Below are 72,089 nucleotides of genomic sequence, written 5' to 3' on the forward strand. Positions count from 1 at the left end.
ACCGGCTAATGCCATTCCTACGAGCCATGTGGGTGCCATATTTAAGGATTGGCGTAGGGGTAAATGGGGGTTGTGCGTCAAAAAATGGTGCAAGTCAGGTTTGAGTCAAAAATCATGGCTCAAACCGGACTTGCGCCTTTTTTTGATGCACAACCCCCATTGAAGTGACTCCTTTCTTAGCAAAGACAGGAGTCATGCCCCGTTGCCCAATGGCCAAGTACAGGGGACTTCTGTCCCCTGGGCATGGCCATTCGGCACAGTAGCATGTAGGGGGGCCCAAATTAGGCCCCCCTATGCCACATTGAAAAGAAAAAAAACTTACCTTAACTTACTTGGGATGGGTCCCCCATCCATGGGTGTCCTCCTAGGGTGGGTGAGGGTGGCAGGGGGTGTCCCTGGGGGCGGGGAAGGGCACCTCTGGACTTCTTCCATGGTCTGAGACTATGGAAGTGAGCCCACAGGTCCCTTAACGCCTGCCCTCACCCAGGCATAAAAAATTACACATATCAGGCTGTGTGCCATTTTTTAAGGCCTGCCCCCTCCTGTGCGTCAAAATGACGCAGGAATATAAATAAGGCGCACCGGCCTTAAAGTCATTTTTGGGACAGGAACGCCTACCTTGCATGTCATTAACGCAAGGTGGTTTCCCGCATCCAAAAACTGACTCACACAGAGGTTTTTTGACATCCGCGGGGTCGGGTGTCAAAGTTTAAATATGGTGCACAGTTTGCACCGAATGTGCCTCAAAATTGTTGATGCACATTCGGCGCAAACAGAGGATCAATATGCCCCTTAGTGTCATCTACACAACACCTACTTGGTCAGAAATACCAACTTACAAATGTTAACAACTCCACTCAGTCCCTCCCCTTAGCTGTAGTAAAACTTAGTTGGGGTGGAGTTTCTGGCACCAAGCAGGTGGTAGTCTCACCTAGCTTACCTATAGATTGAATCTTGAGAAATGACCTAGAGGCCTCGGGTTGGGCTGAAGTTGAGTTCATGGCCCATGCATCCATGCTGGGTATTCCCAAAGAATTGTTTACCTTAATCTCAAGAGAGATCAAAAAGCAAAAAAGGTAAGGAGCCCTGGAACCTGAAATAATGCCGCAGGATACTCCTAGAGACACAGGTATGTAGGATACCAAAGTATTCTCTATCCACCCTACCAAAAAGGATATCATTCCTCTGAGAGGGGATACCACCCCTAGGTTGGGGCCTGTATCAAGGGAGTCAAACCCTACCACATCTGGTCTCCCTCAGGTAAACGTACCTTTCTGTGGAAAACCTAAGACAAAACAACAACCCTGCCCTGTCTTAGAAAACCTGCAGGAACCCTTCAGCCCTCCCAGAGAAACTTTAGTGCAGTACCCCTGCACTACCTCTAACACTATAGGACAGCAAACCTGTCCTTATGTAGAGCTCTTAGGACAGCAACCCTGTCCTGCTCTGCCCCAAATAGGACAGCATCCCTGTCCTCCTTTAGAGATTTCAGGACACACCTTTTGTCCTGCTCTAGCCTTGCTAAGACAGCACCCCTGTCTAGCATTACAACCCTTAGGACAGCAACCCTATCCTAACATAGGGTCCCAGGGACAGTCATCCTGCCCCACTTTAAAATGTTTTCCATACCTTAAGCATAGGGAATCTCAGGGTCCAAAGTTGCACTGTACTTTAGGTAAAAGTAACCAAACAGGGTGGTTCACCTCCCCACAGGGAAGGGACCACATAGTGGATGATAAAGGTAGTATCCACTGTTTTGCGGAGCTACTCTCCACTTATCACCACTTAGACAATAAAGGCGGTCATTCTGACCCTGGCGGTCATAGACCGCCAGGGCCGGGGACCGCGGATGCACCGCCAACAGGCTGGCGGTGCATCCAGGCCAATTCTGACCGCGGCGGTAAAGCCGCGGTCAGAAAAGGGAAACCGGCGGTTTCCCGCTGTTTTTCCCCTGGCCTGAGGAATCTGCCATGGGGATTCCGACTCCCTTCCCGCCAGCCTGGTTCTGGCGGTTTTGACCGCCAGAACCTGGCTGGCGGGAACGGGTGTTGTGGGGCCCCTGGGGGCCCCTGCAGTGCCCATGCCAATGGCATGGGCAATGCAGGGGCCCCCTAACAGGGCCCCACAAAGATTTTCAGTGTCTGCATAGCAGACACTGAAAATCGCGACAGGTGCAACTGCACCCGTCGCACCCTTTCCACTCCGCCGGCTCCATTCGGAGCCAGCATCCTCGTGGAAGGGGGTTTCCCGCTGGGCTGGGGGGCGGCCTTCTGGCGGTCGGCCGCCAGCCCAGCGGGAAACTCAGAATGACCACCGCGGTCTTTTGACCACGGTACGGTCTTCTGGCGGTTCCCGCTTGGCGGGCGGCTCCTGCCGCCCGCCAAGATTGGAATGACCCCCAAAGTCTCAACTGGCCAAGGTTAACCTCGTTTTCCTTCATTTGGCGGGGTTGTGTAGGAAAGTATCCTCTTTCTAGCTTTGTTACCCCCATTTATGGCCTGTTTGTAAGTGTGTTTGACTGTGTCTACTGGGTTCCTGCTAATCAGGACCCCAATAGTTGTGCTCTCTCCGTTAAATTTGGCTGTTACTTACTGTTATCACAGTATTTCACCCACAATTGGCATAGTGGTGCCCCCTTATAAGTCCCTAGTATATGGTACCTAGGTATCCAGGGCATTGGGATATCAGGGCGTCCCTATGGGCTACAGCATATATTTTGCCACCCATAGGGAGCCCATGCAAAGGCTTCTGCAGGACTGCCATTGCAGCCTGCGTGAAAAGGTGCAAGCACCCTTTCATTGCCATTTACACTGCACCAGGTCACTTACAAGTAACTCCTATGGCAGGCCCTCCAGCCCTGAGGGCAGGGTGCAAAGTACTTGTTTGTGAGGGTCCTCCTGCACTAGCAGCGGTGCCCCCATGAACTCCAGGACTATTTTCCCAGGCTTCATGAGAGCGAGGATGCCATTTTATGTGTGCACTGGACACAGGTTACTTCCTATGTCTACCTACATAATGGTAACTCCGAACATAGGCATGTTTGGTATCAAACATGTTGGAATCATACCCCAAAGCTTTTGTAAGCATTGGTTGTATGATTCCATACGCTCTGGGGGCTCCTTAGAGGACCCCCAGTATTGTCATTACAGCCTTCTGAAGGTTTCCAGGCAGTCTAAGCAGCTGCCACCACCCAGACAGGTTTCTGCCCTCCTGTTGCTTGAGAAGCTCAAGCCCAGGAAGACAGAACAAAGGATTTCCTTTCCCTCTCGCGTTGGAAATAGGTGTTACAGGCTGAGGAGGGATAGCCTCCCCAAGCCACTGGCAAGGCTTTGAAGGGCACATTTGGTGTCCTCCTTGCATAAACGAGTCTACATTGGTTCAGGGACACCCAGTCCCTGCTCTGGCACAAAATTGGACAAAGCAAAGGGGAGTGGCCACTCCCCTGTCCATCACCAACTCAGGGGTGGTTCTCAGAACTCCTCCAGAAGGTCCCTGGGTTTTATCATCTTGGGTTCAAGTTGGCAGGGAACTCTGGGACCATCTGAGTGGCCAGTGACAGCAGGTGATGTCAAAGCCCTCCCCTGATAGGTGCTTATCTGGTAAGGTGACCAATCGATCTTTCAGGGCTATTTAGCGTCTCTCCCACGGGTGGTTCCTCAGATTTGGATTGCAAGACTCCAGCAGGAAAGACCAGGCATCCCCCATGGAAGTCCCAGAACACGGGGACAAAGGAGATGCAAAGTGCAGTTGTCGCAACACTACACTTGTGGATCCCACATCGCTGGAGAACAACTCAGAGAGCTGTGATTCGCAGAATGGAGTGCTGGGGACCAGGGCTACGCTGTGCATGAAGAACATTTGGAAGAAGTGCACAGAAGCCCAAGAAGATGCAGAAGACGCGGTACACAGGGGTACTGTCGCACAACGGGGAGGCAAGCTCTTACCTCCACCAAATTTGGACAGCTGGACCTTTGGACAGTCTGGGTCACTTTGGTTCACCACCTGTGTTCCAGGGATCAAGCTCGTCAACAGAAGAGGAGTCCCAGAGAACTGGTCCTCATCTTAGAAGGTGCCTGCTGGAGCAGGAAAGTGACTTTGTCATCGCACTGTAGATTCCTTCGGTTCTTCTGGTGCAGGGTGAAGACAGGCAGTCCTCAGAGCATGCACATCTTTGGAAACTGTTGCAATTGCTGGCTGGAGCTGAAGTTGCACGTCACAAGAAGCTTCCTGGATACTTTGTTGCAGTTACACTGGTTCCTGGAGCAGTCTGCAGTAGATCCGATGGTCAGAAGCTGAAGCAGAGGATGCAGAGGAGTCCTGGTGGAGTCTTGCAAAATGAATCTGAGGAAACACCCAGAGGAGAGACCCTAAATAGCCCTGAGAGGGGGATTAACTACCTACCCAGGTATGTCCTATCAGGAGGAGTCTCTGACATCACCTGCTGGCACTGGCCACTCAGAGGTCTCCAGAAGGTCCTGTCATGACCACACAAACTTGCCAAGTCAAATCAAAGAAGTGCATGAGAAAAGCAAAGAGATATCCTCAGTGGAGACAGCAAAGCCCAAACTGGAAGGTTTGCAGAGTAATCTTGCGCTTATTTCAAAGGAAGAATCAAGAAGAGAAAATCCAAGATGGCCTCTGTGAGTCCTGAAGGTTAGTTACAGTTCTAGTCTTGCAATCGGTTGGTTGCTAGGTTACGAGCTCTCCAGCTGGAAGCCTTGCACTTCAACTGAGGTCTGACAGGAATCAGCTGTGTGGAGAGAGAGCGCGCTTCAGAACAGAAACTCCTGTGAGGTAAAATTACATTTGAAGATTATATTACAGAAAACGGATAAATATTGTCAAGGTTTATTCGAAGAGTTTGATAGTAGACCGTTCCCGTGGAAGTCGGCAAGGCTACAGAGTTAATGTATGAATTAACCTTATGTTTACAAGGTTCTTGTTTAAGATATTAAAGTCAAAGAAAAAACGAACTTTAAAAGAGCAAGGATCTACAAATGTCAAGGTTATAAACAAAGGCCAAGTTTAAAGGAGAAACGAACTGTTAACAAATAAGCATTTACAAATTCAATGGTAATAAACCAAAATAGAGTTTAAAAGAGAAACGAACTTAAATAAACAAGCATTTACAACTACAAGTTATCGACAGATGTTGAAGTAAGGAAGGAGAAACTAACTGTAATAAACAAGCATTTACAAATACAAGTTATCAACAAATGTCGAAGTAAGAAAGGAGAAACGAACTTTAATAAACAAGCATTTACAAATACAAGTATTGGCAGAAGTCACAATAAGACAGGAGAAATTAAATAACATCAGTTGATTTGAAGAACACATTATCACCAACTATATATAAATATATAGCAACATAAAACCAATCTCTAACAAAGGTTGAGAAGTTCTTCCAGAATCAGTAATACGCATTTTTTAAGAAGAGCTATCATTTATAGAGAGAAGCAAGGCTACAGAGAACTCATGGTGAGTGAAGAAATATTAGAATTAAAGACAATTAAGTGTTGAGAGTAGAAAGTGAAAAAACTGATGTTGTATGTCCCTAGTAATTGCGACTGTGACTCTTGCAGGTGCTGTATCCAATCTTAGATGTGAAGAGGCAGACTGAGTACTGGCGTTCATCATCTCTGTGGCAGTCTCTCTACCATCCCATTCCCCTTTCCCCCTCCGGGGTACTCAGCACAAAGGATTAATATTCGTTGTGAGTAGCTCGGGTCAGGACTGAGGAGTTATCTTCTGCTTCTGATGAAATCGAATTGAAGTATCCTGACAGGTCCCAACACCTTGGAATCCAAGATGGCTAACACCAGGGACTCTCCGGAGGAGCTCTGAGTGCCACCCATGGGGTGGTGATGGACAGGGGAGTGGTCCCCTTTCCTTTGTCCAGTTTCGTGCCAGAGCAGGGACTGGGGGTCCCTGAACTGGTGTAGACTGGATTTTGCAAGGAGGGCATTGTTTGTGCCCTTCAAAGCATTTCCAGAGGCTCTGGGAGGATACCCCTCCCAAGCCTGTAACACCTATTTCCAATGAGAGAGGGTGTAACACCCCTCTCCTAAAGGAAATGCATTGTTCAGCCTTCCTGGGATTGAGCTGCTCAATCCCCAGGAGGGCAGAAACCTGTCTGTGAGAGGGTAGCAGCTGGGGCTGCAGTGGAAACCTCAGAGAGCTGGTTTGGCAGTACTGAGGGTCCATGGTAGAGCACCCAGGGTGCATGGAATTGGCCCCAATACCACATTTGGATGGGGGTTCAATTTCACAATCTTAGACAGCTCACATGGCCATCTGTTTTTGACTGATCTGCCTTTCGTGACGTGACGTGAACACGTGAGTATGTGATCACCCGAGCACGCGAGGAGGTGGGGCCTGTGCTCGAATGCCGAGTGAGGCTGGCGGTGGAGTTTGTGCACGCTCTCCCCTAGGACCCCCGGACCCCCCTGGACCCTCCGGGTTTCCGGGCTTCCTGGGCCTGGCCCCGGGCATCGGCATCGCCTGGTGACGGGCCGATTCATCTTGGACTTTAATCCGCCCGACGAGCCCCGACCAGCCCGAGTGAACCTTGAGCACCAGGTAGGGGGCCGGGCTGGGGTTGGGGCTGGGGTGGAGGCTCGAGGGAAGTAACTCACGCTAAACCTGCGCGGCAGCAAGGGCAGTGGACTGGGCCAGGTCTGAGGGTCTCTTGGAGGACCAGGAAGGAGAGGGGGGAAACGCCTGAGGTGCCCGTCCACACGCCGGAGATCTGAGCTTTAAGCTACTTGAATCACCTGAACCACCTGTAACACTGGCCCCAAACATGCCCCTGGGCCCAATAATCTGACTGAGGTAATACTAGAGGAGGACCTCACTTGCTCGTGCCCCTCAAACTCGAGGTGTGGCGGCGTGTACATTTGGCCAGGAAAAAGAAAAGAAAAGCCTCATAAAAAACCACAAGTTCCTGGACCCCTCATTTTGAAGACGCGGAAGCACCTTCAACTTTGATAAAGTAAGGAGGAATAACAAAAAGAAAGACAAACATCTACATAAACGGGAGGATGAGGTCCGGGAAAGAAAGGGCTCTCCAGCCTCAACTTAAGAAAAACAAGAAATCAAACAAACTTTCCTCCTCACCTACAACTCTAAAAGGGGAAGGGAAGTTAAAGATAAAATACCAATCCTTGATCTCCACCATAGCCCCTCTTTTTGTTAGGAAACAAAGACCAGGAAACGTTCTTAACAAAGCCGATTTTCTAAAAGATCCCTTGGATGTAATTTTCTCCCTACCCAATGGTGCCGTGACACTACCCCACCCAATTTCCCCCATAAAAAGTGAATGTAGTCTGCTACATGAGCAGGATGACAAAAGCAGACTCAAGGAAAAAGAGAGGATGGAGTAGACTACCCCGGGAGAAAAAACTAACCAAATGGGAGATAACATCAAAGAAAATGACTGGGTCTCATTAAACGACTTGGAGTTACTGACCCTTCGGTCATCCTCACCTTCCCCTGACACCTCTAATTTACCACTACTGGAAAATCAGACTGATTTCTCCCATCTAGGTACTAAACCCCCGCTGGAGGTAAACGTTATTATCAAAGGAGCAGCTGATTTTTTTCAAAGTGAATCTTTCCCAGAGCTACAAGGCCATAGCAAAACAAACACAAAGAATCATTACCTAGAATCCGAATATAATCTGGAAAAAACATCAATGTCAAGATCGGGATCTGAGCTCTACCATGCTCAATTGTAATAAGTCTTCCAATTACGATATGGGGGCGTTCCCGCAAGAACATAAAGCTGGAACCTCGGAAATCAAAAAGAACACTTCTCTTTCCAGGGACAGATCCTCAAATGCATATCTTATATAAAAAAGGAAAATAAGGGAACAAAAAGATGAGGAGGACGACAACGAAAATACCCCCCCCCACCACCCAGGATGGACTGGATCAAAACGCGGTATGGGACATCTTCTTCAAAACCTCACAGCTAACGCTGGACGCTTTAGCCTACCAGTCTTCAAAAATGAATGTCCAGGTGGACATACTGAATACTGTGACTAAATCCATAGCAGGCATTGATCAGAAACTGGCAAATCTACATAATCTGATTAAGAGAGCTCAACATTTTTCTGAAATCACAACAAATGACTGTACCTGTGAGCCCATAATCAATAAGTTGGCCTCCCTTCCAAAAGCCTTAAACTCATTGATTATGAACCTCAAAGACAATCTAAACATGAGAATTGATGAGCAAATCACAACTGAAGTGCCACCCCTGGAGCAGAGCGAGATACGGGAAAGCAAAAACTTGGGAGATGGAGCATATTGGTGCTTGAGGAAACAAACTGACAAAGAGGCACAAGCCCAGGAGGAATTTAAATGTGATCAGGTTGGAGACCATAAGGTAAATACAGATCCCTCTATTCTCCACGAATCAGTAGGGACTCTGTCTCAGCCAGTAAAGTCTCTTACAAAAAGACAAAAGAAAAAACGAAGAAAAGCAAGAAACAAAAAAGCAGTTATTCTACCGGGCCCAACGGCAAAAAATTTGTGTCCCACTCTGAGCCTGGACATAGGAGATGATATGTCCAGGTCAAATGACTCCTCGACAATCACAAGGGGAATATCAAAAACAAATAAACCTTTCCCAATATTTAATATCAGAGCGGGCCAAATCACACGTATGACCCAAAATCTAAGAGGAAAAAATGAAAGCGCACAAGCTTCTAATGAGGGGGATATGATAATTAATGATCAGCAAACTACACTTATATTAACTGAATTAGGCCAACCAGAACCGGCTTCTCAGGTCACAAACCTTTACGAGCAGGAGAACAAAGATAAAATAAGCCCAACTCCTAAAATAAGCAGGAGGTCATTTGAAGAAGAGGGCACAATAATTAGGGTCATCAACTCGAGATATGCTTACCCCCAAGGGGCTCAAATTGGAACCCAACCTGTTCAATACCAGGAAAAAAAAGAGAAATGCCAAAACCATCTCGGGAGGATGATTACTCAAACAGATCAATAACAAAGCAAACGACCATAAAGTTAAAACGACCTGACAGAGTAGAAGAAGACCTAAGGCTCGCCCAACTTGGTGAACAGGAGGATGAAATAGGTAGCCCCGATTCCGGTATGTCAAATAACTGTTTGCAACTAATACTGGAACCTCAATACCAGTCTAGGGGGTGATTTGACATCTTAAACAGGGGAAACATATTGAAGCTGCTACAAGTCACTCCTACACTAAAAGATATAAAATCCACTGATATTGTCTCTATAGAGTTCGTCTCAATGGAAAAAACAAATAAAGGAGCCCCTAACGAAGCAACTTTGGTAACCTGGAGGACACCATTTCTGGTAAAAAGAGTAGCTGATGAAAAATGTGCCTTCCTAAAATGGGGACTTAAGCTCAGCACCCCCAAGCAAAATGGTTATCCTGATCCGTTAGAGGAACACAAAAACTCACCAAAGCAAATAATATTAAAAGAGTCGGGCAAAACCTTTTCAGTCCTTAGGTCGGCAATTGGAAAAACCGAGGGTTACCCTCCAGGGGACACTCCTCTTAATACATATCCTTTAGCACATTCTGAACTAGGCCAGATATCAGAACTCATTTTTTTAGAAAAACGTCACTAACTAGTAAGTAGCAGGGCGCACAACAAGGTAACAAATCGACATAATACCCCCTTTCAGGTCTGCTCATGGAATATAAATGGGGCCAGACCGAACACAAATCAAAAAGATCTATCAACCCTACTGAAGAATTTCCACATCATCCTCCTTCAGGAGACTTGGGCTACAAACCCTTTTGAAATCGACGGATACACAGGGTTTTTGTCCCCAGCAGTAAAGGAGAAAATGCATGGCCATTCAAAGGTGGGCCTTGCTACCTTCATTTCAGCAGGTCTAAAATTATTGTGTACCGAATATATATGGAAAACAAAGTCTTCCTGGTACTGAAGCTAGACAGGTGGCAAAGGGATCATTCAAGCCCACTCCTGTAATCAACGTTTACATCCACCCAGATGCCGAATCCAAAAAACATATGTCATCGAAATTGGTAGATATAATCGTAACTGCCCATCAGGACCTAGGCTCCCTGGAGCTTTTAATAACTGGTGATTTGAATAAAAAATGATTAAATCCCTTTGAAAGGGATACACCAACTATTTTGCAAGATCACTTATGGGCTGTACCACAACAATCTCTGGGGGAAACCGAGAGAGGAAAAGCGGGCATGCCAGCACTCACTTTTAGTAAAAGACTTTGAGGCTCTTGGGCTTAGAATCCTAAATGGGAGATACCCTCAGGATACTCCGCCAGCATCTACTTGCTACGCTACCCAAACCCATACAATAATTGACTATACTGTGGCCTCACTATTCTTACTTACATTAATTACAAAGTTTTACATCATAAAATCAGATATGAGTGATCATGGCCAGCAATGCCTGGAGATAGGATGTGATCCTCCTAGTTTTAACTCTGCACTAACCATGCCAGGAGATGTCACCACAACAAATTATAAAAAACTCAGATGGCCTGAAAAACTGAAGGAACTTACAGGGGACCGATCAAGGGCAATGTTTGCACAATGCAAAATGGACATAACCAGGGACCCAATAGACATTTTTTCATTTTTCCTAAACAATTTTGTGGTTAGTCTTCTTGTAGCTCAACCATAAAAAAGAGATATCGAAACAAGGCGCGCGGTGCAAATACAAACATAAATATAAATTATTCAGAGCATATCATTAAATTAAGGAAAGAAAGAAATAAAGTATGAAAACTATACAAAAAGTACCCGACAAATGGCTGTATTCAGGCAGACTTAAAAAATCTAAATAATGCATATCGGAAGCAATTATGGGAACATAAACATCAGAAACATCAAGACCACTGGGCAAAAGCCCTATTTCTAAGCAAAAAACAAAATACTCAGGGGCATATTTATACTCTGTTTGCACCGAATTAGTGTACTTTTTTTACTCTAATTCGGTGCAAAACTAACTCCATATTTATACTTTGGTGCTAGACCCCCCTAGCACCAAATTTATGGAGTTAAAGTCATTTTTTGAAAGTGGAGACCTACCTTGCCTTAATGAGATGCAAGGTAGGCGTTCCCGTGCAAAAAATAACTCTGTGGCCTTAACGCCATATTTAGGGGCATATTTATGCTCTGCAGCATATTTATACTCTGCACCGAATTAGCGTCATTTTTTTTACTCTAATTCGGTGCAAATCTAACTCCATATTTATACTTTGGTGCTAGACCCATCTAGCACCAAGGCCCTGATTTATACTTTTTTGCACTGCGTTAACGTCATTTTTTGATGCAAAAGTGGCACAAACTTACAAAATATTGGCCCTTATTTATACTTTTTGCTGCAAAACTGCACTGACTCAGTTTTGCACCAAAAAGTTTAGCACCGGCTTGCACCATTTCTGTGCACCAGCCGGGCACCATATTTATGGAATAGTGCAAGCCGGTGCAAAGGGCAGGCTAGAGTTTTAAAAAATGTCTTTAGTCGGGTGGGGCTGGCAGTATAGAAGAAGAGGGTTTAGCACCAAAAAATGGCTTTAGGCAGGTTAGAGTAAAACAAAAAATACTCTAACCAGATTAGCGTAATTTTATGGTGCTAAATCTACCATGCCACATGACTCCTGCCTTAGAAAAGGCAGGAGTCATGGCCACCACCCCAATGGCCAGCACAGAGGACAGGGGTCCCCTGGGCATGGCCATTGCACCCCGTGCCATGTATGGGTGTCCATTTCAGGCCCCCCTATGGCACTTTCAAAAATAAAATGCACTTACCTGTACTTACCTAGGATGGGGTCCCCCATCCTCGCAGTCCCTCCAGTGTGGGTGGGGGTGCCCCTGGGGCCTAGGGAGGGCACCTCTGGGCTTATTCCATGGTGTTCCACCATGGAAATAGGCCCACAGGTCCCCTAACGCCTGCCCTGACCCAGGTCTTAAAAAATGGGGCAAAGCAAGCTTTGCCCCATTTTTTTTACCCCTCCTCCCTCCCTTGCACCATTTTTGCATGGCAGTATAAATATGGTGTTAAGGCCATAGAGTCATTTTTTGCACGGGAACGCCTACCTTGCATCTCATTAAGGCAAGGTAGTTTTCCACTTCCAAAAAATGACTTTAACTCCATAAATTTGGCGCTAGATGGGTCTAGCACCAAAGTATAAATATGGAGTTAGTTTTGCACTGAACTAGAGTTTAAAAAAATGACGCTAATTCAGTGCATACAGAGTATAAAGATGCCCCCTAGCGTCAAAAAATGATGCTAATCTGGTCCGAATCATTTATTTTGACTCAAACCTGCCTAACGTCATTTTTTTTTTAAGCTAGCCTACCCTTTGCACCGGCTTGCACCATTCCATAAATATGGTGCCCAGCTGGTGCTAAAAAATGGTGCAAGCCGGTGCAAAACTTTTTGGTGCGAAACTGCGTTAGTGCAGTTTTGCACCAAAAAGTATAAATAAGGCCCTCAGGGTTTTTGGAAAATGGTGAATGATTTGAATAAGGCCCCGTGCACTCTGTCTAGCTCAAATGTCTCGGAACCCGTCTGGGTTGACTATTTAAGACAACACTTTGATGAATCAAAGCTAGTTGATAAAATCTTAGAAGTGGCCACAGAAAAATCAAGTCCAGGGAAAATGAAACTAAAATCCCTTTTTTTCCAAAAGGAAATTAAATAAATAACTTTTTCAGCAAAAGAAGTTAGCAACTTAATAAAAAAAAGCAGAAGTGGGGGTGCTCCCGGCCCCAGTGGGATCCGGCATGATCTGTTTAAACTAGATTTGACTTATTGGGGTGAAAATCTTGCCCCTACTTTCAATCATTGCATATTGTCAAGAAGTATTCCCAAATCCTGGAAAGGAGTGATAATAATTCATCCAATATTTAAAGGAGGTAACAAAACAAAACCCGAGAGTTACTGATTAATAACTTTAATAGACGTAGAAGTCAAATACTACGCTGGTCTTTTGCTGGAACACCTCCGCAGCTGGGCAACGGAAAACAGTATTATCCCTCCTAATCAGACAGGTTTCGTAAAGGGCCTAGGCACCGCTGCAAACATATTAACCTTATCAATGGTCATTGACAAATGCAAACAAAAAAAACAGCCCTTGTATCTGTGTTTTGTGGACTTTAAATCAGCTTTTGATCTGGTCCTGGGACCTCTTTTATGGGAGAAATTAGCCTCCTGGGGAATACCAGAGATTTTATTAAAAGCCATTCAGCATCTATATACAGACAAGTGGGTAAGAGTCAAAGTAGGGGATGGCTCCTTACTCTCAAGGAAAATTATGACAAAGCAGGGATTGAAACAGGGCTGTGTGTTGGCACCATACCTTTTCAATCTCTTCTTCTCTGATTTATCTGTGGAATTAAACAGGGTTAACGGGCACTCTCCAAAGCTCGACGATATGGCTTTTTCAAATCTGCTTTACGCCGATGATGTGGTTCTCCTGAGCCAAACTAAAGTAGGACTACAGCAACTCATTGTTAAGATATTTGAATACGCAGAGCAGAGTGGAATGGAAGTTAACCAGGAAAAAACTAAAGTAATGAGAATCAGCAAAAAATCCTTAAAAATTAAATGGAACTCACAAAGGGGCCCTTTGGAACAAGTAAATCAGTACAGATACCTCGGTGTACTTTTTGATAAACGTGGTTCCTTCTTTTCCCAGAAACAGGAGCTACATAGAAAAGGTCATGTGCTATTATTCGTTTTCCAAACTCTAAAAAATTCCTCACCGCCCCCAGCTATCTGCCCCTGCTTAACGTCATTGCAGCCAAACTAATTCCAACTTTAGGATATGGAAGCGAAGCTCTGTGTGGGCAAGACGCTACTATGTTAAATAAAATCATTGGAAAAGTTTTTGGGTCCCTATTTCAGCTACCGGGACACACCTCATTAGCACAAATTAGGCTGGAGTTTGGCTTCGTAAACCAATGCATAGACAGAAAAGCCAGCTACATTAAAGCCTGGAAACAGTTACAGCTGGGAAAGAAAAATCTGCTCTGTCGTGCCCTTTGAAAAGAGATCAGCTCAAACACCGCAGCCACTGGGCACCGGTACCTAGACCAGGCATTAATCGACCTAGAGGCAGTGGAGCTATGGGATTCAAATATCTCTTACATTTCTTTAAAAAAAAAAAAAAAAATTGGATTGGATTGTAAAAAAAATCAATAATCACGCGCAAGGATTTACTAGCTACTAGACCACACTCCTGGATGATTATTAATGATTACAAACTTTTGAAGTTTCAGCCATACTTGGAGGTGGGGTGGACCAAGACAGATAAAGACCTTTCTATCAAATATAGATTTGGGATTAGTCCGGGCAATGCCCACCTAGTCCCATGGGAATGCTCCCCAAAAATCCCACAGTGCAGGCTATGCGGTAACGGTCATGAAGGTATAATCCATTTAGTTTGTATTTGCAACGTTTTAAGAACCGAACGCAAACTTTTATTGAAGTCATTATTTAATCAGAAGGGAATACGGACTTGCCGGCAAGCAGTGATTGCCTGCCTCAAACCCTTGGACGTTGTTTTAAATGCTAAATTTACAAAGTTTCTACGCTTGGTATCACTAAAACTTCTAATGTTAGAGCACAAATAATATATAAAATCTTTGCACAGGAGTGCGGAAACCCCTTTTAGATAATAATAAGTTCTGGCATGCTTTTTATCATATATACTGTAGAATGTAAAATTGATATCTTGTATTGTATATTTATTTTCATAGAATGATGTGATATATCGATGTATTAATTTTTATTAGTTTCGCATCAAGAATAGACTTGACTTGACTTGACCTGACACAAGGCCATATTCGGAGTTACCATTCTGAAGCCACTTATATGTATTGACATATATGTAGTGCATGCTTATATTGGTGTCCCCGCACTCATGCATTCTGGGGAATTGGCCCTGGACACCATGGGGCAGCTTTGCTGGTGCAAGGGTGCCTTCACACACAGTAACTTTGCATCTATTCTTCAGTAAATGAAGGTTAGACTCATAAAATGACTTATAAGTTACCTGGTGCAGTGAAAAATGGCTGTGAAATAATGTGTGCACTGTTTCACTCAGGCTGCAGTGGCAGTTCTGAAGAAAGGTTTGTATGAGCTCCTCGTGGGTGGCAAAAGAAATGCTGCAGCCGACAAGGATCTCCTGGAACCCCAATGCCCTGGGTACCTAGGTACCATATACTAGGGACTTATAAGGGGAGTTCAGTATGCCAATCAGAATTGGGATATGTAGTCACTAAACAAGTGACAAATTTGGTACACAGAGATAGCATAAGCACTTGAGTTCTGGTTAGCAGAACTCCAGTGACACAGTCAAGCACACTGACAACACACATAGGCCTTCATTATGACATTGGCAGTAAATCCTGCTTACCGCCACACTGACAGTCGCCAACATACCGCTGCAGTGGTGGATATCCGTTCACCATATTATGACACATACACACCAATCCGACAGAATACTGCCACATACACAAATCTGCCAGACTAAAGGTCAGTGATAAAGTGGCGATACCAACACCCATGACATTACGCCAACAGAACAACACCCATCACAATATGACCCACGAATCACCACAGCAGACATTCAACGGCGGTACACCATTGGTGGTACATACCGCGGCAATCAGAATGGACACCCACATACAAAACAACACCACACCCACACCCACACACCACTATAAAACACACACCCACATTACCCACAACTCCTTATGAACACCAATTGCTACCAGGAGACCGAGAAGAAGAGCACAGAGACAACTAGACACACACACCACTCACACCCATACACCTCTCACACACTCCACATCACACACCCCAACACATTACCCAACACACCCTCACCAACACACATCACACAGCACCCATGGCACCACAAAGGCACCCCCGTTTCACTGAGGAGGAGTTAAGGGTCATGGTGGAGGAAATTGTCAGGGTGGAGCCACAGCTCTTTGGAGCACAGGTACAGCAGATTTCCATTGAAAGGAAGATGGAGCTATAGCGGAGAATCATGTACAAGGTGAACACCGTGGGACAGCAACCAAGAACAAGGGGCAACATCAGGAAGAGGTGGAATGACCTACAGGGGAAGGTACGTTTCAGAGCAGCAAGGCACCAGTTTACCAAACAGAGGACTGACACTTGACCCCCACCTCCTACCCCACAGTTCACAGCATGGGAGGAATAAGTACTGGCATTGCTGCATCCTGAGGGACTCACTGGAGTAGCCAGAGGACTGGACACTGGTGAGTCAACATTTATTACCTATCACCCCCCCATACCCGCACGCCATCTCACACCCTCACTCCACTCCAACCCACACACTGCACCTACACATCTCACTAACCCCAATGCCACGCCCTGGATGCCAGATCAATGTATGGACACCCCTCCCAGCCCTGCATGGACACCCATCACTAAAACATGCACAGCATAGGGAAACTAACATTCTCACAATACATCACCATACACAAGCAAAAGCTGGCAGCACAACACCAACGATAAAGGGGGAAGCCATAGATGTACAAATGTCGTACACTTGAAGCATAATACATCACCCACAGGTACCCCAGCCAATGCCATTGGAGAGGAGGTGCCACCACTATCCAGCCACCCAACAGAAGAAGTCCCCAGTGATGACAGTAACTCTGGACTTCTGGATCTGGAGGACGTACATGGCCCATCAGGAACCACTGGACATCCGGTTAACCAAGCACAATCACAGACTACCACAGAGCCTCCCCCATCAGGATCCAACACCACACCTCTGTCCCCAGAACACGTCAATCAGCAGTATGCCCACCTGTACAGGGACCCCAGGCCACACCCAGCCCCCAAGACAATCAGGGACCTGGGGTCAGTGGCAGTGGGGCACAGGCCAACAGGGAAACTGGGAGGGCTGCTGTGCACCAGGGGGAGGACAGGACCAGGGAACTGACTCTCAAGGAGGCACTTTCCAAGATCCTGGGAGCCTACCAACATTCCCACGACATGATGGGACAGATCCTTGACAATGTGCAGGAGAACAGGTGGCTGCAGAAGGGACAGTATCAGGTGATCAGGGAGGACTTGCAGGCCATTAACAACACCCTGATCTCCATGGCAGGTGTGCTGGCAGACATGCCCAAAATCCTGAGGGAGGCAACAGCACACCAGCGGGCCCCTACCACTAGCCAATCAACTTAACAGCCCTCCACTTCCACTGCTGCTAGTGGCCAGGAGGCCCGCCACAGGACTCACGGGCCACCAGCACCCTTCCCCCTGCAGAAGGTGAACCACCCCGCAAACGTTCCCTGCAACCCAGACGGAAGCCAGAGACACTTGCCATGACCACTGCCAGAAAATGAGACTCTCCTGATTGTCCCCCTTGTGTCCCACTCAGTCACCTTGTCCACCTTGAACTGCCATTGCTCCCATTCCTATATCCTCTTGGACACTGCACCTGTGCTACAAAGAGACTGGAACAATACCCAGGACTTTCCTTCATCATCACCCCATTCCATTGCACTTTCCCCTCATTTTCTTAGCACTACAATAAACACCCTTGGACAAAACTTGTCTACTAGTATTTAATGTACTGAAAATTTGTATTGATGGAAACAGCTACATCCATTGCAAAAGGTGGAGCATGACATAGAAGATCATCTAGAAAACTTGCATTTTCCATGGCGTCATGGTTCTTCCCTGTATCTCCAATGGTGAGTCTTTTCACTTCTGAGCTCTGTTTCCACCAGGCTTTTGTTGGCGTTGGTACTGCCCCGGAAAAGGTTGCGGTTTTGTGTTTCATTATATGCTGGGCGGAACTTTGTCTCCCGTCTGGCTATTGTTGACTACCGCTGTGGTGACTGTTGTTTCTGCCGTGGCGGTTGGTGTGGTACATTGGCTGACTATAGGAGTTATCACCGCCATGGTCATAATTTGGCGGAACATACCACCAGGCTGTTGTTTCAAAGTATGAGCACTGGGGTCCTGGCTAGCAGGATCCCAGTGAGACAGTAAAAACAAACTGACAAACACTGACAAATAGGTCAAAAATGGGGGTAACCATGCTAGAAAGAGGCTACTTTCTCACAACAGGGGAGTGGTCACTCCCCTTTCCTTTGTCCAGTTTCGTGCCAGAGCAGGGACTGGGGATCTCATATCCAGTGTAGACAGGTTTATGCAAGGAGGGCACCGAATGTGCCCTTCAAAGCATTGCCAGTGGCTTGGGGAGGCTACCCCTCCCCAGCCTGTAACATATATTTCCAACAGGAGAGGTTGTAACACCCTTCTCCAAAAGGAAATCTTTTGTTCTGCCTTCCTGGGCTTGAGCTTCTCAAGCAATAGGAGGGCAGAAACCTGTCTGGAAGGTGGCAGTAGCTTGGGTTGCCTGGAAACCCTCAGAAGTCTTTAATGGCAATACTGGTGGTCCTTTAAGAAGCTCCCAGAGTGCATGGAATCATACAACCAATGCTTGCAAAAACCTTGGGTGTGATTCCAACTTGTTTGATACCAAGCATGCCTATGTTCGGAGTTACCATTATGTAGCTGGACATAGGTAGTAACCTGTGGCCAGTACACTCGTAAAATGCCATCCCCGCTCTCACGAAGCCGGGGAAAATGGTCCTGGGGTTCATGGGGGTACCTCTGTTAGTGCAGGGGTACCCTAACACACAGGTACTTTGCACCCTGCCCTCAGGGCTGGAGGGTCTGCCATAGGGGTGACTTATAAGTGACCTGGTCTAATGTATATGGCAGTGAAAGGGTACTTGAACCTTTTCACGCAGGTTGCAATGGCAGTCCTGCAGAAGCCTTTGCATGGGCTCACTACGGGTAGCAAAATATAAGCTGCAGCCCATAGGGATCTCCTGGACCCCAACGCCCTGTGTACCTAGGTACCATATACAAGGGACTTTTATAAGGGGGCACCAGTATGCCAATTGTGGGTGAAATACTGTGATAACAGTAAGTAACAACCACATTTAAGGGAGAGAGCATAACACTGACACATGCCAAAAGTGGGGGTAACCAAGCTAGAAAGAGTCTACTTTTCTACACTCATGCAGCACACAAACAGTAATAAGGTGAAAACACAAGACAAATCCCAAACCAAGTTAGTAAAATAGAGAAAATAAAAGTGTAATAAATGATTTGACACCAAAACTATCAAAATCCAGTTAGTAGGACTGGAGTTATGAATATTAAAAGTTGAAGGTTCAAAAGAGCAAATCCTCGGCTTTGGATAATGGCCACCTGAGTACATTTAGCACCACAACCAAGGGTCCAGGAGTGGAGGGACACCTTTGGGGGTTTTAAGACTCACTCAGGCTGGATCCAGGTGTGGGTTCAAGAAGTTAGGAGACTATTATGTCCCTGTGGCTTCTGAACTCCTGGGTGCAGGTGAAGATGCAGGGCTCTACAGCAGGGCTGGTATCTGACGGTCTGAGGCAGGCAGCAGGCAGCAAAGCAGTCCTTCCAAGTACAGAAGCAGTCTGGCAGAATGCACAGCAGGTCACAGCATCATGCAGTCCTCTGAGAGTCCTTCTGCAGGTCCAGCAGTGAACTGAAGAGTGGGTCTAAGAGCCCTTTTTATACCCTGGTGCCCTGCTCTTAGAAGTTGGGTGAAGTTTTCATTTCCACAATAGCTCTTTGAAATTCCAGGAGTTTCCTAACTACCCTGCCCTGGCTCCTATCTGGCTGTATTGACTATACAGGGTTGCTGTGCCTATTGTGTGGTGGCAAAGCCCATCCTATACAGGTGCAAGTGGGGCTGTGCTAAGCTCTTTCCCCATCAAGACAGTCAACGGGCCATTCAGGCTCTACTAATCACACTATTATATGACTGTATGGGTTGAATTCATAAAATCTCAACTATTAGTTACACGCAGTCATGTGACCTAAGGCAGGCTGCAAGCACAGAGGGCTAAGGGCAGGAAAATGCCAACTTTCTAAAAGTGGTATTTTCAAATGTGTAATGATAAATTCAACTTTACCATTAAAGAGGGTTTATCATTCCAAGTTTATGTATAGCAAACATGATATATCTCTCACCTCTGGTTTAGGAATTACAGCTTATTATATATAACAAGGATTCCCCAATGTTATTCTGTGGGAGGGGTAGTCCTCACAGTAGTGAAACATGGATTTGGGAGTTTTTCACTACTAGGGTGTGTAAAATAAAAAGCACATAGCACCCTGCCCTGTGGGGATGACTTACATGTATTAAAAGGTGAGTTTTAGGTTTGACAAGGAGTTTTAATTGCCAAGTCAACATGACAGTAGGACACTGCCTTCAGGCTGCACAATAAGTGCTGCAGCCCATTAAAATTATTGGGGCTGTGCATCTGGTATACCACTCTACAAGGGACTTACATGTAAATTAAATATGCCAATCAACTATGGGGGTCATTCTGACTCCCGCCGGCGGCGGTAACCGCACGCCTGGCGGGAGCCGCCGAATGACCGCACCGCAGTCAAATGACCGCAGCGGTCATTCTGAGTTTCCCGCTGGGCTGGCGGGCGACCGCCAGAAGGCCGCCCGCCCGCCCAGCGGGAAACCCCCTTCCACAAGGATGCCGGCTCCGACATTGCAGACACTGAAAATCTTTGTGGGGCCCTGTTAGGGGGCCCCTGCAGTGCCCATGCCTCCAGGGGCCCCACGACACCCGTTCCTGCCAGCAAGGTTCTGGCGGTCAAAACCGCCAGAACCAGGCTGGCGGGAAGGGGGTCGGAATCCCCATGGTGGCGCTGCCTGCAGCGCCGCCATGGAGGATTCCTCAGGCCAGGGGAAAACCGGCCCCCAGGGGCCCCACGACACCCGTTCCCGCCAGCAAGGTTCTGGCGGTCAAAACCGCCAGAACCAGGCTGGCGGGAAGGGGGTCGGAATCCCCATGGTGGCGCTGCCTGCAGCGCCGCCATGGAGGATTCCTCAGGCCAGGGGAAAACCGGAGGGAAACCGCCGGTTTCCCTTTTCTGACCGCGGCTTTACCGCTGCGGTCAGAATTGGCCTGGATGCACCGCCAGCCTGTTGGCGGTGCATCCGCGGTCCCCGGCCCTGGCGGTCTATGACCCCCAGGGTCGGAATGACCCCCTATATGCCAATCAAACTATATTTTAGGGAGAAAGCACAAACCCTTTAGCACTGGGTAGAAGTGGTAAAGTGCACAGAGTTTTAAGGCTAACCAAGCAAAAATCTGGCAACAAGTAGGAGGAGGAAGGCAAACAGCATTGGGGGTGACCCTGTACAGAGGGCCATTTCCAACACATTGTAACTTATGTAGGTGATATGTGTGTCTCCTGAGGGTCAATGTATGATCTGGGTGTCATTAGAGTTTTAGAGTAGATCCTGGCACTGAGCCAAAATGTTGATTGACAGACGAGTCACGTAAAGGTACAAGTCAGCAGGCTTAAGTGAGGAGATCAGAAAAGGCCCAACATGGATAATGGTGAATGGGGTAAAAATTTGTGGTTGCACATTTCCAAGTGAGATGGTGCTTGTCCCTTTCAGAGATGGTTCACGGTGCCTACTGGTCTGGACTTCGGAGATGACTGTGTGTGCTAGGAAATCATAGGAGTACACACAAATAAGTAAACCATGGTAAGTACATGCCCTTACCCATTCCTGCAGTGCATTGAGGCTGCTTGTATGTAGAGTTGTGTGGATATGTCCCAAGAATGAGCCCTTGTCCACATGGATGCACAAATTCCATGCAGTGCAGCACAGCAAGGCAGTTTAGTGTGGTGTACTCTGTAAAAGGCGAGTGATGGATCAAAACTAATAGATGGCCAAACTAACATCAATTTGTCAGAAGTTGTGGCTAAGTAATGCTAGAGGGAATGCAGGTACCCTAAAGACAAGGTGAAAATTTCTCAGTAGTAATGTTAATAAGTGAAACATTTATCAATATAGCCATGACATGCACTCACCCTTTCAGACAGACAGGCCATCAAGCTCGCAACTGCCTTTCAATGTGAACTATGACACAAAAATGGCCCCCTTGTCACACAGTGCTTGTGTGAACAAGGCACAGATATTGCAATTAGCAAAGAAAAAATTGTGTAACTTGCCCTTATTTACTGTTAGTAACACTTGTTCAACACATCTGTGTGTAACATAAAGTGAAAGATAATAAATTATGTTTGTCAGCAAAATTACTACTGGAAACTTATATCGTAGATCATCTTTTCTTTGAAATATTACAAGTTCATTGCAGATGGACCTGTCCAGCAGGCAGTCCTAGATGACCAACCTGTTGGTGACAACATCCAGCCCCCCCCAATGGACGATGATACCTTCCAGCAACTCCTGTACTTCGTAGAATCTCCTTCTTCAGACATGGCAAGTGATGTCAGCATTGCAGGGTCTTTGGAGGAACCATCACCCACAGAAAATGCCCCATTTGCCAGTCCAAGCCCATCTGTGAATTCCGCAAACCACCAATTTTTCTTCCAATGGTGAGTTGTAGGAATCCAGCATCAGATGATTGGTGAGGTGTGAGAGGGGATAGAGACCATAACGGTCACCCTAGAATGTGTCCCTAGGAGCCTCAGTCACAATAAAGATACATCTGAGTCAATTAAAGGCACCTACATTTGCCTCTGTAGTATGGGTGAGTACCTAGCTGATATTGCTGGTGTCATGAGGAAGAGGCAATAACAGGCCTCAACATCTGACACCACTGAGATTTCCACCAAGCTGGGGACCGTCATTAACATCATGGCATTTGTGGGGTGCAAGTCAGACTCCTACATAGCAACGTAGATGTTGCATTGATGAGAAGCCATCAGACTCTTGTGCTGTACTGACACAGACAAATGCTGATAGAGCCAGGGGAACCACATCTTCTATCCCTGATGTGTATGTACCTCAGATGTCTCCCACACAAACACCACCAACTTGTGGGAAGGGAAAAAACCCATTAGAGGAGAGCCCCTTATACATTTTCTCAGTGGTCCTGTGTCTATCATCCTGCCACCTTCTTTGTTGTTCAGTCCTGCCCCTTTTTGTTTTTGCATCTGTTAATCGTATCTACTTTTGGACTGTTGCAGTGGCCTACCTTCTCTAATGCCAATTTCTAACTCCTCACTGAAACTCTTATCATCTCTATATGTCGCATGACATGTCTCCCAAATGGACTCTGTCTGGACACGCTTTGCTCAATTTCAATTTTGGTGTCTGCCTCAAACAATACAAAAATGCTCGTGCTACCAACCCACACTTGTAAATTCACCCATATAAACCTGAGTGTTGTAGTTCTGTTGCAGAAAGGACTAACTCTTCCATGAAAGATGTGTATATACAAAAACCCACTTCTTAGCATCTCAAGGAGATTGAGATAAAGTCACTATCACCTGTTCTTGTTGTATATGCCTAAATATCATGTACATCCATTGTCATTGCATTATGTGGAATGTCTTATACCAATATGTCTTATGGTGTGACAATAAGCTTCACTTACTTGACTGCACACAGTGAAAAGGAGATACTAAACACACAAATGCCTACGTGCTCGAAATTATGCATGTGAGGCATGTAAGCCACTAACACTGTTTTGCTCATCTAGTTCAGTGAACATGACAAGATGATCAAACATATATGGTAGCCTCCATGCTTACACAGAAGAGATCTTAAAGTAATTAAATTATGCTTGCACTACTAATATGCAGATACTCATGCCCAGACTCCTTCCAAATTTGCATCATACCAATGCTACACAAGGATGTACTAAGTCAGTCCAACATCTTATACGTCAGTATGCATGAAATGCAACTAATTATTTTTGGGGTCAACTGATAAATGGCATTATAAGGTACACTGGGATATGTAGTGCAAATGTGTTCCTCTGCCCCTGAAAGGCCTCACATATATTGTATGTGAGTGTAACCGCACATGACATCAATTGTACAATATACACACAAATTACTGATCAGGACCCAGAGCACAGACCCAGGAACAAAACAACACCTCCCCAGGGTTAGAAGAAATGGGAGACTTATGGTTTTGAAGTCATTGCACAAAGTTGCATGCGTGTAGCGCCACACTTAGCAAGTACTCAATGTGAATGAAGGAGTCTGGCCCTCTATGTAGTGTGCAAAACTAGGCACACTGTGCAGGGGGTCCAGGCAACCACACATTGGTTTCCAGAGGTAAAAATTAGGCCACCTAATGCTCCAATTTTTAAGGTACCTAGTCGAGCAGTTAGGCTAATCCAGGAGATGTTCTAAGTATTTGCTGTGCTCACAGATCCAATCATGCACCACACATACTCAATGAATGACTCAAGACTAGAATTTATTAAAAATACTTCAGACTTTTATATAAATTTTAAGACAAAGATCTTTAGGATACATTAATTAGTTTTTGAGATATGACTTTTGAAAGATTTAATAAGGTTAGTCTTTCTGCGCGTAATTACGCACCATAAGAATAAAAAAGCAGCCACTTTTAAAAATGCACTAAAAATCGTACAGTCGAGTTACCAGTCTCTTATTTTGCAGAGTGGTCAAAGTAGCCGGTGGGCACATTGTGACAGCTGGAGAGCGTCAGGTGGTTCTGGCGGGAGCAGCGTTGGAAAGTCTCTTGGCACAGGCACGGGTCCACCTGGAGGGGCCACTTGGAGAAGGAGCTAGTTTGCAGATTTAAAGATGGTGTCTTGGGATACCCTTTGGCTGTTGAGGCCACAAGGGGTTGGGGAGCAGAGGCACACAGCAGATCCCACGATGCAGGTCTCAGGGCGGCCAGATGCAAGGCGACATGAAGGTCATGGATGCTGTGCGCAAATGGACCCCTTGGAGCTGGAGGTAAGTCTTATTCCATGGGTCTTGCAGGGTGTCGTGGGTGCTCTGATGGGAGGTCCGGGGTGTCACTGAAGTCCCTCAACTGGGGCTTCCTCCTGGTCCAGTTGCAGCTCTGGGTGAGCTGTATTTGGGGTTGTCCGATGTACACTAGCCAGTACCTGGGGTATTGGCACAACACTGCCACTGGAGAGCGATGCACCACAAAAATTGTCACACTTGCAGGTCTCATCTGGACTGCTATTTGTGTGTCATCAGGTCTGGCTGCAACTTCCTGTTGCGGTGATATCATTCAGTTGGTGAAGTGTCCCTCTCTGGTTTGCAAGTTCCTTTCAGGATCCTTTGATTTCTTGAGTGGTACCTCCACTCAGGAGGGAGATTTTGGGCTATTTGCAAAGCCTGGTGCTTCTCAGGGTATTTTGAGGTTGATCAAGTGGTCAGCTCCTCTGCAGTGGCAACTGTTGGGACTCTGGTGCAGCAAGCAGAGATCTTGTAGCCTCTTCTGGTGCAGCAGGTCCTGTGTTCTCATCCTGTCGAGTTCTTTGGTACTGTTTTCTTTTCTTCCAGGTGAATCTAATTTCTGGGTCTATGAGAGCCCACTAAATACTGAATTTAGTGGGCGTTTTAGGGGGAACCTGGTAGTGTCCAATGGGACACCTATCCTTGGGTGGCTACACCCACTACAGTGACCACTTCCTGTGGGCAGGGTCACTTCTCTTAACCATTGCACATTTGCCTGCCATCTAACATGGAAGAAAATGAAATGGGGGATCCAATTTGCCTGCAAGCCCCTAGGGGTGTTGCATTCTTAGTGAGACCCCCTTCTCCTACCCTTTGTGTGGTTTCCCACCTTTGCTCCTGCCAACCATGGTGGCTGACAAAGGGGAAAGCCATCTGCTGCAAGCAGCAGGCCTGGGGGCTCGAGTTTCAAGGGTGGTAGCCCTTTGAAGCTCACCGGCAGGAGAGAGCATATTCCTGTGGGAGAGGGTGTTAGCTCCTCCACCCAGGAAGGGCATTGTTTTACAAACCAGAGAGCCATGGCTCTCCCCCAGGTTTGTATATTGGCTGCCTGGAAGTGGCAGGCTGGATGGAACCAGTCAGCAACTATGCCATTTATTTTAGCTTTTGCAGGGGGCACCTCTAAGGTGATCCCTGGGTACTTTTGGAGTTAAATCCAATACGTGCACCAGTTTGGATTTATCATCCTGAGCTGTTTGATACCAAACAACCCAGGGTGCAGAGTGGCCATCATGTAGCTGGGGAACTCGTGTTTGACCAATGTCCAGTACATGCGCCTAAAATGGCTGCTCTGTTCACTCACTATGACCCAGGTTTGGCAAGGACACAGTGGGGGCATATTGCTCATGCAACTATGCCCTCACATATAGTATGGTGCACCTTGCCTTATGGCTGTAAAGCCTATGAGAAGGGTGAGTTACCCATATCATATGCAGTGTAGGGTGGACAGGGCACACAGAGAGTGTGCCATGTTGAGTTTGCCTTTTTAGGTTTTCCTCAGTACACTCAGCCTGCATTAGTAGTGCTGGGTGCATCTGGTTGCAGGGCCCTAGAGTGTGGCACAATAAGTGCTGCTGCCCTCAGGGGCCTACTCATACTATCCCATGCCCAGGGAACTGGGCTAACCATTTTCTAGGGTCTTTGAGTGATATATAACAGTGTTTCTAATTGTGCCAAGCGTCACAACAGATTTAGGGAAAGAGCTACAGCCCAAGGAAACTTGTTAGCAGGGGCGTTGGGCACTACAACATCTAGGACACATCAACATCAGGGAAAAAGTGGGGGCTAATCATGCAAAAAAGAGGCCTCCTCTCACAGTGAAGAATGATTGAGGTTCCCCAGGCAGTTGTGGGCCACATTCATGATTTGTAACCAGCTAATAACAATGACCTACTTGCACAAAGGTGCAAGGGTGTGTGTGTTAGTGGCAGGCACCAATGTGTGTCCCAGCACAGCCCAGAGTCTGTAATCTGTAGTGACAAAACCATCCAAATTTTACATGCTGCATCTCTTTACCACACAATGCTACAGTAGGTGACGATCTGTGCTGGGCTGTGTGTTAAATCGCAATAAGTTGACCTCTTATAATGCTTTAAGAATGTAAAATAGCCCTTAAGTGACTCAAATGTGAGATACACTAACTGTTGACCATAGGCGTATTACAAAACAACATATACCTTTAAAGACTGTAGGGTGGACAGGGCATACAGAGAGTGTGCCATGTTGAGTTTGCCTTTTTAGGTTTTCCTCCGTACACTCAGCCTGCATTAGCAGTGCTGGGTGCATCTGGGTGCAGGGCCCTAGAGTGTGGCACAATCAGTGCTGCTGCCCTCAGGGGCCTACTTATACTATCCCATGCACATATACCTTTAAAGACTGTAGGGCAATAGCTATATCATGTAGTTAACTCAACATACTCAATGCTGTTAACTCGCAATGCGTATGATGTTGTGAAAGTGTAAAAGGTTTTACTGCTAAGAAATCAATGTAAACAAGCTATAGCTATCTACCCTAAACATTACTTTATACTACCTAAAATTATCCTAAATTACTTACATCTACCTGTCCTACACTAACTAAAAATAACACTACCTTACAGTGACTTAATTTTACCTAATCTACCTTTAAAAACATCACCCCTTCCTTAACATGGATAGATTGGCACAATACAAATATATATGTTTTTGGTATATATATATATATATATATATATATATATATATATATATATATATATATATATTTTTTTTTTTTAATCTAACAATAAAGTCATATTACACTCACTTTCAGTATATAAAACTGTTTTTTTACTTGCCTATATCTCTATATCTTTTGATGCCGCATGGTGATCTTCACGAAACTTAAAATAAAATAAAATGCCTGTCAGCTGCTGCATGCAAAGTTTTGGGGTTATCCAACTGGTGGGGGCTGAGAAAAAAGGGGATAACCAATACACCTTTTCCCCATTCATTTTTTCATAGGTATTTTGAACAGCGATCGCGCAAAAACTACTGGACGGCATTACACAGAATTTGGCAGGAAGGTAAGTCCTGGTCCAGAAAGCAACCTTTTATTGTTTTGGTGGAAATCCTTTCAGTAGCTTTGGAGACATTCATGGAAAAACAAAGTTGTATATTTAGGGTTGCAAAGGATTTACAACCCCTTCAGATCTCGTGCTGAGATTTGATTGGCTGTCAACACTTCAACCAGAAAGTTTTGATAGCCATCTTAGGACTCCACAGCCAAGTCCCTGAAAAAGGGATCAAGGTCCAGACACCCTGACCCCATGGCGGAAGAGCATTTAAAAAATAAAAATAAACAGTGTTTCCGGTGAAAATTGAAAAAAAAAGTGTGGGCTTCTGCGCTTCATTTTTTTTAAGCCCCCTGGGTGGGCTAAGTCACTGTGGCATTCTTTTGTTGTAGTGCGGGGGGATGCCTGCTCCCTCTGCAGCCTGGGGACCATCACCTCATGGGGCAAAGCTGTAATTATGTGTGCAGGGGACGCAGGGCCCCCAATGCCCTTGGGGCCACCACCTCCCTCGGGCTAAATTAATTCTTGTCATGTGCTTGGCCCCTCGGCCTCTTCACTGACTCAGGGAGTACCACCTTCCTGGGGCATTGATCAAATTGCTCACGGGCGGTGTGACCTCAGCAGCCTCGGGCACCCCCACCTTCCCGGGGCATTAATCTCATTATGTGCAGTGAGGTTGCATGTCTTTTCTCGCAGCCTCAGGGACCACCACCTACCCAGGACAACCTGAAAAAAATAGAAAGGGCATTTGTTTCAGACCTCCTGCTGCCCCGGGAACCACCACCTCTCTGGGGCTATCACATTGGAGGGGGCTGCGTTGCTCCCCTCGAGAAGCCACTGATGGCCCTGGGGACCACCACCACCCAGGGCCGGCTCCTGCTATATGCCAGAGTGTCCACCCACGAGACATAGCTGTTTGCTGTGGCTTTGCTGCTCTGCTGTGGTTTTTTGGCAGCTGCAGCCAAGTCACAGCAAACATAACACCACTATCTGACAGCGGGACCTGTCAAACAGGTCCCACTGTCAAAAATAAAAATTTTCATCTCTGCTCCCTGCACGTAGACAAGCATGCAGGGAATGCTTTGCATCTCCTGTTTAATGGGGGCTCCCCCAAGGTCCCAGAGGCGCACGTAGGGCTAAAATATAATTCAAAAAATGAACAGCTAAAGTTTGAAGGTCACAGACCTCCCCATTGAGGGTTCGAGTCCAGCTGTATCCCTGGTCATTTACCTCCTTAATTTTGTTGTAACATTAAAATGTTTAAGGCTCATACCGAAAGGTGATCGTGCTCTTTTTAATTCACAAATACATTTTTCTTTTCAATTTGTGCAAAAGTATCTCATTCTAAATATATCATCCATCAAAGGCTAAAAAACTTTCTATCTCTCATCCTCTTACTCTCTTTCTCTTTCTCTCTCCCTTTCAATCTCTTTCTCGTACTCACACACCCACTCAGACACATGCGCACCCAATCTGAGACCCAATCAGACACTCACCCACCCTCTCACAGACCCTGTCAGACTCTCACACACCCATGCACTGATCCATTGACACCCTCATACACTCACTCACAGACACACACACACACTGATGCATCCACTAAAACACTAATATATACACTGTCATACCCAGACACTCTCACAGCCACTCTAACCCCTAGATACACCCCCACACCTCTATTCTCACACCCAGTGAGGCCACAGCCAACTTCCACCGCACAAAGGGCAAAGGGCCATGCTCACCATGGGTTGGCTGTTAGGGGGTGTTGGCCACAGGATCTGGCTGCAGGTTCGGTCTTGTGGGCAACCTACACTGTGACCGGGTGAAGGCCGTGCAAGGTTCAAGGTTCAGTGTTTATAAGGGGTTGGCCACAGTGCCTGGCTTCAGGCCAGGCTCTGTGGTCAACCACCGCCATGAATGGCCAAAGGAGGTGCGCGGCGGTGGTTGGATTAATGTATAGTAATTTTCATGACTATACATAAAAAAAAATAGAAATTCAATGAAAAAACAAAGGTTGCAGGGATATTACAGTTAGGAAATAGAATTTAAAAAAACATATAAATTTACAGAAAAAAACAAATGTTACATGGAGTGTTAGAAATGGGGTCTCTGGTTGGTAGTCAGTTTTCACTCTGTCCAAGCAGGGACCCTCACTCTAGTCAAGGTAAGGGAGATACACAGCTCAGATAACCCCTGCTCATCCCCTTGGTAGCTTGGCACAAGCAGTCAGGCTTATCCTAGAGGCAATGTGTAAAGTATTTGCACAAAACACACATTAACACAAAATAACTTCACACCAGTTTGGGAAAATAGCCAATATTTATCTAAATTAAACAAGACCAAAATGACAAAAATCCAACATACACAAGTAAAGATATGAATTTTAAAAATAAAAAAGTCTTAATCCATAGAAATTAATGAATGTGTTATTTTAGTGCAAAGTACCTGATATGCATCAAAAATAAAGCTACAAGGGCAACAGTGCAACAGAAAAGCAAGCAATGCATTGATTCCCTACTTGCAAGTTAGGCCGTGCATCGATTCTTTACTTGCACTGGAAGCCGTGCGTCGATTCTTGTCTCACAAGGGGGGCCATGCATCGATTCTGTGTGCTTAGCCTCAGGTCGGTGTGGGGTTATTGAAGATTATGATGCCCAGATCCATGCGTGAAAATCTTCGACGCACTGTGCAAAGAGTCCATGGTGAGAACAGGTGCTGCCTCATTTCTCCAGCTGCAAGGCAGGCTCTGCATCTCATTTTCAGGCACAGGATGGACCGTACCTTTGATTTTTCTGACGAACACACATTTGTGCATGGATTTTCCCCCAAATGTTCCAAGCTTCCACTTCGAAGGTCCCAGGGACTGGATTTGGCACCACTAAGCAAGTCAAGAGTCCCAACAGAAGATCCCAGGCACTGGCAGATGAAGTCTTTGATGTCCCTGAGACTTCAGAACGGGGGCAAGCTCAGTCAAATCACTTGAAGAAACTTCACAAGCAGGATTTCAGAAATCAAAATCTAGTTCTTTCCCTCTTCAGGCAGAAGCAGCAGCAGCAGTCCAGCACCACAAAGCAACAGGCAGAGTAGAAGGTCTTCCTCAAGCATCAAGCTCTTCTCCTTGGCGGAGATTCTTCTTGATCCAGAAGTAATCTGAAAATCTAAGGTTTTGTGTCCACTACTTATACACAGTTCTGCCTCTGAAGTAGGCAAACTTTTAAGGAAAGTTTCTGTTGTTCTCGAGATCCTGCCTTGCCCTGGCCCCAGATACACACAGGGGGTTGGAGACTGCATTGTGCGAGGACAGGCACAGACATTTCAGGTGTGTCAGCTCCTTCCTCCCCGCTCTAGCCCAGGAGATTAATCAGGGTTTACAGGCTACACCCCAGCTCCCTTTGTGTCACTCTCTAGAGGGAATTCACAACAACAACACCGGACCAGCATACCTCAACAATCGTCTCACCTTCTACACCCGGAACAGTCATCTCCACTCCGCCGATCACGCCCTCGTCTCCATCCCACGCTTTCACAGGACAACATCTGGCAGCAGATCCTCCTCCTACCCCGTGGCCAAGACCTGGAACACCCTCCACATCCATCTACGACAGACCAAGGACCTACTGACCTCCAGGAGACTCCTCAAGACCAGGCTGTTCGGGCAGTAGCAGCTACCCCCCCCAAAAGCGCCTTGAGACCCTCACAGGTGAGTAGCACACTCGACAAATACTATGATTGATTGATAGATTGACTTACATGTAGTAAAAGGAAAGCTTTGGACATCACAAGTGGGTGCACTTACCAGGTCAAATTGGCAGTTTAAAACTGTACACAGAGACCCTGCGGTGGCAGGTCTGCAACAGGTTTACAGGGCTACTCATGTGGGAGGCACAATCTGGGCTGCAGGCCCACTAGTAGCATTTGCTTTACAGGCCCTAGGCACCTTTAGTGCACTTTACTAGGGGCTTACTAGTAAATCAAATATGCCAATCATGGGTAACTAATTACCAATACAATTTAGACAGAGACCATTTACACTTGCACTTTAGCACTGTCTAGCAGTGGTAAAGTGCCCAGAGTATCAAAACCAGCTAAATTTAATTGCAGCACAGGGGCCAAAAACAGGAGGTTAGAAGCATAAAGTGCATGGAAACCATGCCAAGAGCTGCAATGTCTAACAGAGACGTTATAGTTAGACCCTGCAAGGCGGCCTGGGTTACTGGGGCAAAGCATCGCACAGAAAATATCTCCAAACACGAAAAGCCTAGGCACCTGTCCATGTTAAAATCCAAGCATTTAATAGCATTTCTGAGCAGCAAGACAAAAAATCCTGACGCGTTTCGGCAACAGCATGCCATTGTTCACAGGTAAGTAAGAGCAGGTGTGAGTGAGCCAGTGTTTTTTTAAATACACAGTCATGTGACTTCAATAACTAAACTCAAACTCCCATTTCTGCATGCATTACTTACATCCTTGCTCCATAGTGCAAGTGTGCCTGCATTAGCCCTGGGCAGCCAAAACAGCACCAGTCAGGGGAAAAGGCATGATTGTTTTATATTCATTTGGACACAGGACATTACTTGCAATTCTCTTTCACATATAGCCATGCAGTAGGGAGAATTTATGTGCTGCATTATTCTATGCCCCTCTGTCACAGGACATTAGGTGAACTCTACTGTGATCCACATGTATCGCACATAAACAAACATCATAATGTGCAGCACACACACTCAGTCATCCCACAATGCTTGGTTCTACACTCCCTTTGGACTGTGCTTGAGTGTCTGAAGGTGGACACACTATTGCAGCACACACACTCTCAGCATGTGCACACTGTTCCACATTGCTACTTTTGTGTTGTGCATGTCATGCACAGGCACATATGTTCTGCACATTGTATTATTATGCACACATATTTTGATCAACATGGTTTTGGGCAGCGGTGAGTGTGACGTACAGCAACAGACTTTTGGAATAGGTCAGTGAGCCATTAGACCTCACTGCAGTGAACCAGGGTCACATGGTCATGTACACTATTGATAGTCAATGAACATCATGCTACCAAACTCACATGATCTGTCTTGCTTCTCACAAAGGCAGTAGCAGTATCTCTACTCTGACAGCCTCTCTTTATGTGGCCCTCCTGGTCCAAGAAGACCTAATTCCCTGACATGGATCTATGTAATGGCACACACTCAAATGTAATTTCCCCATTGGGATCATACAAGATTTGTAATCACTTCAACTATGCACTTGTACATTCAGGGCAGGGATAAACTACTCTTGCCATGCAGAGGTAAGTTCTTATTCAAATCCCTCCATCACACCATGTTCAATGAGTTAGTGTGGGCACACATACAGTTTTGTCTGACTTTTGACATGAACAAATCACACTCTTAACATCTCTGTATTCTTCAGGTGTTGTGATGTTTACAAAAAACATCTCCATTGTCATACTTGTCTGGGTAATTACTCACATTGCAAATCATCTGCTCATATTGTTATGTTACAGGACTTGGAGTTGCATCACATTTCTGTGCAATGCCTTTGAATGTATATTTTGACAACTGTGGCCTGAAGTTGTATAAATGACAATGTGGCCAGGAATTGACTCACATTTGTAGTGTTTTGAAGATACCCAGACATACATGTATACATTCTGTACACACAATAGTTGTTCTTGTAAACATCATACTTGACCTTTGTCCATGACAACTGTCACTCTTGATCTGTGAATGCATGTGCTAAAACATTTGCTTTTGCAAGTGCTTCCATTGGTCATGTTAACACATTGGTGAGATATATTACACTGAGTAGTTTGTCTCAAGCATGGACATACAGGGTGATTTGTGGTGCAGCACTCACTGGATATCATACAAAACACACTTTGCTGCTGTAGAACACAGCAAGACTGCTAGCTGTGCAGCAGTACTCTGCTCAAGAGCATGAGTACAGAAATGTACTATTTAGATGTGGCTATGTGGCAAGCCTGGCCTGTCTCTTATGTGCAGTATACTGCATCACATTGCATTCTTGTGTTGGTTGACTGAATATTTGGAGGCATGTCCCCCAACGCATGTGACAACATGTGTTTTACATGTTCAGGTCTACTTCTAGTTGGGAAGATGTGATTGACTTGATGTTTATACTGACTGTGACATATAGACAACACAATGAATGAGTTCAAACATTTATTTCCATGTTGAACATTGATTAATTTCTCAGACATTTTGTCCATTGTGGAAAATAATTAAGAAAATAAATTAGACACAGTGGTTGCTGACATCCTGCCATAGTGTATTGAAGGTCTCCAACATTGTCCTCCTCCTCCTCAATAGGCTCATCCTCCTCTGACTTCAAATCCCATGACCTATTTGTCCAGACACAAATGTTGTGTAAAATGGCACATACCAAGATTATCTTGCACACCATAGGGGTGATTAAAGCAATCTTCCCCCAGGTATATCCAGGCACTGAGACCTGTACTTCAAAATGCCGGATGTCCATTCCATGATGTTCAGAGTCCTGGTCAGTGCCTGGATGTGGAGGGTAATGGGGTCATGACCGACGGCCGCAGGCCATAACCTTGGTCAGCTGAAAGTGATAAAAAAGATATGTTAGTTATAAGGTACATTGTTACACAGACATTCCTGCCCATGTGAGTTATGTATACTTACTAATCCATGCATGTTTCCTACAGGATAGAACTTTATGGCTTATAAATACAGATGACCATGGTTTGGCACATGTTTCTTCCAGTTACCTTTGTCAATGCTATTATTTCCATGTCCCAATACTTTGGATACTTCCACATACTGAATTTCATGTTCAGGCAGGAGATTACTGTGACAGGTATTTCTGACAGTTGTGGACAACTCTATGTTCTGTGCACTCACTACATTTGCAGAGAGAGACAAAGTAGTGATCCAATTTTGTATCATATATTCAACATTAGGTGGCCTTGGACAATGGCAACCTGTTTGACACTCACATTTACATATGTACTCTTGAAAATTTGGAATGTTGTTGTTGTTGTTTGGCTACATGACATTGACCCAGCCTTTAATTTGTTCTCTTACTTTAATGTTGAAAATTGATGTCTACATATATTGAATTTACAACATGTGACATGATTAGTTATACATTTTCCTTTTAGCCTTCAACTGATGCTTGTTGTCAACGAAGTAATGCAGAACTCAGATGGACACATTGGTCTGGCAGTGTGGGTCATTAATATGTAGGGCACACTGATGTAGATACAAACAGCTTTCTACCACAGATCAGGACACAATACTTTATTGTTTACCATGTATGTGATTCAAGCTTGTAGGGTATGTTGTACTTATAACCTTTAATTCTGTCATCATTGTTGTGGCTTGAGAATGCTTTGGATACCTTGCCTGGGTTGCATTCATTTCTGTGCTAGTTACTTGTGTTTGACATGTTTGACAGCATTGTGTTAGAGTTTATGAGATGAATATAGAAGGCTTCATATGGTGGAAATTTGGCCTAGTTACAAAAAACACTGATGACGTATCACAACTAGCCTTGCAGTATGACAGAGGCATATGTGTGTTTTGTAATGTTGACTCACACACTGGTACACTAAGTTGTTTTTTTACACATGACTGTGATTTACACTGTCATTGCATAACACAAATGGAATTTACAGCTAGTTCTTCCAGAGTTTCTCCAGGAACAATGGTCAACATATGTCTTCAGCCATGTGTGACACACTTACTTATAAATGTAGGATTAGTTCACACACCATTAATTTGCTTTAAGTTTAACTGATACCTAGACAAGGTAGACCGTTGAACAAACACTCATCCCACACTTAGACATCATGTGGGGTTTTTACTTCTATAGGTTGTGTTTGTACCACATGATTATTACTTTGCTGTGTTAACCAGTGCTGATGTGATGTAGTACAGTTTATTCAGACATGAGAGATGAGGCATACTATATACAGATGTTCGGTTGCTGTTGCCAATACTGGATCAGTGCGGGTATGCAAGAATGGGAAATCATTGTCAGCACATTGCTTAAGTTGTTCACACTATGTGCACATGACACTAGGGGTCAGATATTTCACAAACTGGCACAGTACAGCCCAGCAAATTACCTTGCTGTGCTGCAATGCTGGGAAAGTGCAGGAATGCACAGTGTTTAAGCCTTATGGTACATTCCTGTCCTTTCACCATGCAGTAGCACGCATTGGGCTGCGTAGCACAAAAACAGGTGTGAGTGTGTCTGTGTTGCATGCATGATTGCTTTAGTGCAGGAAGGGTGACCTTGCACATAACCACTCCTTAGAGGCATATTTCTCTACCTATGTGCCATAGGATGCATCACATATTGGAAGCGTAATTGACTTGGAAAACTTACATAATTTACTCTTGTTATGAATCACCTGGGAAGGCATTTTTATTTTATGCATTCCCAGGTTTACCATGTTTGGTGTACATGACTTGCGTCATCAAACATGGGAGTTGCATTGATAAACTCACACAATGCACATGGAACATCTCCCTTACGCACAGTAATGCAACAAAGCATTTGTTGTCATGTTTCAGAACTCCAGATTTTGTACGACATTCCAAACTGCACAAAGGGCCACATTTACGAGGTCCTTGTGCCACCAGAGCATCACTTTTAGTGATGCTCCAGTGGTGCTGTGACCTGCTCCAGCTCCATATCTACAAGGTGGAGTGAATCCACTTTACATGGTTTAATGCAGCTTTCCAACTATGGACTGCCCAACACAGTTTTCTGCTGCAAAGGGGCAAGCAATGACTGTTGCAGTGGGCGTACCCACTCAACACCCATTGCTTTTTGACACTGCCCCAAGTTCTCTAAAAATCGTAAACCTGAGGGAGCACCAAAAACGAATGCCACCCCAGGGGTGGCGTTAGAGTTGCACAACGAGGAGAAATTGTTTTGTTTCTCCTCTTTTGTCTCTCTTTCTATGTGTGCTGCATTCTGCAGAACACATAAAAGGAGCAAATCACCATTAATGATTGTTTATGTGCAGGAATGTGTTCCTTTCTCCACATAAATAATCACCCCCGCAATGCAGTCATCCTTGCACAATGGCGCAAGGGTGGTTGTGTTGGTGCTAGGCAGCTGATTAAATGCCTGCACAGGGGAAAACACAGGGATCTCCCATATTCTTGTAAATACAGCACATCCCTGCATTTTGGAAAATGCTGCAGCTCAACACAGCAATATTGCTTGTGGCACTGTGTAATTTCTGACTAACTGAGGCCTAGACTGGTTAGGGATGTCCTCAAATATCTGACTTGGAAGTTTGTATTACACATGTATCACAAGGCATGGTGCAAGTTTGTGGCACACCACTCTTACGTTATGTCCCTATCTCCATCAACAGATTTTGTTCATTTGTTGGTATGTTGCGTATTTCAAATTTACTTACCAACAAGTAGGCCATTCCCATATCGGCCATTATGTTAATAATATGGTGCCAGAAGATGTAGACATCATGAGCACTTGTAGGGTATTTGGCCAGGACATTGGCGAACATCCCCAGATGGTCCATGATGGCCTGGACGTTGAATGAGTAGGTATATTTGCAATTCAGGATCAGGTGTGGTGTTTTTGCGGGGGAACCAGTTGCACGTGTGTGCAATCCATAGCAATTAAGTGATTTGGAAACCATGCAATGTCATAGAAGCCTTGCTTGGTCTCCAGCTGTTGTTGGTTGGTCTTGGGGAAGAGGAGGTATTAGGGTGTGAGGCAGCTGATGGCATCCAGGACAGTGGGTAAGAAGGAAGAAAATGATGTCTGGGATATTCCTGACACTCCTGCTGTTGTGACTTGGAAGGAACCACAGGTCAGCATGAAGAGCATAGCCATCAGTTTCACCTAGGGAGAAACGTTGATGGTCCTCGTGGCTGGTGGCAGCAGACTTGACCCAGTCTTCTGGAACAATTCTATTATGGGCTCCTTCCTGAGCCCATAGATTCTTCTAACCATATCTTCCCTGAGGCTGATGAGAGGGATGCACTGCCAGAACACACGCTCCCTCCTCCTTCCCAGGGTTTGTGGTTGTGGTGGTCTCCTGGTAATGCCAGACTGCAGGTTCACAACCTACATGGCATAGTTGAGCTTGCCAAAGTGTTTTTGGATGTTCAGGTTTTTATGCCACTGCATTATCTCCTACACCCGGGTTACCGATGCACAGATTGTGTGGGGCATTTCAGGCTTTGCATGCTGCATTCAAACAATGCATCACACATTGCCAAACCCATAAATAACACTGTTAGTTTTGCATTATATTTTACAAGGTAAGGCCTACCTTGCACAGCTTTTTCCCTACTCAAACCTTATAAAACAATACATTAGGGCAAAGGTGTTGTCTCATAGAAATGTAATAGTGCTTGCACTGTTGTTGTGTCAAAATCTTTAGTGTAATGGTGGGGCAAGCCTCTCATAAATATGCCACTTATGCCCATATGTATGGGCTTTGTGGCGCAAGGCAGTGCATTAAGCAACCTTGCTGTGCTGCCCTGAGTCACAGGGAAAGGGCAGGAATGTGCCTTATTTATCCAATAAGGCACATTCCTGGCATTTTCCCCTATGCTGCAGTCTTTTAGCAGCTTAGCACCAATGCAGGCACCCTTGCACCATTGCATGCAGGATTGTTATGTGCAGGAAAAGACACCTTCCTGCACAAAAACAATCCTGTTAGGCTTTCTCCTTTTTCTATGAGTGCCGCAAAATGCCTCACACATAGAAAGAGGGAAAACAGAGAGAAATAAACATACTTCTTCTCGCTACACCTCTCCTGGGGAGGTGTATCTTATTGGTGCATTCTTAAGTTTACAAGTTCCTGTGAATATGTGAATGTGTCAAAATCCATGGATTTTGTGTGGGAACACCCAAGCAACACCAGTGGAAATGCTTCCCTGGTGCAGAATATTGTAATTTAGTAGTTTGCACTGTGTTACATTACTTGAGATTTATAATGCCATGCAGGGCCATGGAAGGTGGCCTTGTGTGGCTTCATAAATCTTACTTAAGCTTTGTGTTGCTCTTGCACCACATTGCCTGGTGCAGGTGCAGCCCAAACCAGTCCAAGAATATGGCCCTTAGGTCCAAATTTAAGAGAAGTGGTGCTGCATCCAATACAGCACCACTTTTCTTGCACTCCATTAGTGCCACCCTACCGCCACCATGTGCACGCCATATTTAATATACAGCACACCATGGTGCAGGGTAGGGGCAATAGCATCAAAATGTCTGACGGTATTGATGTACTGTGCAGGATTAGTGCCAAAATGTTGGCGCTAATCCTGTAGAGTACATAGGGGCCCATTGAAAACAATGGTATTCCCCCTTTTAACACCTGCTCTGTGCAGGCAGTAGGAATAGCCACTAAAAATGGCACAGTGGAATCTCTTAGTTTCCACTGTGCCATTTTTACAGTCCCCTTAACTGGTGAACGCCCCCCTTGCATACATTATGCCTGGCACAGCAAATTTGGCCTCATTGGGCCAGATTAAATTTGGAGTAAGGAGGCACTAGGCCCTCTGAAATCTGGGCCTTAGTTATTAACAGGTGTCATTGCAATGGGGGTTGTGTGTCAAAAAATGGCGCAAGTCTGGTTAGAGACATGATTTTGTACTCTAACCTGACTTGACCCATTTTCTGATGCACAACCCCCATTTTTCCCTACGCCGCCGCTGCCTGGTTAAAGTAATTTTATTTTTTACTCTGACCAGCCTGCAGCGCCGGCTAACGTTAATCCATAAAAAGGCGCCCGCCTGGCGTGTAGGAATGGCGTTAGCCGGTGTACATTTTTTTAAGCAAACCAGCGCTGGCTGGGTGGGTGGGTGGTGCATCGAAAGCTTCCCCGCACAGTGGTCTTTGCGTGGATTTATGTCCTTTTCCACCAACTGTACCTTGTGAGGACCGAAAGACAGATTACGGCACCACTGGGCAGGCAGGACTTTCAGCAGAAAGCCTAAGTGCTGGCAGAGGGAAGTCTTTGTTGTCCCTGAGACTTCAACAACAGCTCAGTTCAATCCTTTGGTGATTCTTCATCAGTGGAAAGTCACACAAAAGTCAGTCTCTGTCCTCTCTCAGGTAGAAGCAACTACTGCAGGCAAACCAGCAAAGCACAGTCACAGACAAAGGGGCAGTATTCCTCCATCTTCTCCAGCTCTCCTCCTTGGCAGAGGTTCTTCTTTGTTCCAGAAGTAATCTGATTTTCAGGGGTTTTGGAGGCTCTTCAAATACCCCTTTCTGCCTTTGAAGTAAGCCTGCTTCAAAGAGAAGTCTGTTGTTTTCAAGATCCTGCCTTGCCCAGGCCAGGCACCCCACACTGCATTGTGTGAGGGCAGGCACAGCCCTTTCAGGTGTGAGTGACCACTCCTCCCCTCCCCTCAGCCCAGATGGCCCATAAGGCTATGAAGACTACAACCCAGCTCCCTTTGTGTCACTGTCTAGAGGAGAGGTCAAACAGCCCAACTGTCAAACTGACCTGGACAGGGAATCCGCAAACAAGCAGAGTCACAGAATGGTTCAAGCAAGAAAATGCCTACTTTCTAAAAGTGGCATTTTCACTAAAAGATGTATTTTTAAATTGTGAGTTCAGAGACCCCAAACTCCAGATGTCTATCTGCTCCCAAAGAGAATCTGCCCTTTAATCATATTTAAAGGCAGCCCCCATGTTAACTTATGAGAGAGAGATAGGCCTTGCATTAGTGAAAACTGAATTTTGCAGTATTTCACTGTCAGGAAATGTAAAACACATAAGTGCATACCCCACCTTTAACATACACTGCACCCTGCCCATGGGGCTTCCTAGGGCCTATCTTAGGGGTGCATTACATATATAAAAAGGGAAGGTTTAGGCCTGGCAAGTGGGTACACTTTCCAAGTCAGATTGGCAGAGTGAAGCTGCACTCACAGACACTGTAGTGGCAGGTATGAGCCATGTTTTCAGGGCTACTAAAGTGGGTGGCACAACCAGTGCTGCAGGCGCACTAGTAGCATTTGATTTACAGGCCTTGGGCACCTCTAATGCACTTTGCTAGCGACTTACTAGTAAATCAAATATGCCAATCTTGGATAAGCCAATGTACACATACAATTTACCCAGGGAACACTTACACTTTAGCACTGCTCAGCAGTGGTAAAGTGTCCAGAGCAAACAAAACAGCAAACACAGAGTCCAACACACAGAGGCAACCTGGGAAGTAGAGGCAAAAAGTAAGGGGAAACCATGCCAATGATGCCAAGTGTAACAGTTTTCTGTACTCATGTGGAAACTACCCCCTTGGTTAGGGGAAGAAAAATACCCCATGCTGATGCTATTAGCTATGAGTACACCAGAGTAATAATATGCTTGTGGTAGAAAAAAGCTGGTTAGGTTCTCCCAAAAGAAACTAGAGGAACTCCTTGGTGAATACTGGGATAAGTCCTGGTGTCTTAATTGGCACATATGCCATTGAGCATGGCATAACACACATCATACTCTCTCACACACAACCCTTGATCTACACATGTGACATACCAGGATACTCTGGGAGCATCTGAGTGGCCAGTGCCAGCAGGTGATGTTAGAGACCCCTCCTGATAGGTCCATACCTGGTTAGGTGACCATCCCCCTCTCTGCCCAACTTTGATGGAGGGAAGAGCTTGCCTCCCAACACAACAGTACCCCCATGCACCACATGACTTGCAGTTGGTAAGGCTTGTGTGTGACCTTGTGCAAGAAGTTCTTCATGAACAGCACAGCTTAGGCCGCAAGCACTCCGTCATATGCACCCCCTTTGTCCCCATGCTGTGGGACTCCTGTGCATGATGAGTGGTCTTCTGAGGGCTCTCTGACTTGCTGGGAGCCCCCTCAGTCTCCCTTTCCTGGTTTGAGGCCACCAGTCCCTCCTGGTCCCGGGCAACGCCATTTTCCGCTAACCCTGAACTTTGCGTGTGCCAAGGCTTGTTGGCAGAATCCAGCAATGCAAACTACTCCTAGTTCAGCCTTGGCTGCTCTGCCTACAGCTACCTCTAGGCAGCCTGGATTCTAGACATTGACTACATTTCACTAATAAGGGATAGCTGGACATGGTATTAGTTGTAAGTACTTTTGGTACCCACTACAAACCAGGCCAGCTTCTTACATTGGTGGTGCATCGGTGGGATAATTACTTGCAATTGCCTTATCAGTCTGTCTCTGGTGCTTTCCACAGGAAAGTATACTCTGTACTTTGGGCTATACAAAAGTATACCTAGTAATTGCACTGTTTTCGAACTCTTTTTACAGCTATTTCTGCATACTAGTGTCTATAATTTGTGTATTACTTACCACCTACGGGAGAATAGTCTCTATGGTATTTTTGGCATTTGTGTTACCAAATACAGGACCTTTATTTTTTGTAACACTGAGTATTTTTTTTCATGTGTGTGAGTACTGTGTAACTATGGTGGTATTACATGAGCTTTGCATGTCTCCTAGATAGGCCTTGGCTGCTCATCCACACTACACAGAGAGAGCCTGGCTTCTAGACACTGACTACATTTCACTAATAAGGGATAACTTGACCTAGTATAAGGTGTAAGTACCGTTGGTACCCACTACAAACCAAGCCGGCCTCCTACAACATGGCACACCGTGGCACATGTTAGGATACTGATGCTGTAAACTCTGACATCATGTTGGAACTTAGCATGCTTTGCACCATACATGAAGGTGTCAAATGTGCTAAGGGAAATTAGGTATATAGAAAAGAATGGGATTGCCATTTGACTTTGCTCACCCTTTCACGTTCACTGCAAAAATGGGGCAGTCGAAACTAGTAGATTTAAATGCTCATTTTTGTGGGCATCCTACTGCAGGAATACACACCTTGCATTCACCCTGCCTGGCGCAAGCATCATGTGGCACCAGGGTTTAAAACAACCACAATGCTTGCATTGTGCAACTTTTGACATCTGGTATGGCACTTCTTTGTTCCATCAACCACATTACCTTAAACAACTATGACACTGATATTGCAGTAGGAGCCAGTAAGTATTTCTTACATGTGTGTCCTTGTTGTGTCACTCTGCACATACATGACTTAAGGAACACACACAACCATGACTTCCAATACTCCAGTTGTATGTTTGTTATCACTTAAACATTACTTTACAAATTTCCACAGTTGTGAAGCCCATGATGGACATGAACACTTGTCCCTGGGAAACGCAAACACTGGCACCATTGCACATGTGTATTCCATTCTCTGCACTTCAATATGTATATGTGATACACAATGTACAAAGAGAGGAATGCGCAAATTGTCTGTAACTGGTGCATTGCTGACCTCTCGTGAATGCAGGTTGGCTGAGACACAAAACATACTGTTTTCACCTTTGTCATTACATGCTGCAGTAATCCTTATGCCCTACTGTCACGCACATGCAATTAAGGAAGCTGCTATGTATAAGGGGTACTTACCAACAGGTCTGCCGACCCGAGTCACCAGGTGATCCCTTTCACATTCAGTGAGGTCTGCCCACTGGTACTTCAACTTATGGTCTGTGCGCTCCAGTGAGAAGATGCGTCTTAGCTGGTAGAGCACCCTCCCCTGCGCAGTGTTCTTGACTCAGTTTGGTAGCCCATGATAACAAGGCCACCTATAGCCACCATGTTGGGAAGATAGTGGCACACCATCCATATGAACCCTCCAAGTTCATCCCAGTCATCCTCTGTGCCCCTCCCTTCTCTGGCATCTTGCAGTTTCCCTCCACTGCAACCTAATTATCACAAAAATAAAATAAAATGTTCATGTGTGCAGCAAGGAAGCCCTATTACATTACTTTCTGGGCATATGCATCACGTTTTCTGACATGCCAAATTTATTTCGACACAACAGCCATTTGTGGATTTATTTCGATAAAGGCATGACAAGGCCTGTCGACTTAGATTAGACATGCAAGTGTGAGGCATAATTTTTGGTAAATGCAATGCATGAAAGACTTTGGTTTGATTCTTTTTTTTTTACGTATGACGGCCATGCATGGATTTTTCCATGAAGGCAAACAAAGCGTGAGGACTTAGATTAGACACGCAGGTGTGATGCATCATTTTAGTGAATTGCGATGTATGGAGAACTACTGTATGCGTCATTTTTTTTTTTTTTGTGCATGATGGGCATGAGTGGACCATGAATGAAAGGCTGGCAGGGTCAGCTAGATTCACATTCCTAGTTACAGGGGCTATGCATCTTTGTTATTTGTATAGTAGGGCAACATCTGTATGCAGTGTATTTCCTTGTGTACCTGTAACAAAGGAATGTGTTACAATATGTTTGTAGGTGTGTGTGATGCATGGGAGAACTGATACTGTTTGCAAATTTGCATGTGTATGAAGAGGCTTTTCCACATACAGGTTTCCACATGCATACTGTGAGTGTACATATGTGATGAAACTCGTGATGTGGGTCTGCCACATTGTCATGTCAGAATTCCCACTGTACGTTTCACAAAACAGCATAAGATAGGATGGGCCATGTGCAAAACATGTTCATGCATATGATACACTTGACAAATCTTTAGCATAGGATGATATTGAAATACATTTGCACAACAGTTTTCGTGTGTATTTCCAGGATTGCTGTAGGCATATGTCAAGCCAACATACATGTGTGATATGTGTGTGACAATGTCAATTGTAATTGCTACAGACCATGCCTATATTCCACCTGCACATTCATGTGGTAGTGCATTCTTTTAATTTGCTTTTGGTTCCAGTGCAGCGCCACTATTCTTGCGCCCCTTAGCACCCTTACAGCTACCATGTGTATGCTGTATTTAACATATGGCGCACCATGGAGCAGGGTAGGGGGCAATAGCATCTAATTATTTGACGCTATTGATGTACTGTTCAGGTTTAGCACTAACCCCGAAAAGTACATAGGGGCCCATTGTAACCAATCGTGTGCCCCCTTTTGAACACCTGCTCAGAGCAGGTGTTAAATGTAGCCACTAAATATGGTGCAGTGGGTCTCTTTGATTCCACTGCACCATTTTTGTAGCCCCACTAACGGGGGTGCAACCCCCTTGCATACATTATGCCTGGCGCTGGTATATTGTAGCCCAAGGGGTTATAAAATATCTGGTTCATCATTTTTGGCATCGTAGGGCCACATCAGCAGAAATAAATGACACTAATGTTACACAAGGAGGTGCTAGGCCCTCTTAAATCTGGGCCTATGTTCCAAAGTTATTTACAACTGTTGTGGTGTAGTCATGCCTTCTGATATATGGGCAAGTAAAAAAATGTGTGTGATGGTAATAATGAGTACGCCATAAGAAATCAGAGTTAAAGTAATTTAATTGCAATATTTAAATGGTGAATCTTGGAATACAGTGTCTATGAGAAAAAAATTGTGCACAATTGAATCTCTTCTGCGTGCTCCAGCAGCATAGTTTTTTGTTCCTCTTCCTCCGGTTGTTCATCACTGTTGTCATCCTCCTCATTGGGGACATCAACTTATTTGTCTCAGGGTACATTGGTGCGTACATAAATGTTATGCAAAATAGCACACCCCAAAATAATTTTGCAGACAAGGGGTAGTGCATATTAACAGGCTCTCTCCTGTAAGACCTAGGCACCTGTACCTGGATTTTAGGAGGCCAAATGTCCTCTCCAGCACATTCCTGGTCCTTCCTTGGCCTTCATTGTAAGCCCGCTCAGCATCAGTAGTTGGATTTCCAAAAGAGGTTACAAGCCATGGCTTGATAACATGCCCTTGGTATGCTGCAAAGGAATGTGAGAAAATGTGTCAGGCATGCATATTTCATATTTGCTCTGTGCCATGGCACATATTTGTGTTAAGTGGAGTGGTGATTCCGACATGCTTCTGGTATTGTGTGTGTTTCTGTTTGGATGGATAGTTGTATTGGTGTGTTGTGGTGCACTTTCCTATCATGGGTTGTGCCTTAGGGACCTAGTGATTATTAATTAATTTCTGGTCTGACAGATCACCCATGCTGATAATGTGTGGTGTTGCCTATATTTGACCCTGAGGCCCAAAGTTAGGAGGACTTAGTGCCTCCCTGCACCACATTAGCATCATTTTGATTGATGCTAATGTGGCTCAACAAGGCCACAAACGCTGTGCCATGTTTACAAAGTGGCACTACACATGCAGTGCAACACTTTGTAACCCCTTGCGCCACATTGTGCCTTTGCCAGGCATCATGTTTGCAAGGGGGACGTTTCCCTTTTAGGGTGACTGAAAAATGGTGCAGAGGAATCTAAGAGGTTCTAATGGATTGCTTTTAGCCGTCACTTCTAATGCCTGCACAAAGCAGGGGTTAAGAGGGGGCACACCATTGCTTTCAATGGGCCCCATGTACTGGGCAGTATTTACACCACAATTTTAGCACTAATTCTGCACAGTCCATCAATAGCATCAATTATCTTGACATTATTGCACCTACTATGTGCCATGGTGCACCATATATTGAATACGGCGCACCCATGGTGGCTGTAGGGGGGTGCTAAGGGGCGTAGGGAAAGTGGCAATGCTTTGGATGCTACACCACTTTTCTAACATGTGGCCCTTGGTCTCTTAACTTTATACCTGCAGAAGAGAGATGTTAGGTAAATTTTTAATTATTTTGGGTGTGGTGTGCCATGAAACAGGTGTTGCGCCCTGTGTGTTGCATGTGACTCCCAATCATTTGCCCTTGAAATGCCTTCCTTGCGCAACTGTTGTTGCCAATTGCTGGCTCGCATGCATATGTGCATGAGGTTCAGTGTGGCACTGTTATAGGTGATGAATTATGATGTATGCAAGAGCTTGCAGACACCTGTGGGACAGGAATGGCATGGTGTGCTTTTCTGCAGTGCCCTGCATCACCAATCCAGCCCTGCTAAGTCTCAAGGCTCCTCAATCATAAGCATTTCTGGCCTCTACCAGTACATTGGCAGTAGTTCAGCTGCCACAGTCCACTGTTGGTACCCTTGTATCATTGTAAGGAGATGTGGGATTTACAGCGTTTATTGCTGGTGTGCTGTGAGGTACCCATTCCTCCAAATGATCTTGTGCTCCACACAAGGGAAACCGTGTACACAATAAGTATATCAGGTATGTTTTGGTGATATCTAAATGGTGATGGCACCACTTGGTGGCATTAAATATCAGTGCTGCCTCAGGTTTCTACAGCATGGTAAATGTGGGACAGTCCCAATATGTGAGTTGTATAATGGTGGCATGTCCAATGCAAGACACATAGCTGAAATATTCCTTGGTAAGTGTGATGTGTGAAGGATCAGTATTTTGGTGTCATCTTGTTGACACATGTAGTGGTTTAACCCCAGCATTTGCACACAAAGGGGACATAGCTCCAACTGTCTGGCAAGTACATTTTCAGTCAGGTGGTGCAACAAACGTGTATATATGGACGTATATGAGGGTGATATGCATTGCATGTGGTGTAGTGTGGCGTGTGACGTGTTGTCTAATCATCTGTGCTTCCCTGTCCATGTATGTTTAGTGTGGTGTATGTATTGTTTGTCCCTCAAGCTTGGTGTTTTTCTGTGTTATGAATTGTATGGTGGCTTACCTACGTGTAGGCCATTGCCATGTTGTCCAGCCTGGAATTGTTGGTTGATAATTGAGTGTCTGAAAGTGTAGGCATTATGGATGCTGCTGGGATATTTTGCAAGTTTGTTGGAGAATATTCCAAGGTGGTTCACAAAGGCCTGACATTGAATGATAATATGTTTGCAGTTCCTGTAGAGATGTTCTGTTGCAGCAGGAGGGACAAGTTGGACATGGGTGCAGTCCATTGCACCCAGCACATGCGGGAACCCAGCAATTTAATAGAATCCTTGCTTGATCTCATGCTGCAGTTGCTGGGTATTGGGGAACCGGATGTGTTGGGTTGTGAGGCGGATGATGGCATCCAGCACCATAGGAACGAAGGCAGAAAGGGAAAGTTGGGAGATACCATCCACTTGTGCAGCAGTGATCTGGAATGATCTGGAGGCCAGCATGTGTAGGACAGCCAGGACTCTGGTCATGGGTGGAATGGTTGTGTGGCTTTCCACTCTTTCCGTGATGAAACCGTACAATGGACTCCCACTTCAGACGGTAGAGCCTGATCACCTCTTCTACCCTGAGGCAAAAGATGGATGCGCTTTGGCAAAATATCATGTCCTTCCTACTGCACTGCCTTTGTGGCTGCTGTGATGGTGTTTGAGGTTGCTATGGTGGTGCTTGTGACACTTGGCGTTGCCACTATCATCTTCTCCAGGTGCTGAGCTGTAGCAATAACAGGTCCATGTTGTCCAGTTGCTTTCCAGTGTTCCTTTAGTGTGTTTCCCTTATGTAGTTGTGACTGGGCCTCTTTTTAAAGCCCGATCTGACTAGGGCCCTCATTATGAACCAGGCGGTCGGTGATAAAGTGGCGGTAATACAGCCAACAGGCACGCAGCAACTATGACCCAAATTATGACCCTAGCGGTTAGATCTCTGAAAGACAGCCAATGTACCACACCGACCGCTAGGGCGAAAACAACAGTCACCATGGCGGTAGCCCCCTACAGCCAGACGGAAGACAAAGTTCTGTCACCATATTATGACAACACAATCCGCCACCTTCTCCGGGGCGGTACCAAGGCTATCAAAAGCCTGTCGGAAACACATTACAGAATTACAGAAGTGAAAGGACTCACCGTTGGAGACACAGGGAAGAACCACGCTGCCATGGAACCAGAACTGCAAGTATTCCGATGATCTTCTACGTCATGCTCCACCATGAACACCAACACTGGCGAAGACGACCACGGTGAGTACAGCCGCCTAGCACACAAGGGAGGGGGGGAGGAAAATAAGAGTGAGACACACACACGAAACACACACACACCATACACACAAACACCCTAACCACAACCAGCTGCACAAGAAAACTATTTCAGCTGAATAATGCAAGGACAAAAGGAATTAACTAAAGTGATTGTAATAAGATCAACACAAAATTAATAATACGATTTGCTAATGCAACAGATATGTACAAATGTACAAAAATGTAACACTGCCCAGTCCTCAGTTCAAAGGGGCCACATGGCCACAGAGCAAAGTCCAAGGTCCCACTCATTACCTGCACCAATATGGAGAAAACACTGCATGGGCATCAGTTGGCAACTAGGCAGGCACCTCAGGGGGAGGGGGGGTCACCTCAGCCGGATGCGGAAACAAGACCAGTGGTTCTGGAGGGGGCAACATGCCCTGTTCCTGGTTCTGGGGAGTGCAAGGCCACAATCTTTCAAGTGGGTGAATACCCCACTGTTTCTGGAGAGGGCAACAAGCCCTGTGTTTTGTCCTGGGGAGTGCAAGGCCACAGTCTCTCAAGTGGGTGCATACCCCACTGGTTCTGGAGGGGGCAACATGCTGTGTGCTTGGTCCTGGGGAGTGCAAGGCCACAGTCTCTTGAGTGGGTGACTTGCCCACTGGTTCTGGAGGGAGCAACCTGCCCTGTGCTTTGTCCTGGAGAGTGCAAGGCCACAGTCTCTCAAGTGGGTGGCTTGCCCACTGGTTGTGGAGGGGGCAACATGCCCGTTGCTTTGTCCTGGGGAGTGCAAGGCCACAGGCTCTCAAGTGGGTGATTTGCCCACTGGTTCTGGAGGGGAAAGGCCGCACTGCAGCCCATAGAGGGTGAATTACATGGCGTCCGCTGGCGGTGATGGCTGCACTGTGGTGGTGGTGGTAGTGGGAGGCACCTGCTCAGCCCCTGCGCCCTGCGATGGCTGCACTGTGGTGGTGGTGGTAGTGGGAGGCTCCTGCTCAGCCCCTGCACCCTACGATGGCTGCACTGTGGTGGTGGTGGTAGTGGGAGGTTCCTACTCAGCCCCTGCACTCACTGATGGCTGCACAACCATGGCTGGTGGTGGGGGCTCTGTGACAGCTGCTGGTGCAGGCTCCTTCCCCTTCTTGCTTGCTGGTGCAGGCTCCTACACCTTCTTGCTTGCTGGGTCAGGATCCTTGCCCTTCTTGCTTGCTGGTGCAGGCTCCTTGCCCTTTCTGCTGTCTGGTGCAGGCTGCTTCCCCTTTCTGCTGGCTGGTGCAGGCTCCATCCCCTTTCTGCTGGCTGGTGCAGGCTCCTCCTTCCCCTTTCTGCTGGCTGGTGCAGGCTCATTCCCCTTTTTGATGGCTGGTGCAGACTCCTTCCCCTTCGGTATTTGGGGCCTGGAATCCTTTCCACCATGAGTAGATGCTGATGGAACTAGGCCCGTGGACTGTTTGGCTGAGGTTCTTGGCTGAATTCTTGATATCCTGGCCATACGTGCAGGATGGGGGGAGGAGTAGGGAAGAGGTCAATGGTGGAAAGGAAAAGCTTTTTAGGGACATTGGGGCAGGAAGAGGGAGAAGTAATGGGAATGGATGATGAGAGAGTGTTTGTTGGAGATGTTTGCTGGATGTGGGTGCAGGTGCATGGGTTGTATGCTGTTGTGAGGTGGATGGATGTTGGGTGTCTGAGTGCTTGCATTTGTGTACCTTAGGAGGGGGAACAGAGACGGTGGGAGAGGACACACAGGACGTGTGCATGGATGTTGTGGAGGTGTCTGCCAGTGAGGTGTGTGTTCTGCTTCGTGTGGTTGTGATGCAGGTGGTGGATGATGATGTAGTGCATGCAGGTGTGAGTGTGAAAGTATCTGGGTGGGAGGTGGAGGAGGAGGAGGGGGAGAAAGTGGAAATAGTGGATGTTGTTGTGTCTGCAACTGGATGGTGTTTGTGTGAGTGCCTGTGAGATGAAGTGTGGTGCTTGTGTTGGCCTGTGACACTCTTGGGTGTTGTTCTGTGTGCATGCTCGTCTGGCTGTGTGCTTGGGATGGGTTGGGGTTGAGGAGAATGGGACTGGGAAGTGGAAGTTGGAGGGGGGATGGTAGAAACAGGGACAATGGTTGCCATCAGAGAGGAGGCCAGAGCCTGCATCGATCTCTGTTGGGCCGCCAATCCAGTGGGAATGCCCTCCAGGAATGCATTAGATTGTTGCATCTGGACTGCCAGCCCCTGGATGGCATTCACAATGTTTTTTTTCCCTACAGAGATGGAACTCAGGTAGTCAATAGCCTCCTTACTCAGGGCAGCAGGGCTCACGGGGCAGGGCCTGAGGTGCCTGGGGCGAAGGAGATGCCTACCCTCTTCTGGGAGCAGGCACAGGCAACTCGCTGAGGGGCTGCTGGGAGGGCGGTGCTGGTACGGGGTGGCTGCTGTAGCTGCAGCTGGGGTGGTCACAGAGGTGTCCGCCACCACCAGGGAGCTCCCATCGGAGGAGGTATCAGAGTCTGTATTGTCCCGTCCAGTCTCCGCTGTGGTGCTCTCCTCGCCCTCCCCCCCACTGGTGCCCTCAGCGTCGGTGGACTCTGCCTCCAGGGTAGTGTGGGATACAGCTGCTCCCGTCGCTGGGGCATATGCTCCTCCGCCAGATGATGCTAATGCACAAAAGGACAGGATGACAAAACAAGAAAGGGGGGAGAGAGACAAAGGATACACTGGGTCAGTGACTGCACCGACACCACCGTTTGCATACACAGCACCCTCACACACAGGGTACAGGCCTACGCACTATGCATTGCACTAGCAGTGATAATGCTAGCCACCAAGGCATGATGAGGAACACACACCACCAATTGCAGCACCCACGCAGCCCTGGCCAGTAGTAGATGCTAACAAGCTAAGTAGGCAGTATTTTCCCTTCAGACCCGTAGCTGCCAGAGGACCTACGCTGCTATGTCTGGCCTGGCCTAGGGGCACACCCTGACACACAACCACTACCTGGATAGCGCCCCACCAGGCGTAAATTGTAATGATAGCCACTGTACTTACCCCCTTGTGGCTGCTGTGTTGCTCTCAAGCGTCCATCCAGCTCTGGATAGGCCACCACCAGTATGCGGGCCATCAGGGGGGTCAGGGTTTGACGGGCACCCCTTCCTCATTGGGAGGCCATCCCCAGCTGGGCCTCCGCTGTCTTACGTGCCCAGCATCTCAGGTCCTCCCACCATTTGCGACAGTGGGTGCTCCGCCTGCCATAGACCCCCAGGGTCCACATCTCCTTGGCCATGGCATGCCACATTCCCTTCTTTTGATGGGCACTGACCTGCAGAGGCAAAACAGACAGGAGAACACCATTAGACAAACAGTCCAGCCAGTTACACAAATGGCCCACCATACCCGTTTACAGCACTTTTGGCACACACATAGCCCAGCACTCAATGTGTACCCAGCCAGGAGGACATTCCTCCCCCCTCACACGATGCCTTCACACAAACCTCCATACATGCATGCCACATGCATCGTGCCCACAGTGTACTCACCTGTTGGTCTGGAGGTCCATACAGCAATCCTTACTGGGGAAGGACCCCATTCAACAGTCTCTCCAATTCCTCTGAGGTGAATGCTGCGGCCCTTCCCCTGGTCACACGGGCCATGGTAGGTTTCAGACACAGGTCCCAACAGCACATGCAATGTAGGTTCTCTCCTATGGAAGGTCAGGAAACAAGCGAGGAATCTGAAAATGGCAGTCACGTCCACGGCGGTGCATACCACCGGCGTAGATCACCATTGGCTACTGTACCCCATAGGGCCCAATATTAACCAATGAGGAATTGCACGGCGGTTCCCGACCGCCACCCACCAGGGCGCATAACGTCAGCGGCATTACCTCATTTCCACCTGTCCCTCCACACAGGACAGGCGGTCACCATTTCAAGGGGGCAGGCCTAAGGAATAATGCTGTGTCACAGGAGAAATAGCCACATACTGGACAGATGACACTGACCCATTTCATGTATACAGATCGCAAACTACTGTTGTGGCTCCATTGTTCAGTTCGTGACAGGTTCCTCACTCTTTTGTCCTTTAGATTCCTACCGCTGGGGATGAATAGGAGATGGAGACATAACCACCTGATATCTGCTATCCGTCATCCCACTGGGCAAGTTCTATCAGTGCTCCATTTCCTGGCAACTGGTTCTTTCCAAGTGACAGTGGGCTTGGCAGCAGGAATGCCACAGCCAATGTTCTCAATAGGGCTGACAATTGTATTGCCTGCCCTGATAAAACACATGTGCAGCTACATTCCATTCACCCAGGTTGAGGATTTGGCCACTGTGAAGGCCGAGTTTTATGCAATGGGACATATCCCCAATATAATTGGTGCTATTCATGGAACACATATTACATTTATCCCTCCTCCCATCAGAATAAACAGGTGTTCAGGAATCGTAAGAGTTAAACTCTATGAATATGCAGATGGTGTGCTTGGCGGACCAGTACATCTCCTACGTCAATGCTAAGTACCTTGGGTTGGTGCATGATGCCTTTGTCCTGAGGAATAGCAGCATCCCAAATGTGATGGCCCAACTACAGAGGCACAGGGTGTGACTAATAGGTGAGCCCTGGTTCCCACCCGCTATATGTTGGTGTATGGGTATGGTGTGGGCCATATAGGATAGTGAGTGACTAAATGTTGTCCCTCAATATTTGCAGGTGACTTTGGTTACCCAAAACTATCATGACTGCTGACCACAGGACAAGGGCAGACTAACTTTATAATGAGGAACATGGGTGAATCAGAAGGATTATTGAGGGAACCTTTGGCGTCCTGAAGGCCATGTTCCTGTGTCTCCCCAAGAAGGTCTGCAAGATAGTAGTGGCATGCTGCATGTTGCACAACCTGCCCTCAGACGCCATGTCCCTTTTCTGCAGGAGGATGAGACTGGAGATGCCCCTGTGGCAGCAGTTGAACCTGTGGACAGTGAGGATGGGGAGGCAGAGGATAAGGATAAGGACAACAGAACAACTGTAATCTGTCAGTACTTCTAATGACACACAGGAGAGGTTGTATTCTGTGTGGCATTGGCATGCTGGTATTTCGCAATTCTATGCCCACTTACTGTTCTCTCTGGCTATTCATTTTGCAGATGTTGGCGATATGACAAATACTTCTGGTGTGATCACAACAGTCAGCTACAGGTCATTCATTCTATGCTCATTCTATGTACAGTTCTTTTGCACTAGTTGTACCTGTTTCAATCAATACATATTTGAAATACATGAAATACTTGAAATCTATTGATATTATCAAAGAGCGTTTATTGAAGTGCTAACATACAGAGGGAAAGTTCAATAGGATGGGGTGATAATGGAGGAAAGGTCAGGGTATTGTTCCAGTCTGTTTGTAGCACAGGTGCAGTGTCCAATGGGACATAGGAAGGGGGGCAATTGCAATTCAAGGTGGACAGGGTTACTGTGTGGGACACAAGGGGGACAATCAGGAGAGTCTCATTTCCTTGTGGGGGTCTTGGCAAGTGTCTCTGGCTTCTGTCTGGATCGCAGGGAACGTTTGCAGGGTGGTTCATCTTCTGCAGGGGGAGGGGTGCTGGTGGCCTGTGAGTCCTGTGGCGGGACCTCCTGGCCACTAGCGGCAGCAGAAGTGGAAGGCTGTTCAGATTACTGGCTAGTGGCAGGGGCCTGCTGGTGTCAGACTGCCTCCCTCATAATGTTGGCCATGTCTGCCAGCACCCCTGCTATGGAGATCAGGGTGTTATTGATGGCCTGCAATGTTTCCCTGATCCCCTGGTACTCTCCCCCCTGCAGGTGCCTGTTCTACTGCAATCCAGGATCTGGCCCATCGTGTCCTGGGAATGTTGGTAGGCTCCCAGAATTTCGGAGAGTACCTCCTGGAGAGTCAGTTCCCTGGACCTGCCCCCCCCCCCGGAACACAGCAGTCCTCCCAGTGTCCCTGGTGGCATGTGCCTCTGCCCCCTGAACGGTGTGCCCACTGCCACTGCCCCAGGTCCCTGATTGTCTTGGGTGTATGGTGTAGCCTGTGGTCCCTGTAAGATGGGCACCCTGCTGATTGATGTGTCCTGGGGACAGAGGTTTGGGGATGTTGGCTGGCTGCTGTGGTGTTGTTTCCTAATGGGGGAGGCTCTGTGGTGGTTTGTGACTGGTCTTGGGTAACCAGCTGTCCAGTGGTCCCTGATGAGCCAGGTAGATCGTCCAGATCCTGAAGTCCAGAGTTACTGTCATCACTCTGAGCTTCTTCTGTTGGGGGACTGAATAGTGCTGGCACCTCCTCACCAGTTACATTGGCTGAGGTACCTCTGTGATGGAAATGATGTGTTATGGTTAATGTGTATGCCTTATTGTACATCCCTGGCTTCCACCCCATGGTTGGTGTTGCCTTGCCAGCTTTTACTTGTGTATGTTGGTCTATGGTGGGATTGTTAGTTTTCTCTGCTATGTATGCTTTAGTGAAGAGTGTCCATGCAGGGCTGTGAGGGGTGTCCATGCATTGGTACTGCATGCAGGGATTGGCATTCGGATTGAAGAGATGTGATGGTGGCGTGTTTGGGATGGAGTGGAGTGATCGGGGTGAGGGTATGTTATAGCATGCAGGTGTGGGGGGTGATAATTGTTGGAAGTTGACTTACCAGATTCCAGTCCTCCTCTGATTCTGGCCAGGCCCTCAGGATGCAGTGTTGCCAAGACTTGCTCCTTCCATGCTGTGAGTTGTGGGGGTCCACCACCAGTCCTTTGTATAGCGAACTGGTGTCTTGCTGCTATGGAATGTACCTTCCCCCATAGGTCGTTCTACCTCTTCCTGATGTCGCCCCTTGTTCTTGGTTGCTGTCCCACGCCATTGACCCTGTCCATGATTCTCCACCATAGCTTCATCTTCCTTGCACTGGATATCTGCTGCAATTGTGCTCCAAATAGCTGCACCTCTACCCTGACAATTTCCTCCACCATGACCCTTAATTCCTCCTCTGTGAAATGGGGGTGTCTTTATGTGCCACGGGAGTTATGTGAGGTGTGTTGGTGAGGGTGTGTTGGGTAATGTTTTGGGGTGTGTGATGTGTAGTGTGTGAGTGGTGTATGGGTGTGAGTGGTGTGTGGCTCTAGTTGGCTAAGTGGTCTTGGTGTCAGTCTCGTGCCAATGAATTGTAATCATTAAGGCTTGTGGGTAATGTGGGTGTGTTTTATGGTGGTGTGGGTGTGGTGTGTGTAATGGTGTCAGGTGTATGTTGTTTGAATTATCCAATGTGGTGTTGTTTTGTCTGTGGGTGTCCATTGTGAGCACGTCAGTATGTACCGCCAATGGTTTACCGCTGTTGAATGTCTGCCGTGGTGATTCATGAGTCATAATGGGGGGGTTGTTCTGTTGGCGTAACTGTGTGGGTTTTGATACTACCACTTTATCACTGACCTTTGGTCTGGCGGATTTGTGTATGTGGCTGAATTCTGTCAAATTGGTGTGTGTGTGTCATAATATGGTGAACTGATATCTGCCGCTGTGGCGGTAAGTTGGTGGCCGTCAGCGTGGCGGTAAGCAGGATTTACCGCCAATGTCATATTGAGGGCCTAGATGTTAAAATTTTGAAGCAAATTGGAATTAGCTTCATTTTTTGGACCCGGTTATATGAGTGTTTCGTTTTCCCACTGGATTATAAATATGGTGCCAGGTGGCTAGCGTAATTTTTTCGGAGGGAATGCCTAGCTTGCATAACATTGTCGTATTACCGAATGAAGTGGTGCTCCGAAAAAATTATGCTAAGTCAGGAATTTTGTCGCTAGACTGTTCTTGCGACAAAATCTAAATATGGTGCTGAGTAGTGCCACTTTTACATAAAAAAATGTCCAAAGGCCTGCTAACGTTTTTTAAATCTGGCATTGGTGTTCTAAATTTGAAATGAGTGACCCCTACCAACCTAATTAACACTATTTGGTAAGGTCAAAGTGCAGTTCTAAGAGAATTTCTGCTCAATCCATGCTAGCCATGGCACAAGCAAAAGTCCATACCAGAGAAGTCTGTTAAATTCAATCGGTAACAACAATTGTAAAGTACAGAACATAACACAAAAACATTCAAAGCAGAGATCATTACAATATAATAAGGAGATCTAGTGGAACCAGAGCACATAGAAAAACCTACCACTTGGCCCTTGCAGAGCAATTCCTGTCCCTGAGTGTCAGCAATAGTCATGAATCCTTGAATCTTTAAGTGAGGCCTTGTCTTCCATAAGCATTCAGGGCTCTATTTTAATTACAACTTTCATCTTCACATGGAGTCTTCCTAGGTCAAGGAAGCTTTTGAGAAAAGTGCTCATGTGAGTAATTGGAGAAATTCTGCAACTCAATCCTTACTATTTTTGAAGCCCTAATACTTTCTGTTGCAACACTTCCTTTTTGCCTTACTGTAATATTACCCATGATTACCTGTTCCAATATTGCAAAATGCTTCTGCTACCAGGCAGGTCTAACTTCAGTCCATTTTCCACTCCTCTTAATAGATGAGCACTCCTCCCACCTGACAGGGTCCACACTTGTTCTCTCCTCCAATGTGTCTAGAGCCCAGCTGTCTAGAATGGTCCTAGGAATGAATAGGAGAAGCTCACGCTGGCATCTCCTATCAAAGAAGGTAGTGCTAAGGCTGTCCTTTGTTACGACAGCTGTTCATGTCAACTCACACAAAGCTAACCTCTACTCAATGGTGAGTAATGAATCCCGGTCCTCCCTGTGCACAGAGATGGGCCATTGTTTTCTGTGCCAGGTTTGCTAACTCCATGAGCCAAGGTTATGTTTTCTAGCTCTGGAGATTTGATGAGTGGTTTAGCCAGTTCTGGTAGCCTAAAGTATAGTTTTCTAAAGTTATTATTTGATAGCAGAAGTTAGCAGAAATATGATTTTACCATTAAAATATAGCTTGAAAGGTATGTAGGGAATAACGTTGAATGATTTTACTAGCATTTTCCCTGGCAAACATATAGAACTAATATTTCAATCAGATCTAGGCCTGGCCCACGAAAAAATGTAGTTGAACCTACACAGTGAAATATCTATAAGGAATTTAGGCCCAGGATAAGAGGGCCTAGCGCTTTCTTGGCCCATTTTAGAGTAGTTTGTTAGGATGCTAATGTGGCCCAACTAGACCAAATTCGCCACGCCATATTTACAAAGTAGTGCAATGCGCAATGCATGCATTGTACCACTTTGCTAGTCAGTAGTAAATTGCTTGTGCACTCTCCTTTGAATATGGTAAAATTGGCTTACAGACCTTTCTGTTTTCTCACACCCCAGGGTGTACATATTTATGTATCTACTGTTAGAAATGGGGTTTTTGGTTGGCAGTTAGGTTGCCCTCTGTCCAAGCAAGAACCCTCACTCTAGTCAGGGTAAGTCACACACAATCCAAAATCAGCCTGTGCTCACCCTCCGGTAGCTTGGCACGAGCAGTCAGGCTTAACTTAGAAGGCAATGTGTAAAGCATTTGTGCAATAAATCATACAACACCATAGCATAACACCACAAAAATACACCACACAGTATTTAGAAAAATATATAATATTTATCTGGGTATCTTCAGGTCAAAACGATCAAAGTTGCAATATGAATTTGTAAAGATATCACTGAAAAGTGATATAAAGTGTCTTAAGTCTTTAGAAAGTAAACAGAGTCTCTTTCAAACACAGAGTACCTGGTTTCTGGTGGAAAATCTCCTCAGAGGGCCACAAAGGAAGAGGTGCGTGGAAAAAGGGTGTGTGCGTCGATTTCTCCCCAGCACACACGGACTTGCGTTGTTATTTTCCACGCGGGGAAGACGGGCGTCGTTTTCCGGCGCGTGGACAGTCTCTTTCTGTGGGTCGCGGGGATTACCAGATGTCCCGGGTCTGTGCGTGGATTTTCCTGCTTGTTTTCCGGCTGCGCGTCGTTCTGCGGGGCTGCGCATCGAAGTTTCGATCTCACGGCAGGCGTCGCGTCGATTTCTCCTGCGGAGTCGGGCGGCGTTGTCCTTGCGAGGCCGTGCGTCAAAGTTTTGATCTCACGGCAGGGGTCGCGTCGATTTCTCCTGCGGAGTCGGGCGGCGTTGTCCTTGCGAGGCTGTGCGTCAAAGTTTTGATCTCACGGCAGGCGTCGCGTCGATTTCTCCCGGGAAGTCGGGCGGCGTTGTCCTTGCGAGGCCGTGCGTCAAAGTTTCGGTCGTCCCAAAGGCGTTGCGTTGATCAGCGTCGGTGTGCGGCGTTTTTCTTGCCGCGGAACAAGCTGTGCATCGAAAAGTTCGGCGCACGGAGCGTCCAAGAGGAAGAGTGAAGTCTTTTTGGTCCTGAGACTTCAGGGAACAGGAGGCAAGCTCTATCCAAGCCCTTGGAGAGCACTTTTACAGCCAGGCAAGAGTTCAGCAAGGCAGCAGGCCAACAGCAAGGCAGCAGTCCTTTGTAGAAAAGCAGACAGGTGAGTCCTTTGAGCAGCCAGGCAGTTCTTCTTGGCAGGATGTAGTTTCTGGTTCAGGTTTCTTCTCCAGCAAGTGTCTGATGAAGTAGGGCAGAGGCCCTGTTTTATACTAAGTTGTGCCTTTGAAGTGGGGGTGACTTCAAAGAGCCTCTAAGAAATGCACCAAGCCCCCTTTCAGTTCAATCCTGTCTGCCAGAGTCCCAGTAGGGGGTGTGGCAGTCCTTTGTGTGAGGGCAGGCCCTCCACCCTCCCAGCCCAGGAAGACCCATTCAAAATGCAGATGTATGCAAGTGAGGCTGAGTACCCTGTGTTTGGGGTGTGTCTGAGTGAATGCACAAGGAGCTGTCAACTAAACCTAGCCAGACGTGGATTGAAGGGCACAACAAGATTTTAGTGCAAAGAAATGCTCACTTTCTAAAAGTGGCATTTCTAGAATAGTAATATTAAATCCGACTTCACCAGTCAGCAGGATTTTGTATTACCATTCTGGCCATACTAAATATGACCTTCCTGCTCCTTTCAGATCAGCAGCTGCCACTTCAACAGTGTATGAGGGCAGCCCCAATGTTAGCCTATGAAAGGAGCAGGCCTCACAGTAGTGTAAAAACGAATTTAGTAGTTTTACACTACCAGGACATATAACTACACAGGTACATGTCCTGCCTTTTACCTACACAGCACCCTGCTCTAGGGGTTACCTAGGGCACACATTAGGGATGACTTATATGTAGTAAAAGGGGAGTTCTAGACTTGGCAAGTACTTTTAAATGCCAAGTCGAAGTGGCAGTGAAACTGCACACACAGGCCTTGCAATGGCAGGCCTGAGACAGGGTTAAGGGGCTACTGAGGTGGGTGGCACAACCAGTGCTGCAGGCCCACTGGTAGCATTTAATCTACCTGCCCTAGTCACATGTAGTGCACTCTGCCAGGGACTTACAAGTAAATTAAATAGTCAATCATGGATAAACCAATCAGTAGTACAATTTACACAGAGAGCATATGCACTTTAGCACTGGTTAGCAGTGGTAAAGTGCCCAGAGGTCAAAAGCCAACAACAACAGGTCAGAAAAAATAGGAGGAAGGAGGCAAAAAGTTTGGGGATGTCCCTGTCAAAAAGCCAGGTCCAACATCTACCACTTTGATACTAGAGACAGTATGACTGTTGAGAGTGAAATGAACAGGTTGTTGGACAAGGTGAGAGCTAGCATCAAGGAGGAGGTCTCCAAGATGCTGGCATTAGTGGTGATTTAGCCCTCCAGCAGTCTCTGGAATAGCCCAGTAGTGCTAGTGTTTAAGGCTGCTCCACCAGCCACCACTCCCGAACCCAGGACCTGTGTGGAGTACCAAGAACTAAATTCAGTCACCAGGACTGACACGCACCCCATCCCTGAGCTGATGAGCTCATTAATAGGCTAGTGCTACTAGGTTCCTTAGTACCTTTGACCTCACATCAGGGTACTGGCAGATTTCTCTCATTGTTCAGATTGCTCTCACTGAGAGGCAAACAATAGCTTGGATTCTTGACCCCAAAGGGCAGGGTTCTCTGGTATCTCTGGGTCACATGGTGGGTGAGGGCAAGGTGGAGCCTTTCCAGGCCTCAAATGAGACTCTGTTGGCCTGGCGACCCCATAAATCTCAGACTGAGGTGAGAACCTTAATGGCCCACATACGATACCATAGGAGGTTTGCTACATAATATGCAACCCTTAACTGAGCTGACTTGTAAGAAGCAATCTAAATAGGTGATCTGCAGAGACCTGTCGGAAAGGTTTTGACTCCTTCAAGAAAGCCATGTGTGAAACTCAAGTCTTCTGACTTCTCCAAGGAATTTCTTGTGCAGACGGACAATTCAGAGCATGGAGCAGAGGCTACCTTAGTGCAGTTAAATGAGGAAGGCCTAAACTAACCTGTAGCCTTAACCAGCACGATGTTACTTCCCCATAACAGAGGTGGAATACTATTAGAAGGGAGACCTTTCCTGTGGTCTGGGCACTAAAGAATATAAGACCACACCAGTCTGGGATTCACTTCTGGGTTTAGACAGTTCAGAGGCTCCTCAGAGGTCTCATGCAAATAAGGGACACAAATTCTAAGCTGCTGATGTGTTCCATTTTACTACAGGAAATGGGCTTTACAGTGGAACACAGTCCTAGGGCAGACCACATCACTCCTGATGGTCTCTACTGGTTCTTCTACTTTAGTGATAAGAACTCAAAGGAGGTTAGACAGTTCTCCCCACTTTTGGCTATGGGGCACACATGTTAGACGTGATAGCCTTAGGATGGCCTTACCCAAAAGCTTTTGCCTTTCTCCTCCGTTTTTGCTGATCTCGATTTTGTTGACCTTAGGAGTCTGTGCGCTCTACCACTTTAACTAATGCTAAAGTGATTTTGCTCTCTCCTTTGAACATGGTTAAATTGACTTGGACTTAATTGACACATATAATAATTTACTTATAAGTCCCTAGTAAAGTGACACCACATGTACCCAGGGTCTGCAAATTAAATGCTACTAGTGGGTCTGCAGCACTCAAGTGTCCCTCAGCTATTGCAGCCTGTGTGTGCAGTTTTGACTGCCAGTTTGACCTGGCAACATAAACTTCACAGAAGGCCCCAACCTCCACATTTTAATACCTACTAGTCACTCCTAGGGTAGGCCCTACTCAGCTCAGGAGGCAGTATATTTAAAGTTTCAAATGTACTTTTATGTTTCACATGTCATAGTAGTGAAAAACTCCTAAATTCATATTTTACCTGTAGGATAACATTGGGTATCCTCATTATATTTAATAAGTGGTAACCTTCAATTGGAAGCAGATAGGAATGTTGAATTTGATGTTTACAAAACTGTAATGCAGAACCATCTTTAATGGTAATGAAAATGTTTAAGTCACAATTTTGAAAATGGCACTTTTAGAAAGTTGGCATATTCTTGTCCTAACCTTTGGTGTCTGCTATGGAGTAGCTAGCACTCGGTCTTTGTGTATTGTTTCCAGACAATAAGACAAAGGGTAGTAGATGGTAGCAGGATAGACCACCTCTCACTTGATGACGGGAGGAGCTGTTACCTACCACATTTGCACACCAGAAGGGCTCTGTCTGAGCACTCTCACAAAGGGGTGTGACACTGGCCTTTTGTGACCCCAGACAACAAGGTACCAGAACAGGTAAGCAGAAAACGTCAAATACCTCGGGGTGGAAACCATCAGAATTTTCTCCTACTTCAAAACTGGCACCAGGTATAAATATAGGACCCTTAGACCCAACGTTTCAGTACACATCTGGACCTGTATAAGACTGTCTCAAAAAGACTGCTATGCTGTTCTGCAGGAAAGGCTCCTACTTTGATGCCCTGCCCCCTGAGTTGGAGACTAGACCTGCATCTTGACCCCAGGACCACCAGAGTGACTCCCAGGTCTGGCTAGCTGGCCTACTGATCAGAATCCTTGGGGAGAGAAAAGGCTTTCACTATTTTGAACCCAGCACCTAGATTCAGTCTGCTGTAAGTCTTGTCTCTGACAGCAATTCAGGGGGTTCTGGGGCTCTGTCAACCTAGCTGTGGTCCCATCAGAACCAACACAGCATAATGCATAATTTCCCAGAACTATGCATTGGAACTTCAGTGCAATGCATCGCCTTACAAAACTCTACATTGGATACGCTGATCGATGTCTCCCTAACACAGGACTTCATAATGCAGCCCTCAGCCTCTGTTTAACTGATGCTGTGCAATGCATCTTTGCTACAGGTCTTTGCATCATAAGCCCCTCATCAACGGCATTTTTTGTGGCTACATAGGATCCTGCATTGAAAGCCCCACAACTTCTTCAGAACCAGTAGGTGTGTGATGCCTGACAGATACCCGGAACTTGCGTCTGAACCTGACAGAAATGTTGGTTCCTGCTTCAATAGGGCTTCATTCCCCTTAACAAGTAACCCAATGTTCAACAACAGGCATTGAAGTTCTGCAGAATCATGATCTGATGATAGTCACCAGATATAATCATCTGAAGTGACAATTGGCACCTTGCCTAGTCTTGAATTCCACATGAATAATGACTTGTGGTTGGGATATTTACTTTGCCAATTTCCAATCATTTGTCAGATATGATTTACTTTCTGTCAAAATAAAACTGATAGCCAAGATCATTGATTGTGATGAACTCTATTGCAGGTATCTATAGAGGTTGGTCAAGGAATGTCAAATACTGCATTAGTTAGATCTTCCTATACTCTCTCATTCCAACATATTAAGCTGTTTCTGATACATCGAGAATCACTCAATTTAAATAACTTAAATAGTAGCTTAAGTCTTTAACATTTAGCACTATGATATCCCCTTGATTTTAAAGCAAAGCAAAGTGTGGGCATTTCCTGCGAGAAAATATTCCAGGTCCATGTTACATCAGTGTAAAATTGTCTAATATTACTGTGCAGGCATTTACCAGCTTTCCATGAAAACCTGGGCAACTGTGAATATTTGTGAGTCAATTTGGGCTTCTAAACACTGCCATAAACTTGCCAGGAAAATGTAGTAGTGACCAGACTTGTTAAAAGTATAGAAAAAAAGAATCATGTTGTGTTTTGAAATGTGCATTGCATGGACACTTTGGGGCATATTTATACTCCGTTTGTGCCAAATTTGCGTCGTTTTTTTCGACGCAAATTCGGCGCAAAATTAACGCCATATTTATACTTTGGCGTTAGACGCGTCTAGCGCCAAAGTAGGAGTAAAGAGCGTCATTTTTTTGTGTGAACGCCTTCCTTGCGTTAATGAGATGCAAGGTAGGCGTTCCCGTCCAAAAAAATTACTACGACGCAAATGCGTCGTATTTATACTCCCGGGCAAAAATCACGCCCGGGAGTGGGCGGGTCAAAAAAACCCGCATTTGCGCCGCTTTTTAACGCCTGGGTCAGGGCAGGCGTTAAGGGACCTGTGGGCTCAACATGAGCCCACAGCTGCCCTCCCATGTCCCCAGGGACCCCCCCTGCCACCCTTGCCCACCCCAGGAGGACACCCAAGGATGGAGGGACCCACCCCAGGGACATTCAGGTAAGTTCAGGTAAGTATAAATATTTTTATTTTTATATTTTTTTTGTGGCATAGGGGGGCCTGATTTGTGCCCCCCTACATGCCACAATGCCCAATGACCATGCCCAGGGGACAGAAGTCCCCTGGGCATGGCCTTTGGGCAAGGGGGCATGACTCCTGTCTTTACTAAGACAGGAGTCATGTAAATGGCGTCTGGGCGTCGTTAAAAATGGCGCAAATCGGGTGGAGGCGATTTTTTAGCGTCAACCTGACTTGCACCATTTTTAAGACGCCCTAACGCCATTTTTCCCTACGCCGGCGCTGCCTGGTGTACGTGGTTTTTTTCCACGCACACCAGGCAGCGCCGGTCTGCTTGCGCCGGCTAACGCCATTCAATAAATACGGTGCCCACATGGCGCTTCAGAATGGCGTTAGCCGGCGCAAAATTTTTTGACGCTAAACTGCGTTAGCGCAGTTTAGCGTCAAAAAGTATAAATACGGGCCTTTGTGTCACACAACGGAGTGGGCACCTAGAAATTACAAAAAACATCAAATCGAAACACTGTAGGCATCTAGAAAGTTCATGCATTGCAACTGCCATATTGAAACGTATAGAAAACATTGTTTTCTATACCTTAGAAAAGGATGATGCCCTGTATAATATAATATGACATTATGATACATTTCAGGTTGATGTGTTGAAGATCTTTATATTTTAACATGGACTACCAATATTATTGGCTTTGCCTGAATATTTTTTGTCTCCAGGACACTGAAGAAGGCAGTAATCAATAGCAATGAAGTCAAAGCACCAGCTTTACTAATGATTGGGTTTTAAAACATTGCAGGAAGAAAAACAACCTGTCAGAGTAGGGCTGCCGTTTTTCCCCCAAACATTTTGACTTCAGAACTCCTGTTTTGTCTGACTTTGTTTGTTGCTGGCTTTAGGATTCTGCACACTTTACCACTGCTAATCAGTGCTAAAGTGCTTGTTCTGGTAACATTGGCTTACAGCCAATTGGCATTTTTAATTTATTTGGAAGTACCAAGGAAACTGCACTACATGTGCCCAGGGACTGTAAATCAAATGCGCTAGGTGGCCTGCAGCACTGATTATGCCACCCACTTATATACCCCTCTAAACATGTCTTAGACCTGTCACTGCAGACACAACGTGTGTAGTTTTAAATTGCTGTATTGACTCACAAAATAAACCTTTTGCCATGCCCAAACTTTCCATTTTTGTACATACAAGTCACTCCTAGGGTAGGCCCTGGACATCTTCAAGGGCAAGGGCAGGGTGCAGTGTATTTAAAAAGTTAGGCATGTATTATTTTGTCTTACATGTCTTGGTAGTGAAAAACTCTTAAATTTGTAATTCACTACTGCAAGGCCTATTCCTCCCATAGGATAACATTGAGAAGTGATAAACCCTTCAAGTCCTTCAAGTCTGGTGTATCTGAAATCCTAATTTAAAATCCTAATTTATGGTGAGTCGGACTTCAAGTTACAATTCTGAAAATGTCACTTTTAGAAAGCTTCCATTTTCTTGCTTAGTGATTTGCTGCCTGCAGCCTGCTTGGATCACATGATGGGTGTAGATGACAGTTAGACTTTGTGTATTCCTCCTAGACAGCCAAACAATGGGAACGCAGGTCTGACTCAATCGGCCATTAATAGCAGGATGGGAGGGGGATGAGGGCCCAGCCTCACTTACACCTGAATAAACTGTGTCCTGTCTCCACACAAAGAGCTGCATACCCCCTCCCGTTAGTCTGGAACCAAGGAAAGGAAGAAAGTGCCTCTGTGCACTTCAAAAGCATGCCTCTTTAAGTTTCTCACCACTTCAAAGGCACAAATGTGTATTAAAGAAGAACCTCATACACCGTCACAAGAGTACACATCTGGACCTGTGGAAACTCTGCCAGAAGGATTGCTGTGCTGCTGAAAGGACTGTCACTGGACCTGCACTTCCATCTTGAATCCATGATCCCAGCGAGGCTACATGAACTAGTCTGCTGGTCTCCACATCTCAGCCTCAGGGGCATAACAAGCTCGCTACAGCTCCTGGACCCATCTTCAGCAAGTTCCTAACATCCAACACACAGCTCTCAGGTCCTGGGCCCTTGGTGTGGCTCTCAAGCTTTTCATGTCAAGCTTTTAGGCTCTTTGCAAATACTAACAGGCCTGTTAGCACCAAACTACCTCACTTGCATGGAAAATCAGCACAAGCCATTGCAAGTCTGTCTCTTTGCACAGCATGCATTGTGTGCCCTTGTGGATCGACAATGCAAGGCTCCAGCATGCCTATTCATGACACCTGGCAAGCTCCTTGCGCTATGCTGACCATCAACAGTGATGCTTTTCTTGCTCCCTGCAAACTTCTTCCACATAGTTGACTCCAGTTTTTCTTACTAGAGGAACAGTTCCACAAAACAGAAGAGTGTAAAAAATGTTTTGTGTAGGGGTGGACAATAAACTCCACTCTGCCGCCGGAGTTAGAAGAATTTTTTCCACTCTGTGTTGCACACATGATACAGTAATGCAGAGTTCCAGCTAAATTCCTCTGACTGCCGCACGGCAGAGTTTTTTCTCCAGCCTGGCTCACCAAATGTGAGTTGTGTGATTTTCTGGTGCTAATAGGCCACCCTGCAATGTTTTCCTAATGCAGGTGGTTGGGGATGGTAGCAGGTGGTTGCGAGGGCCGACGACTGTTCAGGTTGGGAAGTCTACTGCTTAAGTAGAAAATCTAATTGAGTGACAGAAAAATCTACTGGGGCAGCAGCACCATCTGGTGGGTCTTGTGGTGCCATTTGAGGTAATTTCTCAGCACGAAACAAGCTCCTGGAGATAAAAATCAGAATGAAGAACCAATTTCTGCCCGCTGGAAGAACTCTGTGGAACCTCACAGAATTTTTATGTAACTCTGTGGAATTCCATGGAGTGAAACTCCATGAGTTTCGCCTACCCTTGGTTTTGTGTTATTTATAATGTTTTTTCCTGAGGCGAAGAGACCTAGATGAATGAGTAGGTCTATTAGTGTTTCCACTGTTAGAGATTGCATGATCAATAGTAAAGAAGTCATCAGTTCTGGTACCTACCTTAAGCATCTTTGAGCACTATTGGTACCTACCTAAGCAATTTTTAGCAGAAGATTTAAAAAAAAAAAAACTTTTGTAGCTTTTCCTTATATTTCCCTGACTTACTTTCATTTGTCCAAATCTTTCTGGGATTTTGCTTTCTTAAAAAAACAGAACCAAACGCTTTCCTAATACAAGTCCTTCAAATTTACAAAAAGCATGCTTAAGAAGTACACATTTCTGAGTTTTACCCAGTTGAAAATCACTTTTTTAAAATGTAGTACTGCAAACCATGGAAATTGTGGTCATATAATGGTCACCTCACCCTACTTTGCACAAATCTTCTCCATGTTATATATTTTTTTGTTATTAAAAGGGGCAGCACTGTACAAGAGAAGGGCAAACAACAACACTTTCAGTAGATTTCCGGGGCCTCATTTATGAGGTCCCAGCGTCACGCTGTGCCACGTGAGCATCATTTTTCTGTTCACTCCGGTGGCACAGTGTGCCAGCCCATATTTACATGGTCACACAAAGCCACATTGCATAACTTTTCATGGCTTTGTAAATATGGACCCCTTTTACACATTACACTTTGTGAAAGGGGCATTCCATGGGTGTTTCTTGGGGTGTTCCCATGCAACACCCATGGAACTCAAAGAATTCTGACGCATTCCCAGACTTACCAGTCTGGGAATGCATCTGCTTTCTATGCTACTTCAGGGGTGGCGTAAGAGTGAGACAACAGAGAGAAACAAATCTTTATTTCTCCCTGTTTTCCTCTTTTGAATGTTTTTGTGCAGGAAGGTGCACTATGATGCAAGGATGCCTGCTTTGGCGCAGGGCAACAGCTTGTACACCAGGCAAGGGGGAGGACAGAAATGTGCTATATGTTGTAGATACAGTACATTTCTGCCCTTTCCCAGTAGCGCGGGGTGGCACAGCAAGACCTTGTAAATGAGGCTCCAGAGTCTAACCACTATGGTGCATTTTTTAATGCTTCACCAAAAATCTCCGGTTCACCTAACACATTTTTGGAAGGAGTTTACTTCTGGCAGGTAGCATTTTTTAAATTAGGTGCCATTTAACCAATGTACATGAGTTTCACCTCTGTCTGTTTGTGACTTTGTGGTCACATGTAATTTATGGCAATTTAGTGTACCAGTCTCGGGACATTCTTCACTTCTATTCTGCTGTGAGTCTGAAAACATTTAAGAAATCGACTATTCTGAACGAATTCAATTGTTCCAAAGATTAAATTAAATATTTGAAAATAACTTCCCTATTACGCGTTCTCTGTACTTTCTCAGTTTAATAACGTTATTTAGCACAGAATGCAACTTCAGCAAAGAGAGCTCTTTTAAGTGAGTGAAGAAGCTAAACGACACCTTTTTTTCCTTTCTTTTAATCACTGTGGGTAAAATACACTGACCTTTATGGATATTAATAACTTCTCAACCTTTTGACTCCTGTGGCCCTACACTGAATCAATACTGTTAGCCATGGACCATGCTTAAGCTAAGGACTTGAAGATTAAAACAATACACAAAAATACCAAAGGAAAAGTGTGTAGAGATGCTCAAATTATGCAGTATGTTTTCACTTTACAAACAAAAATGTATATTGTAATAAAAATAATAATACAAAAAATAATAATAATAATAATAATAATGTGAAGATTGGAGCTTTTCAAAATGTGGTTTAATTTCTGAAAGTCCAAGCAGTAAGCTAGACTTTTGCATGTCACTTGGGCCAGATTTATCAAAGGATTACGTAGCAATTCCGCCACTCGGTGACACAAGGGCAACACAATCCTTAAGTCATATGTATTAGGTGAGGCAGGAGGCTTCCTGTGCCATTTTTAGGGACTGGTGTGCTGTACTGTGTTGGCCTGTGTCATGCAGGTATTAATGTATGCAAGGTAGGTGTTCCTATGCAAAATTCAATGCAACCTTACCGCAGTGGTATTTACCACTGCATAACCCAGATCACGCAGTGTAAAGAAACAAGGGAAATGCATCATAATGCTGCACATCGGTAGCAGAAGTGCAGCCAATGATGCAAGAGCATCAGTAAAAATAAATCTCCATCACGATTATCTGTGGCAAGCTAATCTATGCCATGGAGGAAGTTATTTTTCAATTGGAAGTTGGTGCAAATAACAACAATAACAGCGAAAGAGGAAGCAGCGTATAGTCCAAAAAAGGATCAGCATTATTGACCTCAAGGAGGAGGAGGTGATCGAGTTATACAGGCTGAAGAAGAAGAGCATCCTGGAGTTGCTGCAGAAGATCTCTTCAAGTCTTCAACCAACAAATAGAAGTGTTTGTGCACTGATTGGGCCACTTCTGTTGGGTATAGCCTGGTTTCAGTGGCATAGTGAGCGAGGCAACTGAATTGTGTCGATCAGGGCTAAACCAATCTTGGTCCATTTCAGAGAGGACATGGCTTAATATTTTGTGCTAGACTGTTGCTATGGGAGCAGGGTTTAGGCTAATTTGCATATGTCTGAGTGGTATGTGAGGTGGCATAGTAGGCAAAAATGATGGTTTGAAATGCTACCCGAGCAATTGCCTGATGTTAGAAGTTTTGCAGCCATCCTCCCATCAACCTTTGTGTGTTTAATGGCCACGATCCAGCCATAGAAAGTCTACCAGTATGACATTTAATGTGACTTCACATAATGAAGCAGCCTTGTGTGAAAGTGATGTACAAACACACTTAAGGCACCCTAAAAATTGGCTTGGCTAAATTGGTAACTAGCAAATCACTATTTGTTAACTACCCCTGTCATCGAGTGAGACTCAAGGCAAAGCAAAGGCTCACTTAGGACAAAATAAGGCCTCAGACTTGTTTGATTTTTAGAAAAACATATCCTTGTAACACTAAATCATAACCTGTGTGTCACATCAAACGATGGCCCTAACCTAACAAGAAAACTATACACACAGATACACAGATACACCAAAATGTTGATGGGGACATGTGTTTAGATGACTGCAAGTTCGTGAAGCATCAAATCATATCAACAAGTAATGTACTTCAATGTTGTTGGCATACTCTCTGAATAGGTTTTATCAGATATATAGCTTGCATAAACATATTGATGGAGCATACACAAAGTTATGTAAAGGAATATGCAGCATGTTTAATAATGGCACATAGTCCAATATAAATACAATCAGTGTAATCATGTTTGTGTATCTGACCTCCAATAAAAAATTTCTGGTAATGCATGTATGTTTCTGTATAAACTAAAGCAACATGTGTCACTCAGAATCTCTCTGTTATTGTTACCAAAGTACTTAAACTACTAAATGCCATGTTTTGCAACACTAGCCTATTATTGTATAAATTTCAGTATAGCTATGTTGCCATGTTTGGGTTTCAATATGCTAAATTTAATGTATTCTTATTGTGCATTGTAACTATGGATGTTCAATAGTATTTCATTTTAAACTCTTCGATACAGCCATATGTGCAAGAGGGGCTTTATTTTAGCTGTGTTCACACTATCATAACAAATTTTAACATTTAAAATAATACTTGCTTTATAGTTGTCTGACTTATGTCATTAAACCTGCATGCACATGTAAGTTGTCCACTATTTCTACTATATGAGCCTATATCTTACGTCAGGTAATCAAGGCTATGGGTTACAGACATGGTTGATGACTAGACCAGGGCAAAAATCAGCACAAACTGCACCATGCGGCCCTCAAGGACACCGACATTTTGTTTTATCTGTTTTCTGTTCTCTGCTTGGTGCTGGGCTTGATTTTTATATCTATTACAATCCTCCTCTATCACAATCATTCACCCCTCATTTAAACTTTTTTAATCAGTGTGTGTCTTTCTGTTTGTGTATTTTACATTTTTGCCTTTTTAAACTTGTTCCATGACTTTTTGTGCTTTTTGTTTTCCATTTCTACTTTCTTCTGTCCCTTTATTTTTCTAATCCTTACTTTTTTTCCACGTCAGAGCAGCAGGCAGAAGTTGTAGCTCCAGTGTGGCTGATTCAAGCCACGCACCCTGTGTTCACAGATGCCGCCAAAGGTTACAGTTGCATTCCATTTTTTCTGAGGCAGGGGTTGCTGCACTTGTTTTTTTATTCTAAGTGTCACCTTCCCTAAATGCTGACAACAGACAGCAGGACTGGGAGGGGTTATGCCCTGCGAGAGCATCACATGCAATAGTATGTGATCCAGCATGAGCTAGCCAGGTGCTTGACACTACCTAATCGTACTTGTTAGTGCTCGTCTGGGCTAATAAAGTGAAGTAAGAAGTCATACAGAATCCTCTGTCCTGTCACAAAGATAGTGGTAGTAGTAATATCAGTGAGTTTGCCTTCTCTGTTCCTTTCTTTATTCAGCTCATGCAGTTTCAATCCCCAAGTGATGTGTAGTGTGCATCTATACATTGAATAAAGAAACTTAGTTGACCCGTCAATGGGGGTTAAGAAGCAAAAATCATTTGTTGCAATGCATTAGCAGTTCCAACTGTAATTTAGGAAATTATAAATAGGACTTATGAAGTGAGGAATAGGTCAATACTAGTGCTATAGGTGATTTGATTTAGAAAAGTACAATGCTACTTTGTTTGCCTGTCAAAATAATTGTGCCGAGATTAACTGTACCACTAATCTAGTTTTTATCTTCTTTATTTCTTACTTCAGCACTCAAGGGCAAGCTGGCTTCTTAGAAGTGTAAAAGAGGTGAAGGGGCTGCCACCACCAGTGTTGCTGCATGTGGAACTCCCTCCATCACCAGAGCCACAGCTGATGATTCTGCTTGTCCTGGTAAGTCCTATTGGTAATGTTTCCCTAACTTTTACCTCTTCCTACTACCAGGATCAT

Source organism: Pleurodeles waltl, chromosome 2_2, assembly GCF_031143425.1.
Source record: "Pleurodeles waltl isolate 20211129_DDA chromosome 2_2, aPleWal1.hap1.20221129, whole genome shotgun sequence".
Lineage (NCBI taxonomy): Eukaryota > Metazoa > Chordata > Amphibia > Caudata > Salamandridae > Pleurodeles > Pleurodeles waltl.